This window comes from Podarcis vaucheri (genome assembly GCF_965113315.1).
Source record: "Podarcis vaucheri genome assembly, chromosome: 4".
In the NCBI taxonomy this organism is placed as follows: domain Eukaryota; kingdom Metazoa; phylum Chordata; class Lepidosauria; order Squamata; family Lacertidae; genus Podarcis; species Podarcis vaucheri.
Window position 1 is genome coordinate 6,747,769 of NC_138762.1, and position 72,089 is coordinate 6,819,857.

The 72,089-nt window shown below is 43.5% G+C and overlaps 1 protein-coding gene and 1 pseudogene across 10 annotated transcripts; both read right to left on the minus strand.

Annotated features, from left to right (window-relative positions):
* Window positions 1-234: 234 nt before the first annotated feature.
* Window positions 235-42,926, minus strand: LOC309530324 (disintegrin and metalloproteinase domain-containing protein 21-like). Of its 9 annotated transcripts, none has more exons than XM_082219150.1 (24): window positions 42,809-42,926; window positions 37,297-37,373; window positions 35,477-35,538; window positions 35,124-35,202; window positions 33,148-33,224; window positions 32,216-32,417; window positions 30,891-30,959; window positions 25,649-25,720; window positions 20,875-21,047; window positions 20,362-20,440; window positions 17,876-18,033; window positions 16,368-16,533; window positions 14,363-14,440; window positions 13,420-13,494; window positions 11,798-11,866; window positions 11,319-11,408; window positions 7,846-8,038; window positions 6,216-6,321; window positions 4,512-4,695; window positions 3,632-3,709; window positions 3,132-3,243; window positions 2,823-2,922; window positions 2,645-2,687; window positions 235-477 (listed from the first exon to the last, which is right to left on the minus strand). In XM_082219150.1, exons 1-24 carry the CDS (start codon window positions 42,909-42,911, stop codon window positions 388-390), a joined length of 2,535 nt encoding a protein of 844 aa, XP_082075276.1. In that variant the 5' UTR covers window positions 42,912-42,926; the 3' UTR covers window positions 235-387. The 9 variants fall into 9 exon arrangements, 8 of the variants coding, with proteins under 8 accessions (XP_082075276.1, XP_082075282.1, XP_082075275.1 ...); XM_082219156.1 differs by lacking the exon at window positions 42,809-42,926 and adding an exon at window positions 41,620-41,638; XM_082219149.1 differs by lacking the exon at window positions 42,809-42,926 and adding an exon at window positions 41,240-41,510.
* A 3,592-nt stretch (window positions 42,927-46,518) lies between these two features.
* On the minus strand, window positions 46,519-47,113 carry LOC309531600 (olfactory receptor 2AT4-like; annotated as a pseudogene). Its single transcript has one exon. The product of its transcript is annotated as an olfactory receptor 2AT4-like (transcript).
* Window positions 47,114-72,089: the final 24,976 nt, after the last annotated feature.

The window sequence follows — 72,089 nt, forward strand, 5'->3', positions numbered from 1 at the left end:
AGTCTTCAATAAAGACCAAGCCTACTGGCACCTGTTTTGCTCTGCTATTCCTGGCTGGTGTCCTTGTTGTTGTTTTTTGTCCAAGGGAGCCCTCAGATTTCTCCGTTAACAGAAGCAAAGTTCTTAACCCGAGGTACAATTTCTGGGTTAGAAGAGTCTCTAACTTGAAGTGTCTGTAACCCGAGGTAACACTGTATACACATGCAGAACAGACCACATAAATGGCACATAATGTGCAATGTTCAAGAGAGAACTCATTTTATTTGAAGTGTGGGAAGGCAAAAAACAGAAAGATTCAACAACAAGATTCAAGCAGGCCAAACAACACTGAGGAAATTGATGAGACACAATACATCTCTCTTGGGAGCACCTGTTATTTCCTTCTGTCTAACAGCACAGTCTAGTTTCAGTTGTTATGTCCGACTCTCGGCTTTTCAGTGACATGCTACATTCTGACCCGAGGCTTGCTTGCGATCCCTAAAAGATAAGAAATGGGGGTTACTATATCCTATTTGGCTCACAAAATGTCTCAGCTGGGACAGTGATGAGGTAAATTTATAGGGCATTTTCCAGAGAAGATGGGTGGAGAATTTCTGCCACTTTTACAGAACTCTCACAATGGTTGTAAAAAGTTTGGGATGTGAGGGTACTCACTATTAGACAGGTTGGCTGAATCATCACTGTCTCCCCACCCCCACTCCATATAACTTGCTGCACTCAAGCAACTGGCTGCTAATGAGTTAAAAATCTCTTTTAAGGATGGTGCAAGAATGTTACTATGTGGTGACTTAGTGCTGCTCCCTGCAACATTGTACAGGAAACAAAGGTGTTTGTTTCCTATTTGAAAGAGCAGTTGACTGCTGCTGAGTTCAGAGGCTTTCCCTTGCTAAACAGGCGCCGTCCCATCAGTGTGTGTGTGTGTGTGTGTGTGTGAGAGAGAGAGAGAGAGAGAGAGAGAGACTTACAGCAGGGCAGTCCAACTTTTCATACCAAGTGGGCTGCAAGATGCCTTTGACATAGATCCCATGGGTTGCACAAGGCCAAAATTTGAGCCCTTCCCCAGCCCTCATGCTGCCTCCCCAAAAATGGCTAATGGAGGCTCTAGGCCTTTGGGGCAAGGCTCTGGCAGGGTCCTAGAACCCTCCCTCTTCTTCCCAAAACTGGAAAAGAGCCAGTGTGGTGTAGTGGTTAAGAGCGGTAGAACCGGGTTCACGTCCCCGCTCCTCCACATGCAGCTGCTGGGTGACCTTGGGCTAGTCACACTCAGTGGCGTAGCGTGGGTTGTCAGTACCCGGGGCAAGGCAAGTAATTTGCGCCCCCTAACCCATGGATTTTAGCACTCGAGTCTCTTCCACTAGATTAGCATGCCCCCCCAGATGTTGCACCCGGTGTGGCCGGCCCCCCCCTGCACCCCCCATGCTACGCCACTGGTCACACTTGAAGTCTCTCAGCCCCACTTACCTCACAGAGTGTTTGTTGTGGAAGAGGAAGGGAAAGGAGAATTTTAGCTGCTTTGAGACTCCTTCGGGTAGTGATAAAGCGGCGATATCAAATTCAAACTCTTCTTAGTAGGCTTTGGGAAAGTGAATGGAGGACTCTAGGAGCCTGTCAGAGGCTCACACCTCCTTCCCAAAGCCCAGCACCTTGCTTACCCAGTTTTGGGAAGGCAGCACAAGGGCTGTTGGGGTTGTGTGTCAAATGTTGCCAAGGGCTGCCAAAAATCCTTGGCCACATCTTGGACTGCCCTGACTAAAGATCTAGCACATAGGTGGTTTGGAATGTGAGCAAGCCAGTCTGCAGGTGGAATTAAGCCAAACTTGTCCTTCCTTGCTCTTCAGTGTTTTGAATGTTTGTGCATTACACTAGGAGAAATGATTTGGCCAGAGGGTATCCATGCCAGACTTAAGCTGTTGGAAAGCTGTTTAAGTTAGGGATAGCCAGGTGTTTAACCTGATTTGTTTTTCTTTGTCCCTTTTTTGCTCCTTTTGGGTTTGCTTGTGTGCTAAAATTGCTTCTCTGTTTTCAAGGGTGTCCAGTTAAAATGCAGAAAGAAATTCAGACCACCATGAGTACATAGATGGTCTCTGTGCTTAATTTGGGGGGGAGGAGTATTAAAAACTGAACATTGGAGAATTCTGAGTGCATTGGTTCCACTTTGGTAAGTTAATTCTCAGCTCCAAAATCCAGGAAGAAATCTGGATGAGAGAAATTTTGCAAGCATCCCTAATGGTAGGCTAAATTATCTTTCTGTAACTTGGGTCTAAAGGGAGCAGCATTAAAGGCCATATATCTCATTGTGATGATAGGGAAACAATGATGTTAACTATTTTTCAATCATGAAGCATAAATCTGCAATATGAGGTACAGGAAGCCCAGTGAAGCCACACTTTGTGGTACCTGGATCAGGACTTTGTTTTATTCCAAAGATTAAAGTCTGGCAAAGCTAGGTGGAATGGATATAGAATGCTTGAAAGAAAACAGATTTGACCTTAAGATCTATGTTTTGCAGGACAACGTTCTAAAGGAAATATTTGAAATCTTGGTGGATCATCGACATTCACAGACTTCCTCCTCTGTGGCAGTAATAAGAATCTGGATTTGTAGGTCTTTTGGACCTCCCAGAAAAGAGCTTTCAGTAACTTACTGTATCTCCTGATCCTATTCTTTTCCAGATCACTCTAGCAAACCTATTGATGAAAACCACAGAGAAGTTAGTAGCCCTTCAATATGGTTCCAGCATTGCAGCAAAACAATGAACAGCTGTCTTGAGATATAACAACATTGTCACAGGCAGCCTTATCAAGAAGGAAACATTTACTTACCAAGCCCCCAACTGCATTCTCTTAAGTGTGGCAACAAAACCCAGAGCAAGGAACAGCAATGCAGCCAGGGTGCCCGTCACAACGACAAGACTGGTAGCCACTGCAGGCAAAAATGAGAAAGAACAAAGTATTTTATACGTTCAGACCTGCAAGCAGTTGCGACTTCCAGCTTTTGTCATGTCCTGAAATAATCTGCAGAGCTGGGGGACCAATAGCTGAACCACAGGCAAGAATGCCCTTTAGTGACTGGATCTAGGAAGGCCCCTTGAAAGCGAAGAGGCCAAAGTACCAAACCCAATGGATACTTACTCACATTACTCGGAGGCGGCCCACTGTCAATGCTCCCACCGAACCCTCTGCCGGAGCAGAAAGGAGGGGCCCATCCATAGGAACAATGGCAGTTTCTCTTGCTGTTGCACACCTGGAAAACGTAAAGGGTGTCAAGCAGCAACTGGCACATATAACCTACTTGGCTAATATTGTATTCACACAAGAACTTCCACAAGGATGGCAAGTGCAGGTTTGCCACTGGCAAAGCCAGAAGATGTAAAAAAAACAAAACAAAAGACTGTTGTAAAAGGAATGTTCTTGTCAACGTGTTTTTTTTGCAAATGCTTCATAGGAAGTTGCTACGGGCTCCCCCTTGGTGTCCTGGGTTCCAGAATGCAACAAGCCCTCTACCACCAGCAACTCTGCCTGCAGCAATACTGAAAACAACTCTTTTGTTACCCTCATCACAACACAATAGGCTTTAAAATGGGCTCTAACCCAGGGGTCAGCAAACCTTTTCCAGCAAATACGGTACTTACCCCTCTGTTGCTACATTTTGAAAAATCGCAGTCATAATTCAAAACGGCCCGGTCAACACAAGATCTGTTCATGCATATCTGGAAAGGAATGTATGAAATGTTGATTTTATATTGTGCACTGGCAGCTGAAAAGCTTGGATTCTGACAGTTTGGAAGCCAAGACTCCTGGTGAATACTCCTGGGCTGTGCACAAGCAGACCTTGAAACAGGAGGTGTGGGTTCTCCTGCAGAGAGAGCTGTGCTTCCCCCACTCTTTCCTTCATTAATGACACACATAAAGGCTCCAGATCCAGCATCGCCCCACAACCTTGTTTCAGGTGGCCTATCCACTTGTGTGGTTATTTTTTTAAAAGCTCCTTGCATGGCCAACTGCTTGAACATTTGTTCTGTGCTTTATTTTTTATTATTGATTTTAGACTGTTCATTTTTTGATAACTGCTCTGAGAAGCAGAGCGGAAGCTGCTTGATTGACCTAAGGACCAGCCAGTCAGCAATGTGTACCGTCCTGCCCTAAGAAAGGAGAAAGTGGTCTGATTACTAAAATGAGTGGTAGCCAATCAGCACAGAAGAACAGGTTTTCCCTGACCTAAGTCTGGAAGAGAAGAATGTATACATGCCTAAAATGTGGGGACCTGCACTTCCATAGTGGGCTCACTGCTCAAGTTGTGCGTGCCGCTCTGTACACACTCTTAACTAGGCAGATAGTGCTGCTGCCAAAGGCCAGCCAAATGACTTGCAAGATCAGTCAATTAATAAATAAATAAAAAACCAGGAAAACATATTCAGAGAAGACTGTACTCCCTAGCAAAGCAAATTGCCACCCCATCCCAAGTTAGAATTTGAGAAACCAGAGCCAAGCAAGGGACCCAGCCAAAGCTACCTTGTCAGGTCCACAGGTCGTTCCATCTCTCACTGCTCCAAGATCATAAACATGCTGGCCAATATGACGCTCAAAACCCCAGCAGAACGTACCCTCCACTGGAGTCTGAACTACACTTTGTCCTGTTAACATTTTGGGAATTTTATTAACGTGAGTGCACTGGAGCCTTCCACAAAGAACATCTCTGAAAGAAAAGCGAGGAAGGAAAAATGTTTGGGCAGATCCATACCAGGCATTTAAAGCACAATGAATGCACATTCATTCCCCTTCACAGAGCTACAGTTCCCAGGACCCTTAATGACAGTTTGCAGAATTCTTTGGGGGAGTCATGTGTTTTAAATGAGAATCATGTTGGAGCAGAATAAAAAATAAAGGTAGAAAAGAAGAATTCCTGGATGCTAAGATTCAAGTTTGAGGCAAATACTTTTGGTGAGAGAACCCCAGCAGAGATTCAAAATCACAAAATATGCAGCAAAGTAAACTGTGGAAAGACAAGCTGTTAGAGCCAGACCTTTAAAAAATGCCCTTCCGAGTTCATTCCGAAGTTTCCCACTCCTAGCATAGAAAAAGACCACACATTTGTTAAGTTAAAAATGATTTACAGTACTTACAAACTCTTCCAAGGTCAGGTTCATGTGCTTTTCCATGAAGAAGTCAGAAAAGTTGCACAGGCAGTAAAACTGGGCTTAGTTACTTGGTGAAAGTTCCTAAATTATTGGTATGGGAACTCAACAGTGACTTGTGAGAGTCATGAGGTCTGACCCCCTCTCACACTGAGCTTCTCAGGTAGATTGGCAGAAAACAATATGTCTGATTACCTAGTTCCTGCCAAGGCAAGCTAAGCTTGGCAGGCAGTTTACTCTATGGTCTTAACCCCTTCATGCATTAATTCAACATAAGCATGTTGGTTATGTGAGGCTTGTTATCCCACACACTGGTTGTGTTTTAAAAGTATATCTCCTCCATTCTCAGTGTCAGCTGCTCTGGCCACCCAAGAATCCAGATGAGGTACAGTTTACAATAAGGAGGAGATAACAGCTCGCTGAAGAGGCAAAAGGCTGTGAGGGGGAAATACACATGCTTAAGGGCTCATCCACACTTAATTTTTCTCCACTTTTCTAGGCACGGGACTGGGCTTTCCAGGTCTGTGTCTAAACACTTTTTGACCCAGCGTTTCCCCTGTGAAAACCCACTCTTTATCACTGACTTGGTGCAAACGGTAATCCGTGGAAAACCTGAATTGCTGTCTGTTCCAATTCAGCATTAAAGAGCAGGTTTTCTTGGGGAAATTGGCAGGACAATATAAAGTGCCCAGACATGAGCCAGGAAAGTGCAGGGGAAAAGGTAAGCATGGATGAGCCCCAAAATAACAGGAGAGGGACATACCAAAGGGGCCATTTTCATCGTTCTACTGCTTTCAGAAACCTGGCAGAAGGGCTGAAAGAGGGCATTCTCCATGGCAGCCGCTGTGCTGTAACATTCCCTCTCCACACAGGTGCATCTGGCACCTTCATTATACAGTTTTTGCCATGCGCTGACGATGAGCATCTTCACCATGGCCTTTGACACTTGGGAGATACAGACACACACACATTTGGGCCCATCCTATTGTGACTGCAATTTGTCTTAAACTGTTTTTAATGTCATGGAAAATGGAATGAGTAATCTAAGAAAATAAGATACCTGCCCACAGGTATAACCTACTCTTCATAACATTTCCTGTATTTTACTCCATCCTTGCCACAGTTGCCAGCCTGGTTGCCTCGCATATTCACTTTCTTAAAACAACTCAGTGGGGCCTGTTTTGCACCTGCAGAGAGGGGAAGGAGTGAAAAAATGAGGACTGGCAAGAACTAAATTAAGGCATATAAAAGAGGCTATCTAGGTGTTTAATGTTAAGATCTTGCCACAAATGTTATTTGGAGCAGAAGTGTGTACATTTAACAGTTTTGAGGCTCCAGAATCTGTCCAAACAAAATTTCTGAGAACTGTTCTCAGCCTTCCAAGATGTGTGCCCAACAAACCTTCACAATTAGAGACCAGACAAATTTCTATTGAGTCTCAGATCTGGATATATAAGTTAAATTTCTGGTTAAAACTGTTATTCATGCCTGAAGGCCTGGCCCCCCCCGACCCTTACCAACCCTTGCCGATACATTTCAGTAACAGTGGAAGAAGACAGTAAATGAGAAAGTACTAAACCAAATGCCATTCTTGCTATGAGTTATGCAAAAGCCAAAGAAAACATATGCCAACGCATCTGAGATTTCGAGTTGCAAAATTATATTAAGTGTAGCTTCTGTCTTTACAACTTTTAGAGACAGAGGGTGGGCTCTGCTTGATGATCATCTGATCAAGTTGACTATTCCAAAATTTAGGAAAGCATTAACTCAGGCTAAATTTAATGTGCTCCAATCTGCAGCACTGAAGGGTAGATACAACAATGTACCACACCATGAATGCTTATGCCCCTGTGAAGCAGAAAAAATAGAAATTGTAGGACATGTTTTATTGTACTGTTCTTTCTATCAGCTTTCAATGTTCATCTTAACTGTTATTAAAATGTTTACTGCAAACCTGCACATGAGTGTGTTACACATCACCTGGGCTTTCTGCACCTGGGGCCATATAATGAGCAGAAATCTGTGAATTTGGCTGAGCTAGAAATTCAGTATCCATAAAGTTGGCTCACTGAATTTCCTCACCAACACTTGTTAGCAAGCTGGACTGAAAATTCTCAAGAAATTATTCTATTGTAAGTTTTTGGAAAACAAAACTTTTTTGAGTTCCTCCTCAACTGTTGAAGACTTTCAATTCTTCCCTGGAGAATATTCAGGCAACCCCACACCTCCACATTTCAGCATTTGTTAATAGGGTGGGGGATTCTGAGATAACAGTGGATTCAGTTTCAGTGTCATTTAATACTATTTTAATATTGTTGAAGGAATCAGTGGGCCTGGCCCCCTGCTCCTTCAAATCAACCTCTTAGCCCACCACTACTTTCAGCCACCAGCATTAACCAACAACAAAGTTGCATTAATCATTAAGTGGCCTGCAATTTCTCAATGGAGGCTTTTAAAAGAACGTTTCTGCTCCACCCACCCCCAAATGGTTGGAGAATGTCAACTCTCTCCTCATTAGCCCAACCAACAGCATGGATAAATTTGGGAGAACCCTAGAGCCTGGCATTCACTAAGGAAAGGCTAAAGAGAAAAATCACTCAGGACACATAACGTAGCAGAAGATTCCGGAAGCCCTCTTCCCAGATGGCACTCATGTGTTAAGGAATGAAGCAGATTTCCCCTTTTCTTCCCGAAGTGAAGGTTAATCTTGCCTTGGCCAAAAAGAGATGTGCAGTGTTTGTGGAGGTCAATGCAATTCCCCATAAAGCAGCTGTTACTGTTGCTACATGGCATCCCATCTTGTTTATGGACGTCTGGCGGGCAAACAGGAGAGCTCCCATTGCAGTACTCCGGAAGGTCACACTCGGAAACAGCTTCTCTGCACACAGTTCCCTCTTCTAACAACTGTTGGAAAGAACAATTGAAGCTTCTCATTCTGACTCCTTCAACAGAGGCATGTCATGTCATGTTTTCCCTTCAGAAACTGAAATTACTTGCGGAGCTAAATTACACAAATTAAAGTCCCAATGTTGGCTGCATTGGCAATGACAAAGCAACTCAGGCAGGGGTGGGGGAATAAAATTATTTCCTTATCTGCCATTTCTCTGCTATAACACTGGTTTCCCCAAGCAGCTCCCTCATTGAGGTTTAAAACTCATGCATGTCCTTGGAAATGCATTGAAAATATATGCGCCTGCAGTGTGTATGGGTGGACAACTTACAGAGGAATTTAAAGTATAGGAAATTGCAGGTGGGAAAAAATGTCAAATGCTTCCTTCCCTGTCATAAATGTCATTTTCTATCTGCCTTGGTGAGTCTGAGTGCAAAGCACCATGTAAATGAACCCTCAGGTCTCATTTTTAGTCCTTTTCTTGAGCTCAGAGAAGCTCCTGCAATGCCTCAATGCCTCAAATAGGCAAAACTGGACTCCCAATATTTCCCCTTTCACCGCAGAATAAAAACATACTTCCATGTCCCCTGGTGCTGAAGCACGGGGCTCTGTCAATAATGTACAGCTTCTGGTGGTTTGGCTGCTGTCGCAAGCCTATTCTGCAATCTGCTGGAAGCCCAAGTATCAAGGGGAACTATGCTGTGTGCAAAATTGTGTGGGAAACCCAGCCAAAGACCATCTTATTAAATCAGACAAAGCTGAAGTGAATTCTTGCTTTAGCCATAAATTGCTCTTGGAGCTCATGGGGCACAGTGGATAGTGACATGGGAATTCAAGGCCTAACAGCCATTCATTCACTAGGTGGCCTGGGGCAATTCACCATTGCTTTCTACTTTTCAGGATCATTGTGTGGCCAAATAAGATGACAGCTAGGAAGTACTCTATGTATTCAAAGTACAGCCTAAATGTGGGGGCCAGGGGTTTGGGAGTTTTCTAAAAATGACTGAATTTTTTCCTTGAAAGGGATAAAATTTCAGGCATATGGGGGGCAATGACAGGGGAGCCAAGTCCTCTCATAAATTCTGTGGGTCAGGGGACCATGTTGAGGAAAGGCAAAATTCTCCATCCTGGTATGGGGCACCTCACAGTGGCCACAGGTGAGAGCCACCATTTTATTTTCTCCTCCCCCAATACCTGAGAATGACACTATGTGGAGAAGCTGCTGCTAGACTGCTTGCTTGCTCACGAGTAGCCTAACCAGCCATCAGCCAGGATGGCTGGATGTTGACTATGGTAGGGTTACCAGACTTCCCCGGATTTGCAAATCTGTCCCTGGACAAATTCTGTCCCTGGAATGTCCCCAGATTTGCAAATCTGTCCCCGGGAAACGTGGCAGCGGCAGCCTCAGCAGCCCAGAGCCAGCCTGGTAGCGCAGTTAGTTTGGCTGTCTTCAGAAGCTGCTTACTGCCGCTGCCGTTGCCACAGTGGAACCGGGGACGTCCAGTGGTACAGATCTCCTGCCCCCTGCCCCCTTTGTTTTGACTGATCGGGGGAGGCTCGGGAGTTGCGGGTAGGCGGCCCACCATTGTCCAGGAGGGGTGCAGTTTCTCTGCCGGGCAAGGTGGAAAGCCCTTCTTTTGCACCCTGTGAAACATAAATGCGCAGAGTTTTTAAAAAACTGGGCAATGGCGCACCGCACGCCTGTATCTCCTGAGCCTCCCCCAATCTCCTGCCCCCTTCCCCCTTTGTTTTGACTGATCGGGGGAGGCTAGGGAGTCGCGGGCGGCTGGCCATTGCCCAGGGCTTTGCACCTTTATACAATATGCATGTGTGCTTGGGCCCAGGGTCTTTTGCCTCACCATCCCCACTACTGACTCCCTGTTGCTACTCAGCTTCAAAAAAAAGGGGGGGAGGCGTCCCCGGATTCATTTTTAAAAATCTGGTAACCATAGACCATTGGTGTGTGTGGAAAGAGGTTGCAAGACTCTAGCCTCCTGGTGATTGATGGCTTATATGCTTCAGAAAGAGTACAGTGGTACCTCGGGTACTTAATTCGTTTCAGAGGTCCGTTCTTAACCTGAAACTGTTCTTAACCTGAAGCACCACTTTAGCTAATGGGGCCTCCTGCTGCCGCCGCGCCGCTGGAGCACGATTTCTGTTCTCATCCTGAAGCAAAGTCCTTAACCTGAAGCACTATTTCTGCGTTAGCGGAGTCTGTAACCTGAAGCGTATGTAACCTGAAGCGTATGTAACCTGAGGTACCACTGTAATGGAAAAGGAAGACCTAAGAAGGTAGAGGCTGGCTCTTGGGGGGGGGTACAGTGGTGCCTCGCAAGATGAAATTATTCGTTCCACAAGTTTTTTCTTCTTGCGAGTTTTTCGTCTTGCGAAGCACGGTTTCCCATAGGAATGCATTGAAAATCAATTAATGCGTTCCTATGGAAACCGCTTGCCAGGCTGGTGGTGCGGAGAAGGGCTTTTCTCCCCACCGCAAGCCTTCAGGACAGGTACAGGAACAGAGGGGAAGGGGCGCAGCGCTTCTCCTCTGTTCCCGGGGCTTGCGGTGGGAGGAGGGTTTTTCCTCCCCACCGCCAACATTCAGAACAGCATTCTGAATGTTGGCGGTGGGAAGGAAAACCCTCCTCCCACCGCAAGTCTTCAGGACAGCCATCCGAAGGCTGGCGCGGGGAGAAGGTCTCTCCGCCCCACTGCCAGCCTTCGGAGGAGGTCCGAGGACAGTGGGGAAGACGCGCTGCGCTTCCCCGCTGTACCGGAGATTTCCCTATGGGCTTTCGTCTTGCGAAGGAAGCCCATAGGGAAATTCGTTTTGCGAAGCGCCTCTGAAACGGAAAACCCTTTCGTCTAGCGGGTTTTCCGTCTTGCGAGGCGTTCGTCTTGCGGGGCACCACTGTATAGTAACTGGTGGTAAGTGGCAGGCTGCTTTATCTATCGTCTCCCCTCTTCTCAAGCAGGGCCTTTCTGGCCTGGTGGGAGTACGGCGCATGGAGTGCAGCCAGCTCCTGAACAGGAACTGGGATACAGCACAAGATGTTAGCATAGCATTCCTCTGACAAGGCTGGCTGGGGGTGGGATGGGTGGGCATAAATGCTTTCATCCCAAAGCCATAAGAGCAATGCTATATGATGATGTAGCATTACTCTGACGGGGTAAAAAAATTTGGTGCTCCACTTTGTGCAGAAATATCTATTGGGCTGGCCATGGATGGGTGCGGGAGGGGAGTTCAGGGCATCCCTAGTTATTACATTTATTTGAAAGATGCTGTTTTTATATTACCTTACATCTCTCGCAGCAAAGTCCATAAAGACATTCAATGCCTGGTGATAATTTACAGTCCTTTTGGCAACAGCCATTCCTTTGGCATTCCTGCAAAAGAAGGAATTATCTCTCAATACTGTACTTTAAATGCAGTCTCTTAGACTAACTATGCCATCGGGTGTATTCATTTATTACATTTGCCAAGCTGCCTTGACCACCAGATGTCCTCCATTCTCAGTCTTAACTTAAACTGCAGACTCCTTTTGAGGCAAGGGCTTGTCTTTTTTTTTCTTTTTTTCTTTTTGCTTATATGAGGTCAAGAAACTGGGGGATCGCGGCCAAAAGCAATTTTATCTGACTTCCCAGCAGGCGTACCATATTTTAATCAAGAGATTGTAAAATGTTTGGTCACCATTGCACTTTTAAGGAAAAGGGAAATGTTTTAAGGAATACAGATATTCCATATCTTAGCATTATAACATTAATCTACAACTTACACTGGGCCCTTGGAATTCTGGAAAGTTGCTATCCATTAATGAACTGATGATCCCTGATTCACCCTCTTCCTATAAAAAAATGAAAGAGTTGTGGCATGGCTCATAGTATCTACTTTCAAATATCAGAGCAATACATATTGGTTCCCGAGTGCTACATGGTATAGAAACAAGACACTGCAGATACATTTCTTTAGCTAAATATTGAATGAAGGAGTAGACAGTGCAATTAACCAATTTTAGGAAGGTCACAAAACCAGGAAGGATTACAGATATTTAAAAGGATCAGCCATAAACTAGAGGGCTGACATATCGCAAGCGACACAACAAAATTCAAGAAAGGCTATACTGAAGAATCTGTAAGAGCTAACAGACGAATTGGAAGAAATAGTGGGGAGAGCAGCTTGTGACTAAATGGGTCAGAGGTGCAACAAATGTATCATTGAGCTTACATTTCTTTTATTTATTAAATTTTTATACCACCCTTCATCCATAGATCTCAGGGCAGTTCACAACATAAAAATACAATATAAAAAACACAAAATATGTATATAATATAACAGCAAAAATTACACACACACACACACACTAACCAATACCCCCCCACCCCTTCCCACAAACACATATAAAAGGGGTATAAGATGTTAATCAGCCCAAGGCCTGGTTAAAGAGGAACATTTGTGCGTGGCACCTAAAGGTGTATAATGAAGAGACCAGATGAACCTCCTTGGGGAGAGAATTCCCAAGTGGGGAGCCACTGCAGAAAAGGCGTGTTCTCATGTTGCTACCCTCCAGACCTCTCTTGGAGGCGGCACATGAAGAAGGGACTCAGAGGATATATAATAATAATAATAATAATAATAATAATAATAATAATAATAATAATAATAATTTATTATTTATACCCCGCCCATCTGGCTGGGTTTCCCCAGCCACTCTGGGCGGCTTCCAAAAGAATATTAAAATACTATGATACATCAAACATTAAAAGCTTCCCTAAACAGGGCTGCCTTCAGATGTCTTCTAAAAGTCTGGTAGTTGTTGTTCTCTTTGACATCTGGTGGGAGGGCGTTCCACAGGGTGGGTGCCACTACTGAGAAGGCCCTCTGCCTGGTTCCCTGTAGCTTTGCTTCTTGCATGGAGGGAACTGCCAGAAGGCCCTTGGTGCTGGACCGCAGTGTCTGGCAGAATGATGGAGGTGGAGATGCCCCTTCAGGTATACTGGACCAAGACTGAGGATGTTCTCAGGGTTTGAGTCTGTTCATATGGGGAGAGGTAGTCCTTGGGGTATTGCAGTTCGTAGCTGTTCAAAGCTTTATAGGTCAAAACCAGCACTTTGAATTGGGGCTGGAAACTAACTGGCACCCAGAGAGCAGTTGAGGCAGGATTAAATACATTGTGGAGTACTGGGATATCCAAGTTCCCGTACTGATGACACCCCACCACAGCTGGGATGGCTTTCTTAACCAGGCTTGCCTGATCACAACAGAGTCCCAACATCAATGTTGTCAAGTTGTTTTAACATTTTTTTCAAAAAGCCATTTACATTAGTAGCAAACATTCAGTGTAGCATTATGTGTGACAAGAAATGACATAATTTAAATAATATTTTACCAAAAACTTACAGACATAACTTTAGACCGTGAGTCATCAGCAAACAAATATTGGTTCTCTGATCTTTGCATCCACTGTCTAAAAAACTAAAAGGGAGTTACAAAACACTTTACTTCATTTACTCTTTTACACTGCTGTCTGGCTTCTACCACTGAACCAATTTAAATAAATCTAAATATTGCAAAAACCTCTGAAACATGTATTGGCTGACTAAATCACTTTCTTTTAAATATATTAACGTAACCTTTACAAGATACAGAAACTATCATTCATTGTAAAGCCATTACTACAATTTTCATTAATTTGCGTGAGGCAACTTCTGAGGCAAGTGCAGTGCTTTTAATCTTCCAAGCAAGATCATTAAAGGCAGGGCTAATATATTTAAAATAAAGTGATTTTTTTCCCAGTCAATGAATGTCTCCTCTCCTGTGAAGATGTTGGCTGCTGATGTAAGTCCAGCTCTGTATCTGTTATGTTAACATTGGCAGAGTCACAAAGCAGCCCCAAAGTTCCTTCACAGCTTCCAGGGGTGTGTCCTGTAGAACCTCTTGGCAGTGGCTTAGTCACTCAACGTGTTGACTGCTTTCTTACTGTTAAGGGAACTTTCATGAGGTTTCCATGACAAACAAATCCCATCATGAAACTTTGGAGACTGCTAGTATGGTCCACAGAACAGCTGATATTTATGTGGAAACATGTAAATAAAGCAGAACACTTCCATATCCAGCTGGGACAAAACATCTTTCTGTTATCGCACGCTTCAAAAAGCAGCCAAACTTCCTTGTACTTCCTTTCATACAGGGTAAAACTTAATGGCCTACCTATGTGATGTTTAGCCAGCTGGCATTCCTCATCACACAAACAAAGACACTACTACTACTGGGAGACCCAAAGACATGTAGCAAAATTTGATGTAGGAAACAGTGTAATTTTACTAATATTTTATCCACTCACCTGAGACTGTATTTTGGCCCCTGAAAGTTTTGTAATTGGCTGCAGAAATATATTCAGGATCCCTGCCTCTTCTAGTTCCTGATAAAAGAAGAAAAAATATACTGAATGCTATAGCGTAGCAGCTCTTTCATTGTTGTTGCCTTGAGAGATTTGCAAAACAGAATATTGTGGGGATGATGGGTGTCCTCTGTACCTGTGCTTTTCAAACCTTCCGCCTCTCAGGGACAGGGTGCCACTGCAATGAGCTTCTCTTTAAAGTCACCTTAAGTTGCATATGAATATACAACCCCACACTCAAGAATCCTGTAAATTATAGCTGTGTAGGGGGTAAACTACTGGGACACGGGTAGCACTGTGCGTTAAACCACAGAGCCTAAGACTTGCCGATCAGAAGGTCGGTGTTTCGAATCCCCACGATGGGGTGAGCTCCCGTTGCTCGGTCCCTGCTCCTGCCAACCTAGCAGTTCAAAAGCATGTCAAAGTGCAAGTAGATAAATAGGTACCACTCCAGCGGGAAGGTAAACAGTGTTTCCGTGTGCTGCTCTGGTTTGCCAGAAGCGGCTTAGTCATGCTGGCCACATGACCCGGAAGCTGCACACCGGCTCCCTCGGCCAGTAAAGCGAGATGAGTGCCGCAACCCCAGAGTCGGCCACGACTGGACCTAATGGTCAGGGGTCCCTTTACCTTTACCTAGGGGGTAAACTACAGATCCCAGGATTCTTGTGAAGGGTGCTTTAAAGGTATGGTGTGTACAGAGTCTTAATGTATGTACTTAATAACACACACCAACTTACTTAATACCTCTTGTAGGAATATGTGTCGCAAGGGCAACTGGAACCTGTGCTCAGCTACTTCTTGCTATCTCCCTAATTATGATTCACATCATTCCTTGCCCTATCAGCCAAAGAAAGTGGGTGTAATCCAGTAATTGTTTTTCAGGGGGAAATGTCTTGACTCAATAAAACTGAAAATTGAGGCCCCTTTCTCAGTGATGTGGGAGCCATTTTTCTATGCAGCTGTGAAGTGTGGGTGGAGTATTCAAAGCCATTTTCCTGGCTCTTTCATATGTTTTCATATAATAAATATACCCATTCTAAGAGAAAGACCTATGCTATTAGACCTGCCCATACCGTTGCAGGAGAAAGGGCTGTTATGTTTTTATAGTTATTTCTGTGTTTTGTGTTTTTAATGGATCTTTTAATACTATCTTAATTCTGTTAGTGTCCAATTACATTTTAATGACTGTCTTTTCTATGTTTTTCACTTGTTCTATTTTATCTCTGTCACAGACTGGGAAAAAGGTGGGATATAAATAAAGAAGAGTTTGGATTTTATATCCCGCCTTTCACTCCCTTTAAGGACTCTCAAAGCGGCTAACATTCTCCTTTCCCTTCCTTCCCCACAACAAACACTGTGAGGTGAGTGGGGCTGAGAGACTTCACAGAAGTGTGACTAGCCCAAGGTCACCCAGCAGCTGCAGGTGGAGGAGCAGAGACTCGAACCCGGTTTCCCAGATTACGTGACTACCGCTCTTAACCACTACACCACACTGGCTCTCTAAATAAAATAATAATAATAATACTCCCTACCCGGAAGAGATTACACCATAGAAAAACAATTCCCACCCTACTCTTGTTCTCTCTGTGTGAGAAAAGGCTCTCAGACTAGCAGTTTTAGTGAAGTAATTTGGTCCTGAAAAGTAAATGATCTAGGCTGCATCCCTATGTGCATTTCCTTGGGGAATAAGTCATATTTAAAGTAACAGGACTTATATCTGAGTAGACAGTATAAGGCTATGCTTGTCTAAATAAGCTCTGTTAACTTATTTAAGTATGAAACAGTAGCATTGATTTGCTAAGAATACAGAACAGAAGATTTCGGAGCAGACTGAAAATTTAGAATCGTTCATTGTCCTCCTGAGCAATTCCACAGCTCGGAAAATATATACATCCACACTTTATTAATTCTTCTGTGCACATCTTTCAGAACAGTCTTAATGCCTAACCTCATTATGGCCGCAGTCACACTCTTCATCATCCTCGATGACACCATTTCCACACTTCTTTTTGATAATTACGTTGCTAGGTACGTCAATAAGACATTCTTTTCCTGGTTTTCTTATTGCATTATAATATACCTTCCTGCTGCAGTTACTCAGCCTTGAGCATGTTCTGTAACAGAGGAGAAATTATTATCCAGTATGATGAAATGATTTATTAAATATATTTACTATACTAATTTGTATCTTGCCTTTCAGGGTACAAATTCTTCTAAGGTGCTGTACAACAATAGATAGAAACAAAAATAGTTAAATTATTTCAAATCCTCAAAATATTGAAACACACTAGGAGAAAATGTATAAAACCACTTATTCTTTAATACAGGTTACAGCCAGATGCTTAGACTAAGGAAGCCAGGAATAACTGCACCATGCTGCTACTCAATGAGGAATACACTGTAACCCCCACTCACCCGCCATCTCATACCGGGTTCCTTTGTTCTAATGGCTCATTGCCCCTCACAGGAGGCTAGTCTGATTTAATTAGCTGTTAACAAACCCTGATTCCAGATGATTTGGAAGTATTTAGTACACATCTCAATACACAAGGTCTAGCTATCACTTCACACAGGAGACTAACTTAGCTTTGGACACCCCAAGCCTTAATTACCATATTTTTCGCTCTATAAGATGCACCAGACCACAAGACGCACCTAGTTTTTGGAGGAGGAAAACAAGAAAAAAAATATTCTGAATCTCAGAAGCCAGAACAGCAAGGGGGATCGCTGCACAGTGAAAGCAGGAATCCCTCTTGCTATTCTGGCTTCTGGGATAGCTGCGCAGCCTGCATTCTCTCCATAAGACGCACATACATTTCCCCTTACTTTTTAGATGGGAAAACGTGAGTCTTATAGAGCAAAAAATACAGTAAATTCTGTCATCTACTGGACCCAGGAATTTAGGGTGTCTAGAACCCACAAACTCATAACAATACTTTGTAAAAAAATATAGTTTATTTCATCTATCTGATAATTAAAGAAAATTCTTATCTTGCTTATCTTCTCCAAAGAAAATCCACAAAGGAGCTTAATGTGTGTGTACTGTAGAAGGTTCTTCCAGTGGGAAATCTACCAAGAAACTGTTCAGTTCTCCACAAAATTATTGAGAATGATGTACTCTAGCATAGCTCCCATTTTTTTCAAGAGGGATTACAAGATAACTTTCAGGTGGATCTGCCTACAAGTTACGTGAAGCGCATAATTAGCAGCTTCATCATCATGCTTGTTGATGGAAAGGGCAATTAAGATCAGGGTTGCAGTGGGGGAACGAAAGCCAAGCGCACAACACTAATGGGATACTTAATGTAATCTGTAGTTTGAATCTAAGAAGGACAACTGAGCAGAATGTCTTTAGTGGCAAGAAATGAACTGAGCAAAAATATAACGTGACCAGCTTTTCTTTCCAAACTCAGACAAAAACACTAGAAAGAAAGAAATCAATTAAGGACTACTCACGGATTGCCGGTTGCCGCCATTATACACCTGCCAGGCTTGGTGCAATTACAGTCACAGCCCCGAGCTTTGTTTAAGGGTGTGTCATCATGGCCAAAGCCAAGAGAATGACCCAACACATGCGCAATTGTTTCAGCATCAACTTTAGGATTTCTGTATGTCTGAGATACAATGAGGAAAAGGAAAGAAGGGACTGAGGTAATCAGAATATCAAACGCTTTCCATAAATACATACTTCATTTACATCCTTTGAGTATATTTCAGCTGCTTTAAAAATATGTAAATTGGGTTCTACCCTACAACTATATTTTTTTGGAAGATGATTTCAGCATTTGTGCTATTGAAAGGAAGTCGTTTTCCTCTTTCCCACCCCCATGTTATGCCTTAATACATTTTGAGACCCGGATTTGTTTTGTCCTCGCCACTTTCCTCTTTTTCAACAGCCCACTCTGCCCCCAGTCCCAAGCTGAGTAGTTCACATGGAGGCCTGAAGAATGCTTCCTCCATTCCCTCAGTGGGATCAGCCATGAGACATAAAACCAAAAGCCCCTCCTGGCCTGCCTGTCCCATTCCCACCCCACTTCCTAGACCAACAACCACCAGATTTCATCCTCCTTCCCATCAGCACCCCCTCAAGTTGGACAGAGGAGACACAAATCCAGTCATCCACCACCTCCTGTGAACCTTTCCAAACTACACAGCAGTCCCCAATGATGCCAGCTGTAGTACCAGCATAGGCCTAACCCCAAACCTGGGCTGCTCCCTTTCTGAACAATCCATGCCCGAGGTCTGATGCCAGACATGGTCCCATCCTCCCAGACAATCATTCTTTTCCCTCCCCATCACTATCCCTCAGATGGAGCTTCTTGGGGCCTTTCCCATGGCACCGCAGCCTCATCACTTGATTAGAAGCCCCTGCGCTTGCCCATGCAGGCCACCTCCATTTCCCTAACTATGGCACTGGGGTAGGTTAGATCAGTGTTTCCCAACCGGTGTTCTGCGGCACACTAGTGTGCCGCGAGACGTTGCCTGGTGTGCCGTGGGAGGGAGGTGGGCGAGTCGGGCGGCGAGAGGCGGGGCGGCGGCGGCGAGCACACGTGGGGCGGCGAGCGAGCTCCCACCCACATCCCATCGCCGCTCGCTTCGGCCGGCCTACTGGGCTGTCGCAGGCGGAAGGCCTGCACATGCGCGAGGTTTTCGCGCCTTCGGGATTGCCTTCATGCCTTCCTCCTCCCGGGTCCTTGAGAGCGTGGGAAGCGGCAGCGTGAGACCGGCGTTGAGCCTGGTAGGTATTGCGCTTGCCAAGGCAGTCATTTGGGAAATGAAAACTTGCAAAGCAAGCAACCAGTTCAATCTGAAGTACGTGTATGCTTAATATCCTGTATCTGAAACCTGTTCTGCCCCCTCCCCCACACTTGGTGCCATTTTCATCTACACATGCAGCAGAGTAAGTTGACCCAGAATAGTACCAATTCAGATGGCAGATGGGAGAATGACAGTGCTGAATGCTTTCCCATGTAGAACAGTCCCTGCAAATAAAAACCTAGCCTATTTGGAAGAGGGATGCTAGCCTAACCATTACCTTCTATGCTGTTACTATTTTTTTATTTTTTTTTTACATAAGTAAAAAGTGACCTTTCCCCATCTGGCATGGTGGTGTGCCTCGAGATTTTTTTCATGAAACAAGTGTGCCTTCGCCCAAAAAAGGTTGGGAAACACTGGGTTAGATCCAGCTGCTAACGATGGATGGACATTGAAGGCTGTAACCAAGTGCCTACTCAACATAGGTCCAGTAAAGATGTTTCCATGGGGTTGCACTCACCCAGAAGGATCAGGTGCTCTGCTTGGGGGTAATTGTTTTTTGCCCCTGGGTGTACAACTGGTCATATTGCCTTATACTAGCTTCAGCTGGTGGCCCGGCTGCAGCTCTGTCTGGATGGGAATAAACTCGCTTCAATGATCTATGCCCAGCTAACCTCAGGGCTGGATTACTGCCATGTGTCGTAGCCATAATGGCTGTCCTCTGCTTCCAGAGTCAGAGGCAGTATGCTTCTGAATAACAGTTGGAAACTGCAGGAGGTCAAGGTACTGCTGTACTCAGGTCCACTGGCCTGATCCAGCTGCCTATTCTTATATTGTTATGAGACATTTGTGTAAAGCAACTAATAAGTTAATTAAATAATAGTATTACATTTGTACAAGGGGTGAATGGTGATAGAACTATCACTCTTGCCTCAATCTACAGTCTACATTTGAGCCAAATCTCCTTTCCCTGGCAGCTGTGTTATTTACATCTTTTTTAAAAAAACACAACCTGCAGCAAATTTCCTTTGCTCACAGGTAGCTTGGCCCGAATGGAACGCAATGGAATGGAAAGGAAGGTCTGGAGAACTAGTGGCTGAACCCCATTTACCTTCCTCCCTCTGGCAGCCTACTCATTTTAGGAATATATTACAAAGAGAAAAATAAAGATACTGATAATCACCTACATGAATAGCAGACACTGAAACTAGAGTGTAAAGACAAAACCGGTCCCCCCAAGAAAGTCCAGCAGGAAACCCTTTAGCCCTATAACATAACAGAAGATATTACTGTACATGTTATAGTTATAAAACACTGCAAAAGTTACAGAGCAGCTATCTTGCCCAGGTTTATGAACAGAACATTTTAATCTTTCTTTATTCTACAGATTTAATGTAAGCTTCCTCCCTGTGTATACTTTGTAAGAAGCTGGAGTATGAATGAACAATAATAATAATGAATGAATAAGCTAAGCCCAAAGACAAGGGAAGGGTCCTTGCTAGGTTTCCTACTATAAACTGATACAGGTGCAAATGAATTTTTTTAAAAAAAAAATTCATTACTTGTGTATTTGCCACTCTGGGCTTCTTTAGGATAATGATAATGATGATGATGATGAGATAATGTAATAATAATCTGGACTTTTCATATTGTTGAAAAATAAGGCAGACAATTTCAAGAAAGAAACTGTAGAGTCTTACGTAATTATTCCTGAATGATCAAAATGCACATTTGGCTGCAGCTCAGAGATGGCATATTGGTAAAATGCAGCTAAAGTCACGCCAAGATTCTCAGTATCAATTGTTATGTAGTCTCTTTCTGTCCACAACTCCAATCCTACCAAATAAAGGTGAAGACCTAATGGCAAGTATATCTGAAAACAGAAAACACCAAATTGGGCAGTTATAACGCATAGTATTGTTGCCAAAATGCCTCCATTTTGGCCCACCACCTCCAGTTTTCCCTTTCATAGTTGTTATGGTGTCAAGAGCCAGCAGCAATGTTGCCTGGCGGTCAGGAACAGTGCCCATCCCTCGTGGCTATGATTAATCAAAGAAACCTAGAATTGTGGAGTTGAAAGGGACCTGTTGAGAAAGAACAACTCTTACTCAAGTTACAAGAAAGGATATTCCCACTAAACATCCGGAAGAACTTTCTGAGAGTAAGAGTAGCTTGACAGTGGAACGGACTCCCTCAGGAGGTGGTGGACTCTCCTTCACTGGAGATTTTTAAGCAGAGGTTGGATCTCCATCTGCCAGTGCATCCCCAACTACACTCAGTTTTCTCTTGCCTCTGTATAATGAAACTGAAGAGAACATTATCACTTCCTCCCAAGGTTCCCAGGACTTCCACTTTGTCCAGCAGTTCCTTCTTGTTGGTGAGGACCAGGTCCATGAGAGATTATCCCCTTGTTGCTTCTTCCACCTTCTGGGAAAGGAAATTGTCAGCAAGGCAATGGAGGAATTTGTTGGACCTTACGTTCTTGGCAGAGTCTGAGTTCCAACAGATATTGGGGTACTTGAAGTCTCCCATGACTGCTATCTCTCTCCTTTTTGAATGTTTGGTAATCTGCTCTAGGAAGGCATCATCTAAGTTTTAGCCTGGCTTGAATTCTATAGCAGACACCCACAGTAACACCACGATTTCCCTCTCCTACAGTTTTTACCTATGCACTCTCAATCTGCCTTCCATGCTCCAAGTCATGAATTGCTTCTCAAGTGTACACCTTTAATATAATGCTACTCTTCTTCCCTTCATGTTTGGTATATTCCTTTTGAATAAGTTAAACCCCTCAATTTCTACATCGATACAAATGTCACAGCACTTGGATGCTGCAGAACAATGTCTTGTTTGCATTTGGGTGTCAAGGAAACGGGACATTAGGGTTTGAACTAAACGACCCTTTGGGTCCCTTCCAACTCTACATTTCTATGAAGGCACCACTCTGCCAGTTTTCAATGAAGTATACCAAAACCTTATACACAGCCTTTATAACAATTTTCAGAAATCATCCCTGGCACTTTCAACCCATTTGAATCCAGTGGACCTTCTTTTACAGCAGACAATTTTAATATACTTTTGTTTTCCTAAAGTTATAATTGTTTTTAAGCAGCTTTCTGCTGGATGAAAGACTGGTTACTTCTTGAGAATACAGATGTCTTGGATTTGGAAGGTTTTAATAATGTATTTGGATGGCATGCATATATATGGTATGACAAGGTTAAGGCTCATAAAGCTTTTAAAAATCATATTGTCAGGAAAGCATTATATGTTTGGATTAGATACAAGGATTTGTTGGAGAATAAAACCCCAAGGTGGTTGTCGCCAATGGAGGCAAAAGCTGTGAAAAAGCTCAATATGGAGGCCAAATGGCCAAAATATTGGGAAATTTTGGAACAAGAGGGAGATAAATTGAAATTACAGAGTCATGAGAAATTGAAGTCTAAAGTACGAGATTGTTTGCTGATTGGGAACAGTTGTGGACCACCGGTATAAAATTTACGGCATGTAATGCCTTAAGAGAGAATATTATGAAAATGATTTACAGGTGGTACATGACCCCAGTCAAGCTTGTAAAGATCTACCATTTGCCCGATAATAAATGTTGGAAATGCAAAGAAACTGAAGGTACTTTTTTTCACCTTTGGTGGACGTGCCCGAAGATTAAGGCTTTCTGGGAAATGATTTATAATGAAATGAAAAAGGTACTTAAATGTACTTTTCCCAAGAAACCAGAAGCCTTTCTCTTGGGTATGGTCGGCCAATTGATGTTAAAGAAAGACAGGACTTTTTTATGTACGCTACTACAGCAGCAAGAATTCTCATCGCAAAGTATTGGAAGACACAGGATCTACCCACTCTGGAAGAATGGCAGATGAAGGTGATAGACTATATGGGACTGGCCGAAATGACTGGCAGAATCCGAGACCAGGGGAAAGAGACGGCGGAAGAAGATTGGAAGAAATTTAAAATTTATCTTAAGAAACATTGTAAAATTAATGAATGCTAAAATGTTGAGGTTTTAGAAAAAAAGGGATTGCAGCTGTAAAATATTAAGTAAAAGAAAAGAACAAGGGAAAATTTGATAAAATTAAGGGGGAGGATTTGCTGAAAAAAATTTGGAAACTAGGATGCAGAAAGGGGAGGTATGGGGAAGTCGGTGAAGTAAGGTATAAGAAAAAAGGATTTGAAATTATACATGTTGTTTATGTGTTTGTTTGTTTGTACTGTGTATTGTCTGCGTTTATGAAAATTGTGAAAAACCAATAAAAAATTTATTTTAAAAAAAGTTATAATTGTTTTTGCACTCCTGTGTTTGATGTATTATTAAGAGCAATCTGCTTGATTGATTCTTGGAACTTCTATCTGGGTGTACACCCTGCAGTCATGCCCACTGAAAATCCTACTCTGGTTTGGGGGTGCCTGCTCTCCCAGTCATGGGCATAGCCGGGGGGGGGGCAGAGGGGGGCAGCTTACCCCCTATATCAAGTAAAACAATAAAAACATTTAACTAACTGACCAATCACATTGGTTCTGCCGCCCCCAACAAAGTCCCCCCCCAACAAAAATCGTGGCTACACCTATGTTCCCAGTCCTTTTGCTTCTGGTTGCCCTACTAAAGCCTGAGAACAGCTGGTCCAATTTTTGCATGCAATATGCTGCCAAGCATACTTACCATACTTCTTCATTTGTTTCAACAGATTAGGGACAGGTAACAATCCCTGTCATGTACGGAATTGAATAGGATCCAGATGTAGCAGTCTGATTGATCCTAGAATAGGATCCAGAATGCAGCAGTCTGACTGGTCCACAGGAGCCACCCAATCCAGCTCCAGGTGGAAGTGAATCCACAACCTGATTGGCCTACAGGTGAATCCTGGAATTAGCCAATCACGTGGGGCCCATTGTGTAAATAATGTATATAAAGCAGACATTCTGGGGGAACTTCCATTCCTCCTCACCACTATGAGCTGAATAAAGAGCATGAAATTCTCTCTCGACTCAGAGTATACAGTGGTACCTCGGGTTAAGTACTTAATTCGTTCCGGAGGTCCGTTCTTAACCTGAAACTGTTCTTAACCTTAAGCACCACTTTAGCTAATGGGGCCTCCTGCTGCCAGAGCACCATTTCTGTTCTTATCCTGAAGCAAAGTTCTTAACCTGAAGCACTATTTCAGTCTGTAGTCTGAAGCGTATGTAACCTGAAGTGTATGTAACCCAAGGTACCACTGTATTTCCATCCCTCTTTGTCTCTCTCCCCTCACTTTTTCTTCCTTGTCTTCCGACACATTCTCTCTCTTTGTCTCATCCACCCCCACTCTTTCAAAGATAGCTTTCCCAATTTATATTTCTAACAATGGTTCAGAGATTGATGCTTTGTAGTATTTTCCCCTTGTCTTCAAATTCCCTTTTGGGGTTAAGTTCTTTAGTCTTGTGTATTTTTTTTCCTTTTTCTTTGATAAACCCTTCTCTTCCAAAAAACCTGATAGTGGTACTCTAAATCACCCTAATCCCTCAATAATTTGAATGCTGATGCTGTTCTGTTTTTATAATGCTGTTGCTTTTTAAGTGTTAGTTTGCAGTATATTTTATGCCATTTTACTGCTATAAATTCTTTACTGCATTATGTTCTATTACATTATTTGTTATGGTCTTTTTTGTAAGATACCTTAACAGCCCTTCACGACTGAAAATTCATGGTATGAAATAAAGTGAATAATAATAAATAGTAAGTACCCTACCTTCACAGGCTGTCTCTACAAGTGTCTCCCACTTGCACAAATGGAAGGACAAAACATTACGCTTAGAATACTGGGGCACAATAATTCAAATAGGTCATTTTTGACTGAATCAGTCAAGAAAACAAATCACAAACAAAGGCTTTAGAGACTCCCTGGTCCGTTATCATTCTGTTTCACATCTTTCTTTTGGAGAAAACAATGTAGTTAAAAGAGGTTACCTCCAGTTTAAGCCACACCTGAATTTTCTAGTCTTTTGGAAGTGTACCTGTTTGTTATTTAGACTGGATATGGCCTGAGGCTACACTTACCATATGCAAAGAAAAACATTATTTAAAAATACTATAAAATATAAACAATAAGTTTAAGGATAAGAAAAAATTCTAGGGCACCACTAAATTGATTCAGAAAACCACAAGAATATTTGCAGGGTCAGGATGCGATCAAAGCTAAAACCAAAATCTTGGATATCTGAATTGTTTTCTATTCGGACAGCAATCAGTTCTCCATGAGATTCACAGAAAAGACTTTTAAAAGAAGCAAGAATTCATTGAGATAATAGGGTTTCACTCCATAGTTTTCTGTTTGTCTAACTGACAAACTTACATATAAAACCCATGGGAGAATAGTGTCTGCCCATCTTGCTTCATATCTCATATTCTGTGTATCCCTGTGACCATTTAGAGTGATTATGTTTAACATGCCCTTCACAAAAGGTCTTATAAAATATACTCACACTGTGAACATCAGAGATCATACGAAGCATTATCAACACTAACTGAGTTTCATTGCAATGATTGAGAATAAACTAAGAGATAGAGAAAAGGAAAGACAAAATGTTTAACTATGACATGGGTTCAGATGCATTCAAATTCCCTCCTCATCATTAATACTCCTTTGGATAATTTTCATTAAAATATCGTATGTTGAGAGTTTCATAAACCTAAGATTCTAAATGAATACAAATACTCCATACTATTAGAAACTACAATCGATATAAAAAAAAGGTGTGGGATATCTGCATCTTTCAACAACTATTGAAATTAGTAATGTAATTTCCCCCCTCAATAAACTATCCTGATTATTCCATTTAGCTAGCCAAGGATAACTATACACATCTTAATAACTCAAACTCTCAATATGTTTTAACTGGAAGTCTGTAGTCCTGAAAACAAACTTGAAAGAGATCTGTAATATTTATGTTGATTGGTGTGGGGGTGGGTGTACGTGTCAGTGTATGTATATGTATATGTATACCACAACACACACGTAACTAGCTGTAAAGTAGCATAAGCATGATATGTAATAAAACTGTAATTTTAATCGTCATATCAAAAAGCACAGTTCCTGATGGCAACATATCATATCTTCTATATGTATTGGTATTGTACAGTCCAAGGATTGTCAAGTCCAAAGATTACAATGCAGTTCCTGTTGCTACTGCCATTTCATGCTGATATCTTCCTTCTGTATCATCCTACATCTTAAGAATGTAACAAACAAAACTACCTTCTGCATCGTCCTATGTCTGAAAGTGTGACAAATGGAACTGATTGGTAACAAAAGGCAGCTAATAGTAGAATACGTAGTTCTCAGGATACACCCCTGTTTCGCTCATCGGGCTTCTTCAGCGACAAGATTTCCAGGAAATTCCTCAGTGGGGTTTTTTCCAGCCAAAAGTAGAAAGTGGTCCCCAGGAACGCAGAAGTTGCCAGTCAAAGATGCTCAAAGTCAATAACCATTAAAGCTATACTTATATAGAAGCAACCCCTAAAACCCACTGAGGAATTTCCTAGAAACTGTGTCGCTGAAGAAGCCCACTGGGCGAAACAAGGGGTGTATCCTGAGAACTATTCTACTATTAGCTGCCTTTGTTACTAATCAGTTCCGTTTGTCACACTTTCAGACATTGGATGATGCAGACGAAAGATATCAGCATGAAATGGTATTGCCAACAGGAACTGCATTGTAATCTTTGGACTTGACAATGCTTGGACAATACAGTGGTATCTCGGGTTAAGAACTTAATTCATTCTAGAGGTCTTTTCTTAACCTGAAGCTGTTCTTAACCTGAGGTACCACTTTAGCTAATGGGGCCTTCCGCTGCCGCTGCGCCGCCACCGCACAATTTCTGTTCTCATCCTGAAGCAAAGTTCTTAACCCGATGTACTATTTCTGAGTTAGCGGAGCTGTAACCTGAAGCGTCTGTAACCTGAAGCGTCTATAACCCGAGGTACCACTGTACATATAGAAGATATGATATGTTGCCCTCAGGAACTGTACTTTTTCGGGACTTCCGGGTTAGCGCCTCCGGCAATGGCAGATTTCCTCTGACCGGGAGGAATCCGCTTCGTGAAAATCAGGGTCTGGACCGCCACGGCGAGGCGGAGACCCCTTAAAAACCACAGGCGGGAGAAGCCTGTGGACGTGGGATTCGGCTGGCACCTTTTGCGCCTCCCCTACTCGCAGGGAAACCCGGTTTCGGGGATCCGGAGCAACGTGGGGTGAGCAGCGCGGTGCTTCAAATCGACTGCTCTTTTCACGGAGCGAAGCCGCATTGCTGTTGCCGGAGAGCGCTGACTTTTTCCTGTGGACAATTGGATTTTAAACAACTACCCGTGAGTAGAACAGAAAATTGGACTATGAAACATTTTAATTTGGTACCGAAGCGGGAAGGTCTAAACAGGAAGTCCGCCTTCCACTTTTGTAAATAGACTGAAGCAAAGACATTGCAAGCTATAGTCTGGAAAGTCGTTTGTAAAGGACTAAATTACCATCAGCTAAAAATACCAGGGGATTTTTAGGGGACGCGGGTGGCGCTGTGGGCTAAAGCCTCAACGCCTAGGGCTTGCCGATCGAAAGGTCGGCGGTTCGAATCCCCGCGGCGGGGTGCGCTCCCGCTGCTCGGTCCCAGCGCCTGCCCACCTAGCAGTTCGAAAGCACCCCCGGGGGCAAGTAGATAAATAGGTACCGCTTACCAGCGGGAAGGTAAACGGCGTTCCGTGTGCGGCTCTGGCTCGCCAGAGCAGCGATGTCACGCTGGCCACGTGACCCGGAAGTGTCCCCGGACAGCGCTGGCCCCCGGCCAATAGATGTGAGATGGGCGCACAAACCCCACAGTCTGTCAAGACTGGCCCGTTCGGGCAGGGGTACCTTTACCTTTACCTTTTAAAAATACCAAACCCCCCTTGGAAGCAGGAGAAGAGGGGGGAAATTTTTGACTGTTTAAGCCTGCAGGAGAGAGAGTAAAGAAAGATAAATTTCCACCGTCTTGAACCTGGGAACGGGGTGTCAGAGATTGACGCTTTGGGGAAGTTCATTGACTGTGAATAAAACGTTTTTTGACAGATAGTTAAAAAAGAGAAACATATTGATTCCAATGTTTCTGTTTGCACTTAAAAGGAACAAAATATCTGAAAAACGAAAGCAATTTTGTTGCCGGATCTGCTTTTAAAAAGACGGATACAAACAGAAATTGTTTCCTCTAGAGGGAGCCTGTGAAACTGTTGCTGGAGTCGATCTGGGGAATTTTACAGCTGCAGAGATTAAAGATCGTGGGAACAGACTTTGACCTTGAATAAGAATGTGCCCACAAGAAGCCTTAGTGCTTGCTCTTTGCAAGATAAGCGCTTTACTGGAACAGCTACATGAAAAGATGGATTTGATGACTGTTGCAGTTAGCAATTTTGGACAAACAGTGAATGCCAACATAGAAACCACTCAGGAACCAATTCAGGAGTTTGCTTTGACAGGGCAAGTTGTGCAGAAGACAAAGGAGGAGGTTGCTGCTGAACCTCAAGAAATAGAAATGGAGAGAGCCGCAGTGTGCTGGTCCCGGGGGGGAAAGGTACTAATACCGTATCCGAAGTTCAGTCCAGAGTCACTATTAGGGTAGACGATCACTAGATGAGAACACTGGTAGAGCAGAAGCAGAGAGCCAGGCGGGGAACAGGAACACCGGAAAGTCAGGAGCAGGAAGCCGGGCGAGGAACAGGCACACCGGGAGTGCAGATCTAGGTCTGGGTAAAGCAGGTACTCCACAACGACGTTGCTCCCGCAACCTGGGACCGGGCTGCCTGACCTTTATCTTCTTCTAAGGCCGGGGGCGGTCCTGGCCCCCAGGAGCCCCGCCTCTCCTGGCCTTAAGGCGAGCACTCCTCCTGGGAGAGACCAGTTCCCTTCGCCTCTCTGCCCTAAGCCTCTGCAGTTCAGGAGAGGCCGAAGGGTTACTGGGCCCCGGGGGAGGCTCACCTGTAGCCACTGAGTCCTCCAGCACCTCTGGGGCCAGAATGGTCTCACTTGGTGCCTGCCCCTGAGGATCTGGCACAGGTACAGGCTCCTCAGCATCTAGGCCTTGCCCCAGTTCAGCCGGCCCTGGAGGCGGGGACTCCTGTGCCGGCTGGGATTCCCCCGGTTCACTCTCAGAGTCGGAATCCCAGGCCATCACACGCAGCCTTGCAGGAACATAAATTGCTGTTTCTGACGACTGAACCTGAAGAAAGTCAGATTTGGAGAGATGGAGTACTGTTTAGTTTAGAGATGGGAAGTTGGACAGATCCCCCTATGCAGGGATGTTTTGACTTTTGGGATCTGGTTTTGGGCCAGGGGGAGTTTGGAGTTGTGGGGGCCCTTAACTTTGGAGGGACTTTGAAACATGTCTTCAAATGTTTTTTGGATTTCAGTGCTGACTATGGAGAATGGGCCGACCTGCTGAGAAGGGATGATATTGCCAAGTTGGAATCTCCCCGAGATCTACCCCTCAGTGAGAAAGGAAGGAAATTAAGAATAAGATCAGCAGAAGACAAATAAAGTACAGGTACAAACATGAAGAAGACCTGCAGAAGGGAGATGGAAGAGACTTAAGAGCCTCGGACAGAAGGTCACCAGGTTGATGGACCAGATGGAAGGGATAGAAAGGATTGACAAAACCCGAGACCAGGAAGAAGAGACGATGGATGAAGATTGGAAGAAAGTTTTAAAAATTCATTTAGAGAACTACTGTAAAATTAATGAGTGTTAGAAAAGATGTTGGAATGAAACTATTTGACTTTAGTAGAAATGCTATAAGGAATTATGTATAAATAAGTTTTAAGCTTTAAGCCCTAGGGCTTTTTATGGTAAGATAAGGTTAAAATAAATTAAGGTAATTTAATGACAGAATATATTGAAAGATGGAAAGGATTTGCTGAGATAATTAATAACTAGAATACAAAATAGGCAGGTGTGAGGAGGTCGATGAAACAAGTTAATGAAAGATAAAGATTTGGGAATATTGGATTTGTTTTTAAATTCTTTGTTTGTTTTTGTTTTTGGTTTGAAGTATTGTGGGTTTTGCTTTTTGCTTTTTCTCCCCCCCCCCTATTTTATGGACTTGTATTGTTTAATCTTTTTTTCCTTGACTATTTTTTGTCTTTTTTCTGTTCTCCCCCTTTTTTCTTCTTTTGTTTCTGTAATTTTAAATTCTCAATAAATATCATTTTTTAAAAAAAGGAACTGTACTTTTTGATATGATGATTAAAATTACAGTTTTATTACATATCATGTTTATATTACTTTACAGCTAGTTACGTGTGTGTTGTGGTGTTCAAAAGATGGTTCATGTAATGAGGCAGTAGTGGTGTTTGTTGACTTAGTGTATGTATATGTGTATTACTATACATATGTTACTTGTAAGCCACTTTGGCATGATTTATATCTTGAAAGGCAGGATATAAACAATGGTAATAAGCCTACCATATATTTTAAGGTGGAAAGGTCTGCTTGATATGCATTTGAACACCTCTTAATATATAACAAAATTTTGCATTAGGAGGTTTTTGTCTATGTTTAGATACAATTGGACAACATTTTGACTCAAGACAGTAGAGATCAAACCTTTAAAAAGTGCATTGATTTTTTGGTCTCAGAATTTCTGAGCCACACCAAATATGAGGCTGCTAGTAAATAAATATGGCAACATTTACTATGGCAATATTTACCGTGCTTTTGTCAACAACAGCATAATATTCTAGATATCTGATAGGCGGGTCATATTCAAGATCATCTAGCTGAAACAAAATATACATAAAACAAAGTTTCATTGCAGAAATGGACCATGAATATTCCTTTAGAAGCAACCTAAACAGGCCTATCACCTAAAATTAACCTTACAATAAACAACTATACCCATTATTCAGTTAGAAGCTCTTACCCCAATAATTCTATTTTATCCATCCTTTATCCTAGTTAAATTTATTGGTTTAGTTATTTATAACCCGATAAGAGAAGTTATCTACGTGGCTTACGCAGAACCAAACTCAAGAATCACCCTTACAATAAAAGTACAATCGTATGCAACAAAAATCGTATGCAACAATAGATTGAAATGAATAACATTATTATTTTATTACATACCCTTAACTCAAAGTTCCCAGGGCAGGTTACAACAATTAAAAATGCAGTATTAAAAAGTTTAAAAACATTTAAACTGTAGCTTTAAACTGTTTTTAACTTTGTATGTTAAGTGTTAGAGATCTTCCTCTTTCAAAACGTTTCTTCTGCAGATACAATAACCAAATGTGCCCCTAACTTACACTATAGTCTCCCTTCTTCTCCTTTCTCATATTCAGAGGCATCAACTATACAGGGTGGAAGGGGGTTCGCCCCCCTTAATATTTGTGGGTAGGGGGCCAAGCCCCCCAATATTGAGGGGCCCCCAAACAGATCAGCCTCCCACCTGCAAACACACCCTCCACACTCCCCATCCCCCCCTTGCCAACAGGCAAGCGCTTGTGTGCCGGTGGGGGCAGGGCACAGAGGGTCATCTTCACTCTCCGTGCTCTTCAGCAGGGCGCAACGGGGATCTCTGCAGGGGGCGCCTGGTTTGCATCTCCCCAGATTGCGCGCTCAGGGCAACGGCCCCCCTGGCACCTCCTACCCAGCGCATGATGTTGTGCATATGATGTCATGTGACGCCGGGCCCCCTCAATGTGGGGGGCAAGTCGGTGCCCCTGCTCACACTCCACATCCTTCCCGGTCAAGACTACCATCCCTACTCTCTTTCGAAGAGCAACATATTCAGCAACAGAGGATGTCACTAATATCTATTTCCCACCAAGCAGCCATGTGGAATGGCAGAAACTATCAAAATTGATGGTGGGAACCACGCTTTTCCATTTCCCTTCTACCCACCCCAATAGTGAGGAACATATCTTTCTACATCCCCAAACAGGGAAGAAGGATCTTAGGCTTAGGACCTTTAAACCACATTTGGTACATGAAATCAATTTGATGTATGGATTCAGCAAAACCAAAAACTACTTACTCCCATGGCAGAAGGAATTGGGCCGTCACTGTCAACTATTCTTATTTCTCCAGCTTCACTTCCTAAATATGTTCCACCTTCAATTATTCCTCTGCACGGTTCAAGGTGCTCTGGAGTCTTTCGATAAATAAGGTGTTGAAATGTGGAAGAATTCTCAATAGGTTCAATTTCATAGCATAAAGTCCCAATTTGCACATGTCCCCTGGCGGGTTGGAGTGGAAACCCAAAAGACAGACTTAGGGTCAACAAATCAGCAAATGCATTAAGCCAGGGAAAGGCAATTGATGGTCCTGGATCATATTTATCTGGCTGGCCCAATCAAATTTTAGCTTAGGTGAGTTCCCACCTAAGAACAGTAGGTTTTGCTGTATGGGCTGCATTGTCTAATATATTTATCATGGCTTGTATATTATCTTTGAGAGATATTTCCCTAATAAAGCCCTTTGATGTTCACTGATGTACTGCCCTATAACATAGTTTAATCTGTTTGCCGTTATAATTGCCAAAAATTTATGATCCACATTTAAGATGGAAAACAGCCTGTGGCATTCAACTTTATGTATATTGCTATGAGGTTTCATTCCATGTACGTACTTGGAAGATTCATAATTTGAATCATTTCATCATATAGTTCCTTAAGAATTGATGTTATTTTGCTACTTAGAATTGAAAGTATAATATATTTAGAATTGAAGGTATAACAAGTATGTCTTGGGTCCCAAAAACTGCTTGCTTCCCACAGTGCCTTATCATTGTGTTTGCATATACAAGAAATGTAAACTAAATTAAACTTAGACAGTTGCTTTACCCAACTCTTATGGAGGGAAGTCTGCATAAAATCTACTGAGAATAGCTGTAGAGGCACAATTATTCACAACTTAAGGCTCATGGTATATAGCTCTCTTTCAGTTCTACCCCAACATCTTTATTACCAAAGCCCAAAGCAGGTGGAGAGGAAGGCCTGAGAGTCTAAGGCGTCTTCTACATATCCACTGTAATAGCAGTCGTCCTGCAAGGACCAAATACACATCCTTAGGAAAAAATCAAATGAAGTTGAATAGAACAGCTTGACAAAATGATTGAACCATGCTCAGCTCAGGGGTAATAACTTTGACATCCTGCACAAATCCAGGTGATTCATCATAAAACCCACACATTATTATTTTTGAATCACTTCTCATGAGGCATCTTGAAGCGATTTACAGTATGATATATATAAAACAGTTCCATATATAAAAACAGCTGAAAACAATTACATATTAATATTACAGTGGTGCCCCGCAAGACGAATGCCTCGCAAGACAGAAAACTCGCTAGACTATGCTACCACTCAGTGGATTTGTAACTGGCTGGCTGACCGAACCCAAAGGGTGCTCATCAATGGTTCCTCATCATCATGGAAAAGAGTGACTAGTGGGGTGCCACAGGGTTCTGTCTTGGGCCCGGTCTTATTCAACATCTTTATCAACGACTTGGATGATGGACTCAAGGGCATCCTGATCAAATTTGCAGATGACACCAAACTGGGAGGGGTGGCTAACACCCCAGAGGACAGGATCACACTTCAAAACTACCTTGACAGATTAGAGAACTGGGCAAAAATAAACAAGATGAATTTTAACAGGGAGAAATGTAAAGTATTGCACTTGGGCAAAAAAAATGAGAGGCACAAATACAAGATGGGGGACACCTGGCTTGAGAGCAGTACATGTGAAAAGGATCTAGGAGTCTTGGTTGACCACAAACTTGACATGAGCCAACAGTGTGACGCGGCAGCTAAAAAAGCCAATGCAATTCTGGGCTGCATCAATAGGAGTATAGCATCTAGATCAAGGGAAGTAATAGTGCCACTGTATTCTGCTCTGGTCAGACCACACCTGGAGTACTGTGTCCAGTTCTGGGCACCACAATTCAAGAAGGACACTGACAAACTGGAACGTGTCCAGAGGAGGGCAACCAAAATGGTCAAAGGCCTGGAAACAATGCCTTATGAGGAACGGCTAAGGGAGCTGGGCATGTTTAGCCTGGAGAAGAGGAGGTTAAGGGGTGATATGATAGCCATGTTCAAATATATAAAAGGATGTCACATCAAGGAGGGAGAAAGGTTGTTTTCTGCTGCTCCAGAGAAGCGGACACGGAGCAATGGATCCAAACTACAAGAAAGAAGATTCCACCTAAACATTAGGAAGAACTTCCTGACAGTAAGAGCTGTTCGACAGTGGAATTTGCTGCCAAGGAGTGTGGTGGAGTCTCCTACTTTGGAGGTCTTTAAGCAGAGGCTTGACAACCATATGTCAGGAGTGCTCTGATGGTGTTTCCTGCTTGGCAGGGGGTTGGACTCGATGGCCCTTGTGGTCTCTTCCAACTCTATGATTCTATGATTCTATGATTCTATGAAAGAGTTTTCCGTTTTGGAGGTGCTTCGCAAAACGAATCTCCTATGGGCTTGCTTCGCAAAACGAAAATGTCTTGCGAGTTCCTGCGGGTTTTTTCCCCTCCCCCCCTTTTTCTAAGCCGCTAAGCCGCTTATCAGCTGATCTGATAAACTGATAAGCCGCTAAAAGCCGCTAAAAGCGCTAATCCGCTAATCCGTCAATGGGCTTGCTTCGCAAGACAAAAAAACGCTAGATGAAGAGAATCACAGAACGGATTCTTTTCGTCTTGCGAGGCACCACTGTACATATTAAAAAAATGTAAAAGGAGCAAAATGCAGAACAGTTTGAATAAGATACTGGGTTTCAACAAGTAGTATTGATACTCCAGACACTGAAAATAAATCTACCTGATTTCTACACAAACTTTCAAAATTTACAGTAAAAAAATTCCATTTTACATGCCCATTTTTTTAAAAAAGGGCACATGTCTCCTAATGCCTTAAACTATTGGGGTGCATATGAATAAAATTTACCTGAATATATGGATAATCTGCAATCCGGTCTCCCTTCACATTATATGTATAAATAGGCATATTTGCAGCTATAAAAGATCTGAAAGTTTTAAAATAAATTAAATGGCAGAATTATAGTTGGCTAGTTGCAATCTCTGAGGCATGGTAAAGTATTGCAATGGATTAAGATAGCTACTCCTCTGAAAGTTACTTTGTTCAGCAATGAGCTCAAAATTTCATTTTTATTTTCACATCTTATTCTTATATTATATCTTAATAAGAAAAAAAGAGAGTAGTCTTCCACATCTACAGGGAATGCCTCTTGGGTCAGAAGTTGCTCATTCAACAATTTATCAATGGATGCAGCCACTTACCTCTGTTTAAGATGAACAACTCTGTCATTTTCTTCCATTTTTATAATATAAGATATATCTGTCTAAAGTTAGACAAGGGGGGGGAATACAGAATAGTTAATTAATTCTCATTACCATCCTCCCTGAGAATTTACTATTAATTTATCATGTGCTCAAGCTTGGAGAGGGTGGAGCTTATGAGAAAAGTTTAATCTAACAGTTATGTACTTATTTATATAAATCAGATGGTTGTAAACTTGATTAGACCTATTCATGTCTATCAGTGTTCTGACTATACCTCTATGTACCACATTCTGGGAGCAAATGATGTCAAAACTAGCAATAAATTTTGATAGGGAAATCAGACACCGATTATCTTTTGTTGTTACTTTTTAAAAATTAGTGTTCGTACAGAGAAGAAAAGAATTCATTTTAGTTCCCCTTTCCTTTCTCCAAACTTGTTTCAGCAAGATTATGCTATTGTGATTTAAAGAAGAACAGGCCTGGAAACAGCCAAGGCACAATTTCCCAAACTCTCCAATAAGATTTTTGAAAGGGAGGTGAAGTCATGTCAGACTAGAGACTGTGTCAGGGAGATAGGTATAGTAAATGTTAACTCACAGCCATCCAGCAATTAAAATAGAAAAATAATATTCTACAAGCAATGAACTCCATCAGTGTGTATGCATGTATGCCAGTGGTCAACAAAAGAGGTTTAAAGACTTTCTCAAGGCAAATCTTTTAAAATGTAGTATAAAGGTAAAGGTAAAGGTACCCCTGCCCGTATGGGCCAGTCGTGTCCGACTCTAGGGTTGCGTGCTCATCTCGCTTAAGAGGCCGGGAGCTGGTGCCGTCCGAAGACACTTCCGGGTCACGTGGCCAGCGTGACGAAGCTGCTCTGGCGAGCCAGCACCAGCGCTGCACACGGAAACGCCGTTACCTCCCCGCTATAAAGCGATACCTATTTATCTACTTGCACTTAAGGGTGCTTCATACTGCTAGGTAGGCAGGAGCTGGGACCAAACGACGGGATCTCACTCCGCCGTGGGGATTCGAACCGCCGACCTTACGATCAGCAAGTCCTAGGCACTGAGGTTTTACCCACAGCGCCACCCGCGTCCCTTAAAATGTAGTATAAACACCAACAATTGGGAAATACTTGCCTGCGAGCGCTCCAATTGGAGAACAGCCTTTACCAAAGGTGTCATGGGCTTTGAAGACACTCAAACTCAAGACGAAAGGGAGAACGTGCCAAAAGGAAAGCACGTGTGGCAAATCTACACCATGATCAACTCCCGCCCAGAAACTTATGTCCCCACTGTGGAAGGACGTGTGGGTCCAGAATTGGCCTCCACAGTCACTTACAGACTCATTGTTAAAACCGTGTTCATGGAAGACAAACTTACTCGGCTATGAGTGATCCACCAAAGAAGAAAGAAGATATGTATATGTGTGAGTATGAGTATAGTATATATCACACACACACACACACCAAACTCTAGTACAGAGCTTTCCAAACTATGTGTCGCGACGCTGCAGTGTGTGTATCGTGTAGACACTCCCCATGTTCCTCCTGGAGCTGGAAAGGGTTTATTTGAACCTCCGGTTTGCTAGTAAAACTGAATTACTGAGACCCCCAGGTATAGGGCGATATATAAATTCAATAAATATTAATAACAATGACTGTGTCACAATATGATGCATGTCTAAAAGTGTGTCACCAACATGAAAAGTTTTGAAAGCTCTGGTCTAGTAAGTACTAGATCACTGATTGCATTTTAAGAAATTAAGTTTTAAGAAATATCTGGAGCAACTCAAATGGTATTCAAAAGGAAAATTACTTTGCTACCCCTTGATTCCAGCCGCTTTGGCACTATCACTTCAGAGTAAATGTATCTTTGTGTTGGTTGTACAAAACCTACAAAGAAACAGAACAGTGAAATCAACATTTGCAATCCATGGAATATCTTCTTTCCCATTCTGATGCTTTAGAGCCAAATTTAGCTGTACTTAGATCTCCAGGCAGCAAATTTTATTTAAAAGGTTCTGATGCCACCTTTCAGTACAACAGCATGATAAAACAAGAGATAGCAATTAAAGCAACCACATGAAAATCAACAAGTGAATAGATAAAAGTAAGCAGCAAAAAAATCTATTAAAAACAGCCTGTGAAATTCAGCAGAACAGATAAACCTATAGCCATCTTAGCTAGATTGTTTATTTTGTTAAAGCCAAGGCAAATAAAACTGTCTGGTGCCAACTGTAGGCATGGCACCAGAATGACACCAGAGGGGGCAAGATGGACCTGCCCAAGGAAGACTTATCACAAATGGTGTGCCCTGACCTGCTCCAGCCACCACATGTGTGACTATAGATGGTGGGATTGAGGCAAGGAAAGAAGGGCTACCCTTATGCTATTCATATAATCAGTTATCAGTAATCAATATATTCACATATGCTCACACATAATCAGGGCTTACAGTATTTTTATAATCCATTTTGAATCAAAGGAAAGCTTTTGCCTAAGCTAACTGCAAACTGCTTGGAACAGCAAAATTAGGAGCCGACCTTTCCCCTAGAAACATCCTTGTACCCTGAACAAGGGGAAGACATGAATCAGAGACACTGGTACAAAATCCCCCTCAGATGCAGGCTAAAATAATCCACAAGAACAGTAAGGGCCAAACCACAAAAACTCAAAAACTCCCTGTTCTGTCAGAACTGGGGGAAAGGTCAGAGTGTGCATCATTTGTGCAGGCAACGGAAAGCAGAAGTTGGGAGCAGAACTCTGCGCTTGACCAGGAGCCGTAAGCATGGCAAGAAGCACGCTAATTGGCTAATTTTCGCTGGCGTTTGTGACTGTCTCATGACTGTCTCATGATCTGTGAGTTGCTGTGATTTGCTCAGGTATAAAGACCTCAGGATTTGTCTTTCTCGGGGTCCCAGTTCTTTGGAAGAGATTCCAACTGAGTCCTTATTGCTCAGCAATAAAACCTCACCTTCTTTTTCTCCAAAGCTGTGTCTGCCTGATCCTTGTTCACTCTAAGTGAACCTTACTTTCACGTGCTTCAGGATAACAGAGAAAAGGACTAGGAATAAGGATTGGGAAGGCTGGCATGGTAGGAAGCAGTCTTTCAGCTGGCAAGCCATTTAAGGCTTATCAGAAATACTTATCAAGCCCTGATTCCTGAAATGAAGGGGCAGCTCAGTAAGAGCAGTGGCGGAGGAAGGGGGTGCAGTGTGGGCGGTCCGCCCTGGGTATCATCCCTGGGAGGGGTATGACAAAATCCCCCTTGGGCGGATCATCACTGCGCTGACTGCCCCCGTGGGTGGAACGCCACCGCACCAATAGGGACACCAGACGCCCATAAAGACAGGGCGTGGTGTGGGGCCTCAGCTGCCCTACAGCTGGGGGGGAGGCAGCGGGCGGGACGCACAGAGTGCCCAAAAGGATGGGCCACTCCTATGGGCACCACGCCATGTCCCTATCGGCACCATGCCACGTCCCTATGCCCCTATGAGTGGTTTGCCCCACCCCTATGGGTGCACCGCCCCAGGTGCCCAAGAGGCTTCCTCCGCCGCTGAGTAAGAGCTCTTTAAGAACTGGCCAAGTATCTGTTTTGGAGTTTCCAGGAAATCATGAAAAGAAGCCCCATGTGTGAACGAATTGCAAAAGCTTAATCCTCTACATGGTTGTACTGCTTCAATCCTTTTGTTCCAGCAGCCCAACTGCACAAAGGACTGCAGGGCCAGCCAGCCAAAGGTCTTCCTCGAGGGAAGGTCTCCATCTTCTGCTACTATGTTCTGTTGCCGCAAGCCTACTTTGTTCACGCCGCTTTGCCTCTAGGTGTCAGGAGTGTGTGCAGGAGCCAGGCCCTGTGACCAGTAGGGCTTCGCAGGACTGGGGCTTTCCTAAGTTTGTTCTGAAGAGGCAAGGCATGGCCACACAGGTGAGGCCACTTGGTAACTCACAGCACTTGGTGGCAAGAGCCACGAAGGGATATAAGGCCAGCATTTCCCTTTGGCTCTTTGCAACAGCAACACACTTCCTGCCTTGCTGAGTTTGGCTTCTTAACTCCTTGCTTCCTGATCCTCGGACCTTTGGCTTCTTGATTCCTTGCTTCTGGATCCTCAAACCCTTGGCTTTTTGACTCCTTGCTTCCTGATGCTCGGACCCTTGGCTTCTTGACTCCTGGCTCTCTGACCCTCAGACCCTTGGCTTCCGGACTCGTGGCTTCCGGACTCCCGTTCCTGCTCCCACCCCGCTGTCTTGCCCCCGGTCCCGACGTCCTCAGCCGGGACTTCGACCGCCCATAAACCAGATCGTGACACTAGGCTGGCAGCTGGAGGGCCGGTTAGCACACATTTGGCCCAAGGCCTTCCAGTTGCCAAAGGAAATGCCACCGGCAGCTGAAACTTGCATCTTGAGAGCACCTGAGCATTTGTTGGTTGCTCAGCTGCAAAGAATTGAGTGCCGTTGCTGAGGTGCAAAGGGAAAGCCCCATGGAGGAAGGGAGAGGAATGAAGGAAATGAAGTGTCCTAGTATTTTTAATAATAATAATAATACTGGATTTTTCCGTGTTTAAGACGCCCCCATGCATAAGATGCCCCCTATTTTTGGGGACTCCAAATTAAGAAAACACTCCTCAGCACTACCTATGTATAAGATGAGCCCCAATTTTAAACCTAATTTTTTGGTTAAAAAAACCCTAGTCTTATACACAGAAAAATATGGTAATAATACTTTATTATTTATACCACGCACATCCGGCTGGGTTTCCCTAGTCACTCTGGGCAGCTTCCAACAAAAGTTTAAAAATACATTTACAATTACCATATTTTCTCGTGTATAACCCCCTCTATTTTGGGGGACTCCAAATTGAGAAAATGGGGGGAAACTGTATCCGTGTATAAGACGACCCACAAATAAAAAATTCATTTTGTTTCATTTAAATTTTCTACAACACGTACTATACGCAAGGTGGTTTACAAGCTGAGGAAACAAGAAAATATCCAGCAAAAGACCACACATTTTATAGCAATCAGATCCAATACCAAAAAAGTCATAATAAAAACCTAACTTTGAGATAAACAGCTTATACCAAATAAAGCAACATTCAAAAATACATTGGGATATAATAGTGCAGAATAAAGCCAACTGTCAAAATATCAGCTCTTAACAATCCACTCTTAACAATTACTCTAAATGATTGCTAAACTATAATTCGCTCTTAACAATTACAACAAATGATGACCAAACTATATAATCCATCGTCTAGTCCACGATCCTGTTCTCACAGTGGCCAAGCAGGGGCCTCAGTGGGAAACCCGCAAGCAGGACTCGAACGCAAGACCCGTTTCCTCTCCTGCGGTTTCCTGCAAGTGGGATTCAGAAACATGGCTGCCTCCAACCCGGGAAGCACAGCTCAGCCATCGCGGCTAGCGGCCATCCATAGCTGTCTCCCCCTCCGCGAATTGGTCTAAAAACCCTTTCGGAAGCTGTGCAAGTTGGTGGCCCTCGCTGCCTCCTGTGGCAGGGAGTTCCACAGCTGAACTGCACAGTTTCTTTCCTCTGCCCTGACTCTTCCAACATTTGGCTTCTTCCCATCTCCACAGGGCAGCGGGTGGGGAAGATGGTGCCTGCCAGATGTTGTTGGCCAGGGATGACAGGACCTGGGGGCCACATCTGGAGGGCCACACAGAGGTTGCTCATCCCTGCTTTGTAGGAGGCAGCCTTTATACTGAGGGTATGGGATTTTATTCTATTTTTAAGAAAAACACACCAGGTACAAGAAGGAGGAGGAGGAGGAGCATCTCTAGCACCACCTCAGAGCAAAATATCCCCAGCCTCTGTGGGGAAAACCAAGTCAAGGCCTTGAGCAGCTTCTCCTCAGCCATTTCCCACCAAAACATTCCCCTCCTCCCTCCTCAAGTGGTCCAACTGTCATTTGGTTTCAGCATCCCAAGCTCTCCGCTGCCACTCAGCCCGGAGGCCCGCCCCCTCAAAGCCCCCATTGCACCGTTCGAAACTCAAACTGCCGCCTCAGACTCAAGAGCTCCAATAGCAAGCGGGCTCAGTTTCGAGTCCCTCCCTCCCAGCTCTTTGGTTGGCTTGTTGAGCACTCGGACCCTGCCCCTTCAGAATCAATGTCAACGAACGCACCAATCCGCTCCGGTCCTGCCAAACGCCACTCCGCCCGACAACGCAGAGTGTGCCAAATAAAACCTTAGCAACAGCTGCAGCTGCTCCAAGCCCCACCCCTTTAGAGCTCAAGCTGTCACTCGGCTCCCGACTCCACCCCTTTCCAGGTACTTCCTGGTGCGCGCTTCCTCTTTAATGTAGGGCCACCATATTTCAAAAAGTAAAAACCAACAACTTGTTGAATATCCAGACATATGGCAGCCCAATTTAATGTTCAGTGTTTTACTGTTTTATATATATGCTTTCTTGGGAGAAAAGCAATGACAAACCTAGACAGCGTCTTAAAAAGCAGAGACATCACCTTGCCAACAAAGGTCCATATACTTAAAGCTCTGGTTTTCCCAGTAGTGATGTATGGAAGTGAGAGCTGGACCATAAAGAAGGCTGATGGCCGAAGAATTGATGCTTTTGAATTCTGGTGCTGGAGGAGACTCTTGAGAGTCCCATGGACTGCAAGAAGATCAAACCGATCCATTCTGAAGGAAATCAGCCCTGAGTGCTCACTGGAAGGACAGATCCTGAAGCTGAGGCTCCAAGACTTTGGCCACCTCATGAGAAGAGAAGACTCCCTGGAAAAGACCCTGATGCTGGGAAAGATGGAGGGCACAAGGAGAAGGGGACGACAGAGGGCGAGATGGTGGGACAGTGTTCTCGAAGCTACCAGCATGAGTTCGACCAAACTGCGGGAGGCAGTGGAAGACAGGCGTGCCTGGCGTGCTCTGGTCCAGGGGGGTCACAGAAGAGGCAGACACGACTAAACAACAAAATATATGCTGTAAGCCACCCAGAGTGGCTGGGGAAAACCAGCCAGTTGGGTGAGGTATAATAAAATAATAATACAGTGGTGCCTCGGTTTTTTCGTCTTGCGAAGCAAGCCCATACGGATTAGCAGATTAGCGCTATTAGCGCCATTAGCGGCTTTTAGCGGCTTATCTGCTGATCGGATCAGCTGATAAACAGCTTAGCGGCTTAGAAAAAGGGGGGGAGGGGAAAAAACCAGCAGGAACTCACAAGACATTGTCGTCTTGTGAAGCAAGCCCATAGGAAATTCGTTTTGCGAAGCACCTCCAAAACAGAAAACTCTTTCGTCTAGCGAGTTTTCCGTCTTGCGAGGCATTCGTCTTGCGGGGCACCACTGTAATACCCCCACCACCACCACTGTGATCTGCTTCATGGTGTGTGTTATAAGAAAAAAACCCTACTCCTTTCCCTTGGGCACCCAAGGGCCCGTATAGACAGTGACAGAGCTTCATGCTCCGGCACTGGAGGGCGGAGAGCAAGCAGGGGCGGGGCTGGCGGGTATTATGGGGGCGTGACACGCTGCCCACAGAGGCGTGGCTCACGTCTTGGGGGCGTGGTGCTCTCCCTGCAGGGCGGGGCTCCCAGCGCGGGTGGGGGGAACAGCCGCAATGGCACGCTATTGGGGACGGTGCGCTCCCCCCCCACTCCTCTTCCTCCACCAGTGCGTATAGAGTAAGGTTATCAGATTTTTTTTCAAACGATCCGGGAACACTTTCTCTTTTTTGGGGGGGAAAGAGAAAAAAAAGTTGTTAAAAATAAATGAATAAGAAGTAATATCTTCTCTTCTGTGGTCTCCTCTGTCGCGTGGCCTTCCTCTGTGCCCCAGTCTGCTCTCTCGGGGTGCTAGCCACCATGAAGTAGGCTCGGGTCAGGCCTGGGATCGGCCACGTGTCTTTGCCCTCCTGGTGTTTTCCTACCTCTCGTCCTCAGCGGCGACGCGGCAAGGTCAGGGCTCCACTCTTTTTTCTCCTTCCTCTTTCTCTTCCTTCTCCTTCTCCTCTCCTCCTTCTCCTTGCATCGGCTCCAGGGTTTTCCTGCCCTGGAGCACTGCCAGGCAGTCGGCCGGGTGCTCTTGCTCCGCCAAGCTTTGGAAGGATGCTCCGAAGCCTGGCGGTGGGGCGGAGAGACCTTCTCCCCGCGCCAGCCTTCGGATGGCTGCTCCGAAGCCTGGCGGTGGGGCGGAGAGACCTTCCCCCCGCGCCAGCCTTCGGATGGCTGCTCCGAAGCCTGGCGGTGGGGCGGAGAGACCTTCTCCCCGCGCCAGCCTTCGGATGGCTGTCCTGAAGACTTGTGGTGGGAGCAGTGGCGTAGCGTGGGGGGTGCAGGGGGGCCTGCTGCACCTGGCACAGCATCTGGGGGGGCGCGGAAGAGACTTGAGTGCTAAAATCCACAGGTTAGGGGGCGCAAATTACTTGCCTTGCCCCGGGTGCTGAGAACCCACACTACGCCACTGCCTACTAATCAATCTACAACACTTAAAATATAAATCCGGGGACATCAAATGAAATCCGGGGACATTCTGGGGACGGATTTTGTCCGGGGACAGATTTGTAAATCCGGGGACTGTCCCCAGGAAACGGGGATGTCTGGTAACCATAGTATAGAGTCCTTATGTAGGTTCCCTATTGGTAGGAGAAAATAACAGAGGCCAACCAGAGAATATTGAGAAGGAAAGCAGCTAGTAAGCCTGGTCTTTATTGATCTGTTGCAACAGGGTCTCCACTCACCACACGCAGGAGGGAAGAGAGAACCCAGAACAATGGTGAACAACCCATTATATAGACTCCCCTGTAGCTCAAGACCACGCCCCCAAAACATCATACATACAGCACAGAAAGAGGTGGTCCCCAGCAGAAATTTGAGTGTAATGCTTCTTTGCTGTCTGCCAGGATACCTGATAATGCCTTATTTGACTGCCTTTTCTGGGTGGCCTGGCCATTCCTTTGAGTTGGTAAATACTTAGTTCCTGAATCTCTTACACATATCGATAGTGTGCTCACTTGCCAGACTGTATTTACAGGGAGGTCTAAGCTCCTACAGTCCAAAGACAATTGGAAAGCTTTTCCCATTTCCTTCCTCCTCGCAGAGAAATACTTGAGGTCAATTTAGGAGAGTCAAATTGACTTCAGGATTGTTCTCCTGTACTCTTTCAGACACGTTGTTCATATACTTCTGTATGTGTTCGCCTGTACATTTATGAACACACACACACACACACACACATATATATATGGCCTTAGAATTCATATAACACTGTGCGAAATCTTTTTGATTAAAATAAAACTGTAAAAAAAATAACAACGTGAAAGTTAATTTCCTAAATATGTCAGTGGTTTTCTGGAAAGCTTAAACACTGAAGCACCAAGATAACGGCCACCACCAAGGAAGCTGGGTCTGTCCTGCAACCCTTCTTCTCCGCAGAGGCTTTTGTCCCGTCCTGGAAATGTCTCCGGCTGGGAGGAAGGCAAGTGGGCATGAGAAAGGAATACAGGAAGGTAAGTCATGAGAGGGTGGAAGGATTGGGTCGCTAGTATCACCTGCATGGCCCCTTTTACTTTTAAAAGGGATTCCTCCACACCTTTCTGCTATGCTTGTGGCAGTTCTGTGGTTGAGCATGCAAGATTGGTGCCACTGTATTTATTAATTATTTTATTTTATTTATCGGCTTTCCTAGATTGTTCTCTGGATCTATGAGCCTCTCTTTTAGAAGAGATTTTGCTAGAAGCTGCAAATCACTGACTTCATTCTCAGATGGCCATAAGGCCCAAGTGATTTGCTTCCGCTGAGCTTCCATGCAATTATGATCTTATTATTCATAGCATTATTTATATCTTGCTGCAATAACCAACTCTCCACTCTGCATCATTTTCTTTTGAAATGTATGGACCATATGATGTTAAACAGGCAAGCTATTGCTTATTTAGGAAAAAAATAAAATTACTATTCCCACTAATAATAATAATTCTTTTCAGGGATTGTGACTGAAATGACTCAAATTTGCATTTTGTGGTTATGTTGAATTTTAATTTTAACCCTGTTGCATTGTTTTTGCTTCCTCCCTCCCTTCTTCTTTCTTTCTCTCTTGCTTCTATGCTATTGAAATGCATGTCCTTTCTTAAATAATTAAAAGTTTTTTAAAAGTAGAAAATACACAGTGTACATTAAAAGCAAAACTGCAAGGATAAACAGATTTGTTTATCAGCACAAACAAATCAGATGGTAGATAAGTTCCAAACACTGTTATAGCAGCCTGCTGTTTAATTCCTCACAGACAACTTTATAGCCAGTGTTCCCAATCTGAATTGTCATTGAGAGTAACAGGATCAGTTAGTCACCGATAACTTATGTCTGGGGCGTTTATGCGTCATTCCCAAGCACTGCCTGCAGTGCCTGAACAGATTCCATCTTCAGCCCATGAAGGAAAAAAATCTGACGATAAGAAACTTCTTCACAGCGCTTTTCACTTCCTTATTCCTGAGGGTATGAATGAGAGGACTGACCAAAGGGGTTGAAATAGCAAAAACCGCATTGCTCATGACATGGACATCAAAGGGCATATTGGCTTTGTAGGAGAGATACGCCATGGCAATGGAGGCGTAGTAAATACTAACCATAATCAGGTGGGAGGAGCAGGCTGAAAAAGCCTTACTGTGTCCTTCTCTGGAGTTGAGGCGCATGACAGAGATAATTATGTGAGTGTAGGAAATGGAGAGAAGTAAAACGGGACGCGGGTGGCGCTGTGGGTTAAACCACTGGCTAGGGCTTGCTGATTGGAAGGTCAGCAGTGGGTGAGCTCCCGTTGTTCGGTCCCAGCTCCTGCCAACCTAGCAGTTCGAAAGCACACAGTGCAAGTAGATAAATAGGTACCGCTCCGGCAGGAAGGTAAAAGGCATTTCCATGTGCTACGCATGATCCGGAAAAACTGTCTGTGGAAGCAGATAAACGCCGGCTCCCTGGGCCTGTGAAGCGAGATGAGCGCCGCAATCCCAGAGTTGTTTGTGACTGGACTTAATTGTCAGGGGCCCCTTTACCTAAAAGGGAGACAATCATAGCAATAGTAAATTCTAAAAAATTCTGAAATTAAGTGTAGGAATTTGGACAAGCTGCTTGGACAACAGCCAAGTGGTCACAAAAGCAATGATAAACTTTGGGCGTTCCACTAAAGTCCAGCTGGGATCGGGACCAACAACACAGAGAACCAGGCACTTGCTGCCAACCAGATATTCACCTTCTTTGTCATTCGGACTGTGGAATGCAAAGGATTGCGGATGGCTTCATAGTGGTCATACGACATGACAGCTCAGAGGAACGTTTCAGTCACCACTAGCCCATGGAAGCAATAAATCTGCAGGAAACACCCCTGGGCATAGATATGCTTAGAACTGACCAAAAACATTTCCAACGTTTTGGGAATAGTTGTGGTGGTGAGCAGAATGTCTAAGAAGAGAGATTAGTTAGGGAGAAATACATGGGCTTGTGGAGTTTTGCATCTGTGACCACTGCCAGGATGATGGAGAAGGTACTGGCAAGGATTAAGAGGTAAAATACCAAGAAGAAGAAGAAGAAAGAGAGGGGTCTGATGGTCTTGAAAATTAGGAAAACCAACAATGAAGAAGTATTGAACCAAACTACCAGTAAAGATGCAGTTCTCCATTGTTTGAAGGCACAAGGTGTCCAGAAAAGAGATCATAGAGGTATACAGTGGTACCTCTGGTTAAGAACTTAATTCATTCTGGAGGTCTGTTCTTAACCTGAAACTGTTCTTAACCTGAAGCACCACTTTAGCTAATGGGCCTCATGCTGCTGCTGCGCCGCCGGAGCATGATTTCTGTTCTCATCCTGAAGCAAAGTTCTTAACCTGAAGCACTATTTCTGGGTTAGCAGAGTATAATCTGAAGCATATGTAACCTGAAGCGTATGTAACCTGAAGCGTCTGTAACCTGAGGTACCACTGTAATGTCAGCTGCATCACTAAAGAACATAGGGCTGTATTTAATAATAATAATAATAATAATAATAATAATAATAATAATAATAATAAATTTTATTAATTTCTGTGGGTCTCTGCTGAGTCGGACTACCTTTGTATACAACCTTTAGGACTGAGGTTTCTTAAAGTCTTATTATATAACGTTGACAACTATATTTACTTATTTATAGGCGTATTCATAAAGCATCTTCATGATCTAATGACACTTGCATCTCACACCAGGTCCTTAGCGCCACTTAGTGTTAAGTCCTGGGTCACCTCCCCCCTGGTTGGTTCTAGGGCCTCACAACTCAGATTTCCCCACATCATTGTGGTTAATGTTCAACACAACGGATGACTTCTTCTCAGCATCAGCCAGTTCCTCTAGTCTAGAGTCTCAACCTTTGTAACTAGGGGAGACAAGTCAGTATTCAGTCCTAGCGTCCATCACAAACCCATCCCTAGATCATGATCCATTCACCCAGAACTGTGAGCCTCCCGCCTACCCAAATCATCCAGTCTGCCATATGGACATTATAATACAGACCTACCCTTCCAGGAATATGTGTGTGTGAAAGATACAGGAATAAAATAATGTTTCTCAAAATATATATTATGGACCAGGAAAAATAAATTTAAAAACATTATTTAAAAAGAAGAAGAAGATAAGGTGCATGAAGAACTTATAGATGCTAAGCAATTATGGCAGATGCTGTCAACTTCTACCAATATGTTGTATCTTACAGTAATTGCATTTTCATGCTGGCAGAGAAATGTTACTCATGCAAACACAACTGGAATAGTGATGGCAGGATCTAAAAGAGGGGTCAGCAAACTTTTTCAGCAGGGGGCTAGTCCACTGTCCCTCAGACCTTGTGTGGGGCCAGACTATATTTTTTTTTTGGGGGGGGAATGAACGAATTCCTATGCCCCACAAATAACTCAGAGATGCATTTTAAATACATTTGGCCCTCAGCTGGAACTGCCATTCTGGCTTTATCACACTTTCCCCCATTTCTCCGTAGTGCTGCTACTGTGTACTGAACCTGCCTGCTGTTTGCATATGTTTGCAGAGATGTTTTGATTCATTTTCAGGCCCGCGGAGCTATACAGCCAACAGAGGCAGCCTGTGAATATTGTGCCACTACCAGCTTTCCTTGTTTCATAGCTGTTTTTTATTTCTCTCTCTCTTTTTTTATGTGGTGATTTTCTCTCTCTTTTATGGCCTCAGCTACTTCCCAAGCCCCACTGCCTGTTCTTTATTCTCTGAATCTTATTTTTCTATCTTTCGCCTTTAACCTCTTTTCTATTCTTTCACCATCATCATCAACAACAACAGCAACACCATCTTTCTTTCTTTCCCCTTCTCTATTTCCCCCCTCCCTCTTTTGTGTTTCTATTGTATCTATAGCAAAGTCTTGATTTGGTTCAAAAAGGGAGGGGGGAGAGAGAGATATTAACGCTTTGTATTTTTCTTTGTCAGTGGGCTACTTTTAAAATGAGGCTGCATTTTAAATTGCATTTTAACCTGTATTTAAAATTGTGGTTTTTTTTTCCTTTTCCTATTATGTTTTTACTGTAATTTTGCTGGTGTTAGCCGCCCTGAGCCCGGCTCTGGCTGGGGTATGAATAAAATTTATGTATTATTATTAGAATTTATTTTGGAAAATAAAGAACACATTGCAAATATAACGATGAATAAACCGACACTGAATGAATGAACACACACACTGTGGCCTTCTCTGGCCCAGGCTCTGAGGCTCCGCCCCTTTCCCACATCTGGCCCCTCCCACAAGGAAACAATGGCCTCGCCTTCCTCTTGCTGACATGGCCGTTGCCCGCGGCAACCGGGCCACAGCCGAGGGAGGTGAGGCAGCGCACTAGGCCGCAGCCTGAAGCCGGGGGGCTGGCGAGACCCTCTCCCGCCTCTCTTGCTCCCCTTCCTCTTCCCCCTCCGAGCCAGGATTTGTTCAGCAAAACAAAACAAAAGAAAAAGAGAGGAAACAAGCCAGGAGAAGACCCTTGCGGTTGGTTTCCCTGAGGCGTTTCCACCCTCCATGCGCGCCTGTGGCGTGGACCCCCCCTCACGGCTGCCCTTCTCGAGGGAGGGGGGCAGAGCGGCTCCCCCCTGCAATATGGCCCCCAAGCAACTTGAGGATCTGCATCGGAAATGGGCCTTTTGTGGAAAAAGGACGCTTCCGACCTCACAGGCCGGGCACCTCTGTGCATGCGCAGAGTTCCTGCCCTTCCGAGGAAGGCGGGGTGGCGTGCAGGCTTCTCTCGCTCTGGAAAGGCACGCCGGGCAAAGCGCCACCTGCCATGTGCAGAGGGCCTTTTCCCTGGCGAGGAAATGCCATGGGGCGGCACGTCCCGGATTTCGCCCCCCGGCTGCCTGCCTAGGGTGATGGTCGCCTCCTCACCAGCACCCTGGGAGTAGCATGGGACACGTCAGGACGGAAGAGGAAGGCATAGGCACCACTTGGGGCCATTGGGCCCACCTGACAAAACATACCGTATTTTTCCGCGTCTCACACGCCCCCATGTATAAGACGCCCCTTGTTTTTGGAGACTCCAAATGGAGAAAATGGGGGGAGACTGTATCCGTCTATAAGACGACCCACAATCTTGAATATAATTTTTAAAATAAAAAAACCAGTCTTATACACGGAAAAGCACGATACGTACGGTCTCTTGCAAAACGGTGGCGACATTGTGTTGTTTAACTGCTTCCACCGATAATTTAATTGCTTTATTCGTTTATGGTAAACTACTTTGGTGGTGGCTGTTTCCTTACAATCAGGTGCATGTAAACTCTGTGAAGTAAATACATAATGAATACACTGTAAAGGGTAGAAAATGGAGGAAATCGGAGAACGCAGCCCCACAGAATCTCTGGAATGGAAGACAATGCCCCTTTGATGGCAAAGTCTTAATTATTACTGTGTCGTTGTGCAGCTCGCATTCATTTAGGTGGTGACTGCGAAAGAGAAAATTCCCATTTTTGGGTCACCGCTCTTTAATATTCCATAGGGTACGCTGAATAGACTTTCCCACTACACATAATTTAAGTGCTCATGTAGGTCTATGGAAGGGTAGGCTTTTATTAGTAACTTGCATATACAATGGAAGTTGGTGTCTTTTCAAAAGCACTTTGACAGCTCAAACAGCAGCAGTTTATCAAAGGAAACCTAAGAAGTCCACTTAAAAAAAAAATGTAATGAAGCTAGGCCGAAATTTTTCATTCAACTCCTAAAATTTCAAATTTCCAACATCTATAGTTCTAGAGCACAATCCACTAAAATATATGAGAAAATTAATTTTCCACTAATGCCCCTTTACAATGGAATTCCTTTCTCCTGCCCTGTGGGAAACAGCAGCCATCAGTTTCCCTAGATGTTTCATAAAAACATGCCTTTTTGCCCAGGCTTTCCTTGACCCATAATATTAATTTGTTTTTATATGCTTCATACTGCTATTTACTGGTTGAATGTTATATTTTTGTGTTAATTATATTCATTACTGCTACCTTTATGCTGTATGCTTCTTGGAGATTTTTAAAATACTACATTTTAAAGCATTGTAAAGCTTTGAAAAAAATATCATTAACAGGAACATTGTGATCGCTAAAAATATTTTGCTTTTGTTTTCTTCTTTTCAGGGCTGTTCTGTCCCTTTTCCTCATCTCAGGACAAGAAAATATGTTGAATGATCAAGGTAGAACCCATGTCTGAAATTGGGACCGGCTGTTAGTGGAGAGCACTTTCCCTCCCCCCCCCCATTGATTCAACCCACCCTTTTCCAGAATTCTTTCACCTGTGGACTGGAGTAATTCAGCTAAGTTGGTGTGCTGAGGAAGGACTTATGCCTTTGACGTTTGGAGTCAAAAAAGTTGCTCGAAGACTCTTGCCACAAGGACATGCCTCATCATCCAAGTGTAGACATAAGTAGTGGCGACTCCTGAGGAGAGGGTAAGACAAACCTTCATTGAGTTATGAATGTTGGGGAGACTTTCCTATGTGTCTACCTTCACCCAAAGTGAGTAAGGGTCTGTTGAGAAAGGAGGGCAGGGTTGCCTGGCCTCCCAGGGGGTGCAGCCTTTGAGACAAGGGCTGGTGCACATTGAGATGGTGGCAGGTGTGGATCCAGTTTGGAGAACCTGTGACACTCTCTGGAGTCTGGAGTGTCTGGAGGCGGTTGGAGGATGGATGGCGGCTAACAGATTGAGGTTGAATCCCGAAAAGACAGAAGTACTGTTTTGGGGGGACAGGAGGCAGGCAGGTGTGGAAGACTCCCTGGTCCTGAACGGGGTAACTGTGCCCCTGAAGGACCAGGTGCGCAGCCTGGGAGTCATTCTGGACTCATAGCTGTCCATGGAGGCGCAGGTCAATTCTGTGTCCAGGGCAGCTGTTTATCAGCTCCATCTGGTACGCAGGATGAGACCCTTCCTGCTCGCAGACTGCCTTGCCAGAGTGGTGCATGCTCTAGTTATCTCTCGCTTGGACTACTGCAATGTGCTCTATGTGGGGCTACCTTTGAAGGTGACCTGGAAACTACAACTAATCTAGATTGTGGCAGCTAGACTGGTGACTGGGAGCGGCCGCTGAGACCACAAAACACCAGTCTTGAAAGACCTACACTGGCTCCCAGTATGTTTCTGAGCACAATTCAAAGTGTTGGTGTTGACCTTTAAAGCCCTAAACGGTCTCGGTCCAGTATACCTGAAGGAGCGTCTCCACCCCCATCGTTCTGCCTGGACACTGAGGTCCAGCTCCGAGGGCCTTCTGGCGGTTCCCTCACTGCGAGAAGTGAGGTTACAGGGAAGCAGGCAGAGGGCCTTCTCAGTAGTGGCGCCCACCCTGTGGAACGCCCTCCCACCAGATGTCAAAGAGAAGAACAACTACCAGACTTTTAGAAGACATCTGAAGGCAGCCCTGTTTAGGGAAGCTTTCAATGTTTAATAGAATATTATATTTTAATATTTTGTTGGAAGCCACCTAGAGTGGCTGGGGAAACCCAGCCAGATGGGCAGGGTATAAATAAATTATTATTATTATTATTATTATTATTATTATTATTATTATTAGATCAGGGGTCAGCAAACTTTTTCAGCAGGAGGCCGGTCCACTATCCCTCAGATCTTGTGTGGGGGGCCGGACTATATTTTTTTGGGGGGGAATGATGCAAGAGCACCATGAGTCTTACGAGCACCATGAGTCTTGTGGCGGAGGGACGATGAGCGGCACACGAAAGGGCTGCGGAGAGGGGCTGCTTAAAATGGCGGCAGCTCGAGCGCTGCTGCTGCTGCAGGCATCAACAAAGCCCAGCCCCCTTCCTCCTCTAGGCAGGGCGGGACGAAGCCAGGAGGGAGGAGGTCTGCTGCCGTGTGAGGGAGAGGGTAAGAATGCGTGTTCTGGTGAGCCATGTGGCGATTCCCGAACTGTCCACAAGCCGGATCCAGAAGGCAATTGGGCCTGATCCAGCCCACGGGCCTTAGTTTGCCAACCCATGCTCTAGATGTTGCTTCACTCCAACTCCCATCAGCTCCAGCCTACATGGCCAGTGGTCAGGGATGATGGGAGTTGTAGTCCAACATTGTTGAGAGCCAGGGATTCCCCATCTCTGGTGTAGATCCCCAAATGGCTAGTGTTCTGCCTCAGTTTGAGCAAGATGGTACTACTGTAGTGGAGAGCCAGTGTGGTGTAGTGGTTAAGAGCGGTAGTCACGTAATCTGGGAAACCGGGTTCGTGTCTCTGCTCCTCCACCTGCAGCTGCTGGGTGACCTTGGGCCAGTCACACTTCTGTGAAGTCTCTCAGCCCCACTCACCTCACAGAGTGTTTGTTGTGGGGGAGGAAGGGAAAGGAGAATGTTAGCCGCTTTGAGACTCCTGAAGGGGAGTGAAAGGCGGGATATCAAATCCAAACTCTTCTTCTTCTAGTGGAGGAGCTTCTGTGACATTGTGAGCTGGGGAAAAATTGAAAGCCTAAATGTCTGGTGTATAATGCTCTAGGAGATGTGCTGTTGGATGTGTGCTGGGCCACAATGTATGGGTGGCCAGTAAAATGTAATTTCCCCCCTTTTTTGCTGAATGATACTGATAAGATGGTGACCTATAAAGCAGAGTTATTCTGAACAGATGAAGCCATGATTTAAGCACAAGTTTAATGAGAATAATGAGATATTAGACTGGATTAGGAGATGGTCAGCTTCTCCTGCTGTGCAGTAAACAAAAATCACTTGAGTTAAGTGAGATGTACACCCAAGTAACCATGTATAGGATTGCAGTCTGAAGGACTTTCTTTTATATAAGCATACACAAACACATACAATGTTTTCATATTTACAAGTTAACTTTCTTATTCATTTCATTTGTGAATCATTTACCATGAAGCATCCTGAAGTGCTTAATAAGAAAAACCCTAACCCTAACCCATCCTGGGATCTGAAAACTCCAGTTAAAAGGCTTGTTGAACAATTACCTTAACTAATTCGAATTTACTCCATATAATATATCTACCATTGTCATTTTCCCATTCTTCATTTTTCAGCAGTGAGAAAACGCTTACTTCTAAATTAAGGGCAATACCCAATGTTATACACACCTCTTTACCCTGGCATTTGCTACCTGAGATCTATATTTTCAGGACCCATTGTTAGTTTTTAAACGGTTTTTAACATTGCATTTTAAATTGTTGTGACCACCTCTTGGTGAAGGTCTACTGGTAAATAAATAAACATATAATCAGAGTAGACAAGTGAAATTTAATGTTGACTAAAGTGCACTGAATTCAGTGGGTCTCAGTTCTGAGTATGACTTAGCTGGCTATCATCCTAAATCAGGAGTAGGAAACAATTGACCATCCAGATGTTGCTGGACTCCAACTCCCATCAGCCCCAACCAGCATGTCTAATGGTCAGAGATGATGTGAGTTTTAGTCCAACAACATCGGCAAGGCCAAATGCTCCCTACCCAGCCTTGAATATTTGCTTTATATAATCAGCATGGTTCTTTGCCATACTCTCTTAAATGTACAAATTCTGTAAGTCTGGATATCATAGCAACATACCATTTTGCTTAAATCACTCATTTTCAGTGAGCGTGATCGGTATTTTTTGCTGCTATTATTAATTTCCCAATTCAAATAGAATGTTCTAATTGTATTTCAGTTTTCAGATACCCTAAGCTATGTATAATGAGTTTGGCGTTATGGAGCAGCAAACCATATTTGCTATATTTTTTATAATTTCTTTTCAATAACTTCTGACAACCTATTTATGTTCCACCATATCTCCAACACCTACTGCTTACATTAGGATAAATATTTGCTAACTGCTGTGGAGTTAAACGATATATATTATCCTTCAAATCCCACTCAGTGGGAGTGTTAAGCACCTGCTTAAATTTCCCTCAGTAAGAGCTAGCAACAGTTAATTTCAGATGGATCATACTCATTGTATCTTGGTCTCATATGCTATGGACTATACTATTAAATATATTATAGTGATCTACTGTATATAAAAATGGAGCAACATGGATCATGGACACAGCTCAGCAAGCATTAGGCATGCCTAAGCAGTACAAAGTACTAGAATGAGACTTAGCTACTGCTAATTTCTGTTGGAATGTGATATATCGGCTTGCCATTTTAAGGCATGGTCCAGCAGAGGGACCCAAGAACTGTCAATGACTGAGCTCAGAACAAGTTTGTTATAGAAAGTGCTAGTGAAAGGCTGTTTGTTTCACACTTTAGTTAGCCCTGGGCAAGGAGGGACTCACTGAATTAAAGGGCCAGATGGTTAAATGCACCATTCTGTTGGACATGCAGGTACTTACAAATGCAAATAGCATCAGCAGGAAAAGGGGGCTGATTATGACTGGGATCAGGGTGAGGTGGAGGGGAAATCTAACACTTTCCTCCTTGCTGTTTGCATTGGGAGGAACATCCCCATTTGTACCAATAGGGTACCCCCCCGCTAACCCCCCTCCGCACCAATACCAGCTTCCATACCCTCCAATGTTTATCCGATAAAAATAGGGACCCCCTAAGGAAAAGTGGGACATTTGGGGATCAAATCAGAAACTGGGACAGTTTCTGTAAATCCGGGACTGTCCCTAGAAAATTGGGACACTTTGAGGGTCTGGAATCCCCATGAGCCTAGAGGCTTGGAATTCACGCTGCAAGAAGTTTAGGGTCAGTTGTTGTAAGAGACCAGCATGCTCTTCTGAGATCTGGGAAAGCCTCAAGGAGTGTGGGACGCTGAGTAACTTACAAGGGAACTGCCTGGGAAACGCAGGGTGTGTTGGTCTCAAGAGTTCCTGGGTTTTAGGAAGTTTGGGGGTGTCTGCTAGGGCAAAGAGAGCCCTGCTTCCCCCCAGCAATTTGTGTAGGGTGGACTGAGGAGTGCTGAATGCACTGGGGGGGAAAACTTGTGAAATGCCATGTCTCTCCTGACTACCTCCCCAAATATTATCCATCTCTTTTGTTTAGTGTTTTCATCAGAACAATGTGAATAGTACCAGAAGGCTGGTTTTTAAGCATTTAATTGCAGAATATAATTTTAAGATAATTTGCATATATATAAGGAAATAATAAAGGAAGAGATAATCCCTTTTTCATTATTTCTCAGATTTAAAACCTCCAATAAGAACAAAATCCAATCACATTTTTGGCAATCAAACGAGCATTATTACAAATGCAAAGATATAATCTACATCTGTATCATGGGCATATTGGAGAATAAGATTCTATCACATTGCATTCAACAATCAATTGGAAATTGGCTAGCAGCAATAATTTTACTTGAGATTTTAACAAAATAGTGCAGAAGGTTTGCTTTAGAGTATTTAAAATAGAATATATAAGCAGAACCTTCAACATGGACCACCTGATAGAATGACAAAAAGTGAGATTAAAAAAGATCACAGCTCTCCTAAAACAATGGCTGAATGCTAGGGATGTAAGAAGGTAGTGATTCCCTTCTGACATATATTGTCACAATCAGCACTGTTTTCTTTCTGCTACAGTTCCATTTTTGTCAAATACTATGGGCAAGATTCACATTTCATGTCCTGTCAGCAGAAACCCCATGCAAGGATTTCCAATTGCACAATGGGTCTCCCCCCCCACCTCCCCTGCATTAGGAGAGCTTTCAGCTTGGGTGAATAAATAAATAAATAAATCTTGATTTTGCAAAAGACCTCCACAGGCCACCCAGACCCTAGTTTCATAGAATGGAGAAGCTACACATTTTGGCCTGCGTTGATTCTGTTTGCAGCAACCTGGCTGATTCCTAGTTCTTATACAACAAATACTAAAGATTAAACACATATTAGTCATTGTTTGGCAAAGAGCCTCTTCAGTGTTTGAAATATACTCAGAGTCGCAAAGTGATTTCATGCTCTTTATTCAGCTCATAGTGGTGAGGAGGAATGAATGAATGTCCCCTCACAGTATCTGCTTTATATACATTATTTACACAATGGGCTGCACATGATTGGCTAATTCCGGAATTCTACTGTAAGCCAATCAGGTTGTGGATTCACTTCAATCTGGAGCAGGATTGGGTGGTTCCTGCCAACCAATCATACTGCTGCATTGTTCTAGGACCAATCAGACTGCTGCATTCTGAATCCTATTGTTCTAGGACTAATCAGACTGCTGCAATTTGGATCCTATTGTTCTCAGTACATAACAGTGTTATACTGTTCATATGGATTGTGTACAATGGTGGCACCAGAAAGAAATTTCTTGGGGGGGGGCACAGAAGGGGCAGAGCATATTTATAGGTAGGTGAGTTGTATCACATATATTAGGATCTCTGAAAGGAAAATAGCAGTATATGTTCATAACAGGGGTACAGCAATGGAGGGTAAGTGGAGGAAGCAGCTTCTGGTTTTGGGGAAGGTGGTTACCCCCCCCCCCGGAGCCACCCATGAGTGTCTACATGAATAAATGCTTTCCATAGTCCCCATCTGACCACAATCAGTAACCTGCTACTGTGCGCACAATCACTCCGTCCCTGGATTTTAATTATGGCACCAATACTATTGGACAAATCCGCAGCACTACGAGACAACCAATTTGCACAGTTGTTTCCTGCCAGGATGCCCAATTGAGGCAACTGAAACAAACATGTTTTGAAACAAATGTTCCAATTACAAAATGTTTACAGCTGCAGTTGTTTCCTTAATGTAGCAGGAGGACAGCAGGCTCTCTGGTGCCAAATTGTTCAATTAAAAATAGTTGAGAGTTGTTAATGGTCTCTCTCAAGTTTGATGATAGTCTCAGATCTGGTGATGTAGTAAATAATGAGGACAGAGGCTGAATGCAATGCTTACCTAGGCCTAGGCACTCTTGCTCCAAAACATTTAAATGCCTCTCTTGTAAAAGTACACATGGAGCTTTCAGATTCAGTATGCCACTTACTATTTATTCAGAAAATGTATATACCGCTTAACAAAAATCTGCATCTGATGTACAGAAAAGGAATCAAAGTACAATAAGATATGAAAGAAGTTCAGAATACAATTAATACTTTTCAAATGCAACATTTAAAACAGCCACTGAACAAGGTAACACTCTCAAACATCTCCAATGGGCCTGAGTAAACAACCAAACTTTTAGGAGACATTTGAAACATCCCACAGATGGAGCTTCCCAAACCTCTTGTGGGACAGAAATGCAGAGGGTTGATGCTATATACTAAAAACAACAAAGAGGTTTCCAGAAAGCAGTCTGCTGCCCAAGTAAAGTCTCTTCTGGTGAATGTGAAGGCTGTTGTTGTTCATTTCTATTGATCTAGTTTATAGCAGAGGAGCTAGTTTGCTTGGTATCCTGGTTCAAGTTGTTTGGGACTTCATGTGCTAATAACAAAACCTCAAATAGCCAGCCAGTGCATATCCTTGCACACCAGTATAATATGCGCACTCAGTACTCTAGTCACAGTATTCTGTAGTAGCTGCAGCTTCCAAACCAAGCAGAAGGGCAGCCCCATATAAAGTACATGACAGTAATCTAAATACCAGTTGCTGGAGAGCATTGATGGGATGGTGTTATGGCTTCAAGCCTGATTACCGTATTGGCCTGAATATAAGCCTCACTTTCCCCCCAAATTCCGACCATGAAAAGTTAAAAGTGCGGCTTAAATTCGCAACCTTACAAAAAGTGGCTTTTACGATATCCCTGCTGAAATAGACATACAGCAAAACGGAACGGGTGTGAGTGCCTGCGGAATTTTAAGGGAGCGGCTTATATTTGGGTATTGTCTTTTTTTCTCTCCCCCCATGAATTTTATTTATTTTTTAAAAAAATAATATTTATTGAAACACAAAAAATTTAAAATTACACAGAAAAAGACAACATTACAAAAAAGAGAAAAAAAGACAGAAACACAAAAAGAAAAAGAGAAAATAAAACCATCACTTTCAAATTCTTCAATTTCCGTTACCTTCTTTCCATGACCTCCTCCTCCTCCCATCTCTTGTATCTTAATTAATAATTGTCACAGCAAATCCTTTCCATAATTCATAATACTTTATCATTACATTACCCCCCATGAATTTTAAAGGTGCAGCTTATATACGTGCCAATTCCAAGCCATCAGCTTGGCCATTGTACAAAACAGAATGCTGGACAGGATAGCTCAGCCACTAGAGCATAAGACTCTTCATCTCTCTGTTGTGGGTTTGAGCCCCAAGTTGGTTGAGAACTTCCTGAATTGCAGGGGTTTGGACTAGATGACTCCCATGGTCCTTTACAACTCTACAATTCTATGATTCTAGGTGTAGGTAGGTGAACCCTCAGTTGTATTCAGCAGGGCTCTATGTATGACACAGATACATCTCTAAAAGCATATTTCCATAACGTAAAAGGCGACTATGGGGTTATGGTGCTCATCTCACTTTCTGGGTCATGTGGCCAGCAGGACTAAACTTCTTCTGGTGCAACGGAACACCGTGACGGAAACCAGAGTGCACGGAAATGCCGTTTACTTTCCCACCACAGCAGTACCTATTTATCTACTTGCACTAGTGTGCTTTCGAACTGCTAGGTTGGCAGAAGCTGGGACAGAGTTCACACCATTGCACGGATTCAAGCTGCCAACCTTGCAATCGGCAAGCGTAGGAGGCTCATTTCCATACATCAGCCCTAACACAATTAAACTAAAAATATTAAAATTGAATAAGCCAGCTAGCATGCCGCTATAATCCATTTCAATTTATAGTACAGTGCAACATTAAGGGCTCATTACAGCAGCTAACGTCCCATTAACAGAACATTGTTCAGTGCAAATGTTTGTGTGGGCAGAGCACTGAAAAGCAAGGACAGCAAATACTTGGTCGGCTTTTTGATATTAATGAAAATGAGCACCTGCAAGCTGCCTTGGAGGACCTTGATAGTCAGAAATGCTTTAAGTAACTGAGCCTACATTTGAGGAAGAACTCTAAAGGTTACAGCTGAAAAGGCCTCGATGCTCATCCTCATTGACACCCCCTTCCTTGGAGTCACCTTTTGGAGCAGGGCTATTGAGCAGGAGAAGCTCTTCTCTAAAGTTGGCAGGGCTGAAAGCAGGCTCTGAGGGATTAAATCCAAGAACGTGCGGAATTTCTCTCAGAAATTTTGCTTTTTTTTTTTTAAACTCTGTATCCCCACTAGAAATAATTTCGACATCTTTCCCAGGCAGGAGGGTTCCAAGTCAACTCAATATTTACCGTATGTTTGTGGGCAGCTCTGGTCCCAGATTATTGGGGTTTTTTGGCCGGGGTGTGTGTCATTGTAACAAATAAACATTGTCTTCTTTTATAAACTTTACCAACTTAACAAAGCTATTCCCATACAATCCAACATTTCTCCAATGAAAATAGGGATGCCCTATTCCATCATCATCATTTTATTTTACCCCACCTTTCTGACTAGGTTGCCCCAGCCACTCTGGGCAGCTTCCAACATATATACAAACATAATAAAACATTTAAGATTACAATAACTTCCCTAAAGGGGCTGCCTTCAGATGTCTTCTAAAGGTTGTACAGTTACTTATCTCCTTGGCTTGGGGATCGCATAACTCCATACCCTCCAACATTTCTCTGATGAAAATAGGGATGTCCTAAGGAAAAGAAGGACATTCCAAGGTCAAATCAGAAACCGGGATGGCTTCTGTAAATCTGGAACAGTCCCTGGAAAATAGGGACACTTGCAGGGTCTATATTCCATGTTCGGTCCTGGTTTGTTCTAGTTTCATTACCTTTACACTATAACTCTTATTTGTTTCCAGACTCTATCAGCCCCACTTCCTGATCATCTCTCCACGCCCTCTTGGCCATTTTGGGAACTGAGCCTGACTCAGCTATGTCTCATTGCTTGATTATCTACGAAGGATAGATCTACCATTAAGCCCTGACAGATATTCCTGTATCTCTGAAAAATAATGGTCATTAAAGAGCAAATGGTGGAGAAGGGATGTTGCCTTCCTGCTCTGCACATGGGCTTCCCATTGGGGCATCATCCCATTGGGGCTGCTGTAGAAAAGAGGATGATGTTGGTCTAGATAGGCCTTTGATCTGATTCAGGAGGGCTCTTGGGTTGTTAGATGCCTTGGCCCAAGCACACAGTGAAAGGCTAGGATACATTTAATGGGTGAAACTGCAACAAAACAGTTTTGTTTTGTGTGTGTTTTTGGGGAAAAAGACAGTTTGCTAAAGTGTTAGGTAGATTAGCATTGAAGCAATGTATTCATTATTGCCGTGGAGTTGGAACTTATGTGTTCGCATAGGAAAAGTAAAGTGCTCTGTATTTGTCGGTCTTTCCAAAGTTGGGGAAAATTTATGGTGTGATCATCTAATTTCAGCTGAGCTTTTATCATTAGTTCTCAGATGATATCCAGCCAGTATTATAAATCAGATGGAGATTAATGAAGAGAGGAGTAATAAGAGAGCAATTTAATATGGTTGCATGAATTATACATGTATAACTTTAAACCCAGAGTTCATAAAAATTACATCAGACACCTTAATGGTTGAAATATATCTCAATTCCCAGCTTGTAACTAGAATGACTTGTGAGAAATGCAGGTGGAAGATGGTACATGACAGAACAAAATGTCATGCCCCCTTTCTGCACTGAAAAACAGCTCTGATATGTGCAGAATGGCTTCTAGGCCACAGGGTGTGACTTCACTGCTACTTCTCCTCGGATGTATTATTCTTTATAGTTTTCCCTGTAGAATGACCTGCTTTATATTGGTCTCCAGACATTTCACCCCATATTGCCATGTGCTCTGGGTGCATGATAAATGGCTCTACAGAACAGCCAACTCTCTAAAGATGCACGGTTTTAATGGAAATGTTACGCTGTAATGGGAGGAACAGGTAACTGAGAATAATCATAATCTTGCTAGTCTATAATAAGTAGCCATAATGAAGAATCACTTCTGATGCTGTCAAGAGACCTTCTTTTCTTCTTCTTTTTGACCTAATTTATAATGCAAAACTTTCTGTTGAAAGTTCTTGTGCAAGCCTAGGCAAACTCTTAGGGGTCAAGGCACTTTCACACACACACCATGGGTTTTTTTTGGGGGGTGGGCCCCCTCAATGTTCAGAGGGTGTTCAGCTCTGCCCCCTGGCTCCTTGCAATGTCAGGTTGCTGCGTTTTAGCCACCTCAATCATCTTGAGATGTTGGCGCCTCTGTGTGCAAGGATAATGTCGTTGCCCCTTATCTCAACTTCAGGAAATAATTGCTCTGTTTCAATCAGTGCAGCCTGAGGATGTAGGTAAAGTGCTTGTGTTCTCAGTCCTTGCCCATTTTGTCTACTTCCATCTTGCGGGAAGGCATTGACTGTGTGTGTCCGGGAGATTATTAATACCACTTTATGGAAGGGAGTGTTCCCAAGTGCCTTGAAGAAGGCAGTTGTGCAACCGTTCCTTAATAAATCTTCTCTGGATCCAGTAGATTGCTCAGCCCAAAATATCCCCTCTTTGGACAAGGTGGTCTAGATGGTGGTAGCAGTTCAAGTCCAAACACTCTTGAATGAAGCAGATTATCTGAGCCTACCAGTATTTGCTGTAGGTTCCCCCCTGGCATCCCTCAACTGTAGAGTTGTAAATGTGACTCCTGGTCTTTAGGTGGCAGCATTCATGAAAATAAAAACCGAGGAGCGCTCTCTGAGTCTGCAGTTCTTTCTCCTGCAACATTTTTCGTTTTAATTTTTTTCCCCTCCTGGCAGAAGCACTGCTCTTCATTTCAACTCATTGTTTCCTGTTTTGATTTAGGAGGCTTCCCTTTTGTTTTGGTGCAGTTTGTAACACTCACCCTCTGGTGAATTCATTATCACTTTTGTGACCTTTCCCAAAATGCTTTATCCTCTATATCTCTGTCCTTCCTGGCCCATCAAATAAGGTTGCACAATCTCTCCCTAAGCAGACTGCAGGAAGCAGCACAGAGAAATAATGAGAAAATATAGTGGATGGTCATTGAAATCTTACTTAGGCTGATGGGAAGCACTGCACCTGCAGGAATCCCAGGTGGAATGATGTGCCTGCCAGCCATATTTTAATCATTTAGTTTGGTTGGAGAACGTTAATGTGAATTTCTCCCAGTCAAGTGCAAATTCTAGTGATGAACCACAGCAGATACAATCACAGCGTTGCATTCAATGTCTTTTAGTGTTTCTATTGTACTCTGCTCGTAGCCTGTGGGCGAGATTGCTTGGGAGGATTGATTTGCTATTATAACTTTGTTTTTATAGCCTCTTAAAGCATTGTTCTGCTTTGCTATTCAGTATGAGGTTTTGCAGCAAATTGCACAGACAAGTCCAACAAACCTAACTTGTCCTAGTACATGTGGCCTCAGTGCCTCAGCAGAGGTTGAGACAGGCAAGCAGTTGCTTTCCTGGAAGGAAGGATTTGTTCTCTTTTTCAAACAGGATTTCCCCTTTTCTCACTTGGAACTGGGTGGAATTACCTGTCAGGATCAGCTGAGACACAAACTGGGGGCCTCCTGGTCTCTGTGTGGATGCCACTTGTCAACAATTTATCAAATATGTTACCCCAGTTGCCAGGAAGCAACTGCTTATGGGTTTGCCAAGGGCATCTGCCTGGCTACCATGAGAAACAGAATACTGGACTGATTATGCATGGCTTTGCTTATGTGTCTGTGGGTGAACATTCATGGCAATGTTCTCATGGAGAAGCTGCTAAAATGTGGGCTGGATGATGTAGCTGTTAGGTGGATTTGTAGCTGGTTGTCTGACCAAACCCCCCAAGTGCTCATGAATGGTTCCTCATCATCCTAGAAAAAAGTAGCAAGTGGGGTGGTGCAAGGTTCTGTCCTGTGCCCGTTGTTGTTCAATGTCTTTATAAATGACTTGGATGAAGGAATTGAGTGGATGTTCATCAAATCTGTGGATGGTAAAAAAGGTACAAAGGTAAAGGACCCCTGAACGGTTAAGGCCAATCAAAGGCAACTATGGGGTGTGGCGCTCATCTCGCTTTCAGGCCAAGGAAGCCAGCGTTTGTCCACAGACAGCTTTCTTAATCATGTGGCCAGCATGACTAAACCGTTATTGGTGCACGGAGGACCATGACGACTGCCAGAGCACATGGAAAGAAGACAGAATTGGAATCCAAGATGACCTGAACAAATTGGAGAACTCGGCCCAAACTAACAAAATGAATTTCAATAGGGACAGAAACATCATAGCGAGACACTGGAGAGACCTGCCAGCAGTAAGCATGTATCAGTGATATCAAACAGTAAACAGCCTTATTAGAAAAACTAACCAATAAACTGAATGTGACACGGAGACAAATAGAAGAAGACGTCTTCACATACACAGCGCAACAAGACAACAACAAGAATCTGCCAACAGCATATGAATCAATATGACTAACCTGATACAAAAACACACACACACCCCACTCACACATGGAAACAAAGTTCACCACAGCCAACTGCAAACAAACAACCACACCCTAGGCCAACCCCAACCTCTCTCACCACCAAAGTAACACAAGCGAATAGTAGAGAGAACCTGCACAAGTGACGCTGACACAAAACCACACACATGCATTGAGTAGAAGCTTTGCCACCCAACCCCAACCCCACTCACCATGCCCCCCTCCACCTCTTTCCCCCTTTTCTTCCTAATGTAACACTAAGGTCTCAAGAAATGAAACTGATCTGTAGAAAATGTAACTTGAAAAAAGAGACATTGCACACACTTTTGTAAACCAAGAAACCTTTAATAAGAAATACGTTTGAAGCTGGAAAAAAATAGGGACAAATGTAAGGTTCAGCATTTAGACAGGAATAACCAGATGCACAAATATAAGCTGGGGGGGGGGGCAAGCACCTGGTATCAGTACATGTGAAAAGGATCAAGGGGTCTTAGTAGACCACAGGCTTAACATGAGTCAACAGTGTGACGCAGCATCAAAAAGAAAGAAAGAAAAGCTAAGACTATTCTAGGCTGCATCAACAGAAGTATTGTGTACTGATCAAGGGAAGTAATAGTACCACTCTATTCCGCCTTGGTCAGACCACACCTGGAATACTGTGTCCAGTTCTGGGTGCTACAATTTAAGAAGAATATTGACAAGCTGGAACGTGTGCAGAGGACGGGGACCAAGACAATCAATGAGGAACGACAATCTGGAAACCAAGCCTTATGAGGAACAGTTGAGGGAGCTGGGTATGTTTAGCCTGGAAAAGAGACTGAGAGGAGATATGATAGCCATCTTCAAATGGGCTGTTGCATGGAAGATTATACCCTTTCTCCCTTTCTAAAATGGCACAGACCATTTTAGGCAAAATTGTCTGCTTTCAGATGTAGCTATGTGAGGCTTTTTGTCTGATAAATAAAGCTCCCAGGTGCAGGTAATGTTTAGAAAGGTCTTATATTCAGAATAAGACCCAAATTATTCAACTCTCCAAAGTTTAGGAGCAAACTCCAGTTCCTGTTGGATATAAAAAGCTGCTGCTGTTGCTTTTTTACTCGTTTGCTATTTCTCCCCTGATTAGGCATTTCTAATCTTGGGCAGCTCAGAAAGCCTCCTCCAGAGGCTGTGAATGAAGAGCAGAACGGTGTGTTCCAGCAGAAAGCAACAGGGCAGCCATCCACTCCTCTACCCTGCAGACTCCTTAAGAAGGGAAGGGGAAGAATCTGCTGCTAGTAGGTGTGTTAATGCTCGGAAACAAGAAGCTAGGGAGTCAGCAGGAGTCTAGTGAAGCACTGCTAAGGAAGAAGAATCGAAAGTGTCTTGAGTGCTTTTGACCTGAAAAAAGGAAGGCGAGGCGATGGGCTTGATTTTTGCAGGAACCAAACTGTGGCTTGTTTAGATCCACTTCGTTGAACCTCGGAGTTGTGCTATTCAAGATTGTCATTTTGTCTCTTTTCCAGAATCTAACCTAAGGCTTCCAGTCTGTTGATCTCATAATAATTGTGGCTGCAGAGGCTAAAATCCTTGCAGGATCTCTCAGGGTAAACAGGTGCCAACAGCTGAGAATGCTCGAGTGGAGGAAGGAGAGATTTGGAATCAGGGCCAAAGCTAGGCCAAGACTAGGGATGGAAAGATCTGTCAGTTTTGGTTGTCTCTCTCATTTTCCCAAGTTTCCAATCTTAAATTCGGTTCTCCATATTTATGCAGGTGACATATGCATGTAGTTGTAAACAGCACTTTCAGTGGCTATTAAAGGCTCAATGACCAGAGTCCACATTCATGACAGCTAATCAAGTCATGCCCTTCCTTTAAAAGGGCCTTAACTGTAAGTAAGCATTTGCTAGCACCACCACCACCTCCAAAGCCCTCCTTTTAAGCTGTGAGTCCCTGCTGTTGCGTGTCAACTTGTTGCCTGTCCTATCCCTCGCTCTCCATCTTGTGCCATGGTTAGGTGGTATCTAACCTTTTCCACTGCTGTTGCTCTATTAAGATGCTATCCCAATCTATGTTGGATGCTCCTAGCTCTTGTCTTGACTAGGGATGGGAGCAGGGCTCGTCACATCTATCAAATACTGTATGCACTTTCAGGAACAATATGAGAACTGAAACACAGCTATCCCGCAATATTTGCATATATCTGAATTTTGCAATGCAGTTCTCCAACCAAACACAGTGTATGAAACCATATATATTAGGGGACAGTGTGTATAAAATGGAGATAGTGAAAATAGCACAGAATGGATTGTATTAGGATAAATTGCTGTTTAAAAAATTGTAAAACAGTCAAAACTGAAAACAAAAATATATTTATTAGGAGACTTTCACAATAAAATGCTGGAAATTTCTTATGGACTTTTTGTGTGAGAGAGAAAATGAACTTGTAATATCTGGATTTAAAGATTGAAAAAATACTGGTTTATAGAAGATAGAATGGTTGGATCTTAATTAATTAGCTGTAGGTCAGAGACCCAGAAGTCCTTTTATCTTCCCTTTATCTTTCCTCTCTCTTTCTCTTCTTTTGCTTTCTCTCTCTTTAGGTCTGTCTTTTCCCTTTTTTGAATTCTTTCTGCCCTTGTTCTTTTTAAGATTAAGTAGCTGTTTTATTTCAGTGTATTATAAAAAGATACTTTGTAATGTGTATATCTTGGAGTAAACACACACACACACATACACACACACACGACATCAGCATATTGTAAGTTCAAACCCAACATTGCTAGCTGTGGAAGCATAAAATGAGCTGTGGGAGTGAATTATGGGATGGAGTCACAAGCAAACCAATATAGTTTATTCGTTTCCTCCTCCTGGAGTGACTAACTGCAAAGATCAGCTCCTGCTTCTTTTGCAAGATTGCCGGGCGATGGTGGGTGGATGGAGGAGCCACCGGCTGTGACAGTGGAGGCGCTGGTTCGATCTGAGCTTTGCAGGGAAGCTTGCCAGGTGACCTTGGGCATGCTGTTTCGACTTGTCCTAATCTGCTTCACACGTTCATGGTGTGAAAAATAAAGGGGACCATGGTCTGTCTTGAGCCCTTGCGACAGAGTGACAAGACAAGAAAAGCCTTTAAACATAAAGGCTGTGAGGGGAATGAGGAGTCCTTGAGTGTGGGCACAGATCCAGAACTGAGCAGGAAAGGCTGCCTTGCCTGCTCTCCTGCCTTTAACAGCTTCTTGATGTGCAGAAATCAGCCACTGAAGCTAATTTTTCAGCATAGAGATCAATAGCATCACCTGCTAATGTCTTCTCACTGTACTTAGAGATGCCCATGTATCCATTTGCCAAATTGCCAGGGACCAAGTGCCCTTGCTGCCCACTCAGGGCAATGAGGGGATCCTTTCCCCTCCCCGGGCTCTGGAGGGGGCCCTCTCAAATTGTGCCAGGCCTTGGAGCAGGCAGAAGATTCTTACACTGAGACTTGGGCTGCTTCCACCTGTTTCAAAGCTCAGTGTGATATGGAAATGATATATAATGAACTGAAAAGGGTATTTAAATATACCTTCCCGAAGAAACCAGAGGCCTTCCTCCTGGGCATAGTCGACCAATCGGTGTTAAAGAAGGATAGAACTTTTTTTATGTACGCTACAGCAGCAGCAAGAATTCTTATTGCAAAACATTGGAAGACACAAGATTTACCCACCTTGGAAGACTGGCAGATGCAACTAATATATATGGAGATGGCGGAAATGACTGGCAGAATCCGAGACCAGGGAGAAGACTCAGTGGAAGAAGATTGGGGGAAGTTTAAAACCTATTTGCAGAAATATCGTAAAATCACTGAATGTTGATGACTTTGAAATGAAATGCTGGGGTTCTAGCAACAAGGTAAAATCTAAGATCAAACCAACAACAGATAAATTAATGGGCTATGAATTTGCTGAACCAACTTTTAAAAGGGATACAAGAACGGGGGACGTGAAGAAGTCAGGAAAATATGTGAATTTAAGATGTAAAATTAAGAAAGAGGGAATTTTTGTGTTTTTTCTATATGTGTTTTTTCTTTTTATTATTAGTTTTGAATGTATGCATTTTTGTATTTTGTATTTTTGTGTTTAATGTTTGTATTGTTGTATTTTGTAGTATGTATTTTGTGTTCTTATATTTTTCTTGGTTTTGTCTATGTATTTTTTCTTTTATATTTTGCATTGTTAAAACTCAATAAAAAACCGTGAAAGTAAAAAACAAAAAACAAAAAACAAAGCTCAGTGTGATATGCAGGATGCTTCTTCCCCTCTGCCAAATGGTCCAGCAAACCAGAGGACTTGTGAGGTAGGGTGCGGGGAAGGAGACAGCGGTGACCACAAATTATGGTTGGCACATAAGCCTGAATTTGAGGAGCGCTTTCTTCTCACTAAGCTGCTGCTAAAGGACAGCCCTACAGAGTTCACGGTGGTTGCTGCAGTGCTGTGGTTTACAACCAAATAAACTAGTATAGCCTACTAACTCCACCTCTCTGAGATCGGTTCCAAAATGTTGCTGGTAAATGGGAGGGAACTGACTCTGCGTACTTTTAAGGGGAAGAAAGGCAGTGCGGAGATCCTGTTCTAACTGGGGCTAAAGTGAACATCCAGCCATAAACTGCTGGCTGAGGCAGCTGTAAGACGGTGAAAAGCAATTGTGAGTATCAGACAGAATGCTATTCAATTTCCTGGTTCTTATCTGAAGAGCCCCACTTCCCAAGCTGAAAACAAGTCCTTCTTTGGAGGTCTTTCTAGGTCTCTAATCTGCCTTAACTGGCTTTTCTTTATTATTATTTTTAATTAATTTTATTGAGAGTTTTCAACATAAGATACAATGAAAACTAAATCAAAGTAAAACTAACTGGTAAAACTGGTAAATCTAAGTGGCTTTTCTTTATAGCGCCTTTTAAAGCTGTTTGTGGCTTGGGTTTCTTTGCTGTCCACATGCAAGAGAGCAAGCATATCTTTTCAGTCTGTGTAGACTTTCAGGGAATGTTTCTTCAACTGCTCTGTCCTATCTAGTCTGACACCCCCAAAACATCAATAGATCTGTTTTTAACATTCCCATTTGTTCTACCTTACAGAACTCACCTGGAGTGAAAAGCATATAGTGCAATAGGATAGAACCACCACCCCCCATTTTCATTCGATAACTATTGGACTAAAATCTACATAGGAAGCTGCCTTACATAGGAAGTCAGACCATTGGTCCATCTAGTTCAGTATTGTCTACACTGACTGGCAGAGGCTCTCCAGGTTTTCAGCAAGGAGTCTTTTCCAGTCCTACCTTGGGGTACTGAACCTGGGATTTTCTGCCTGCGAAGGAGATGCTCTGCCACTGCAATATATGGTCCTTCCCCTCTCTAATCTTTGCTTTCAGAAGTTCCACCAAGTTTCCGAAAGGCATAACCAAAAGGGACCTTCTATGGAATCTACCTTCCACTGAGTTGGGTTATTGATTCACCTTGCCCCTATTATTGGAAACTTTGTAAGGATTGTTATGGCTGATATCCATTCCATAACTTTTATTAATCTTTATTAAGATCTTTATTGATCTTTATTAAAAAGCACATGTGTTCTGACCTGCTTTGCCTGGAAATGCATTTAGAACGAGGCATGACAGCTGCTGTGCCAACACAGTCTTCAGCCCAGACTCAGCAGGGGTCAGCAAACTTTTTCAGCAGGGGGCTGGTCCACTGTCCCTCAGACCTTGTGGGGGGCTGGACTATATTTTGGGGGAAAATATGAATGAATTCCTATGCCCCACAAATAACCCAGAGATGCATTTTAAATAAAAGGACACATTCTACTCATGTAAAAACACACTGATTCCTGGACAGTTCGTGGGCCGGATTTAGAAAGCGATTGGGCCGGATCTGGCCCCCAGGCCTTAGTTTGCCTACCCATGGGTTAGGTGATAGGTCTGGCAAATGACAGAGACACCAATGTACTCAAGAGCTGGTGGGGTTTGGGGCATTTAAAGGTGAGCCTACCTAATTTTCACTTTTCAGAACAATATGTGAATGGCACAACCATTCTTCTAAATCCACAATTATTCTGAATTTTGCAGTCCTGTTCTCCAGCTGAATAATGTATACAGAAATGCATATACCCAAGAAAAGTGTGCATAGAAATGCATATATTAGTGAGCATAACATACCAAAAGCATTTTATTGAAGTTGCTTTGCAAATATGTTTTTTTTAATTAGGTAAAATTTAATGCAAAAATGTGTATAAATTATATTATTATATTAGAAATTAGCATCAAAATGCTGATTAATTTTCATGAGGACTTTTACAAATATGTATTCACATACTGTTATGGAGAACTAAACCTAAGGTTGGAAACCTTAGAAACTAAGAGAAACCAAAATTGACAGGTTGACCTATCCCTACTCTGAATACCAGATGCTGGGAACCACATGGGAGCAGAGCACTGCTGTGGCACTCATGTCCAACCCAAATGTTGTTTTCCACTCTGGCGCTGCTCAGGCTGCTGCTCTGTGCGCACCCTAACCTTTCTCCAAATAACTTCTCAAGCCACATAAGGTAAACAGGAGAAAAGGGGACTTTCAAGGGAAATGCAAAGGGCTTTGGGTAGAGCTGAGAATAGCAGATATTTATGTAATTCTGTGCCCTCAAACATTTGTACAATGGCCTCAGCAAAATGACCACCAGCCCCCAGAGGAGGGCAAAGTGATTACATGTCAGAGAAAGCACAAATTAGCAAATACAGCAAAACCTCCAGCACTGATTTTGCTAAACTCAGGCTGTGGTGATAACAACAGCTGTGTCAGCAGTTAGAGGGCAGCTGTCTATACAGTTTCCTCTACTTTTAGAAAATGACAACACTATACTGTAGACATTTTCTTCCATTTCAGTGTTCCTATGAAGGTAGCCCTGGTTTGTAGCCAATTATCCCAGGAGCTTGTGAAATGGATAATTATTCTGTTCCTGAATGTTCCTGAAAATGCTTCCTTTTGTAACAAGAACTCCAGTTTGTATTAGGGAAGCTTTCTGTTCTATTAAGAACATGAATGCTTTCTTCAGTGATGGAGGAAGTATGGCCCTGAAGAGCAGTTGCTGTTACACTTAGTTCCTGCTTTCAGATTTATTTTGGGGGCGCCTGGTTGGCTACTGAGAGAACAGGATGTTAGACTAGACAGACAAGCTACTTCTTTTTTATTTTTCCTTGCTGCACATGCCTAATTATAATTGATTTGATATTCCATATATAATGCAAAATTTTCTTCTTTTATTATTTATGTTTCCTATTTCTGGTCGTCGGTATCACTCACTGCTAATCTATATTGGATGTTGTCAGAGCTGCTTCAAGATCCTAGCTCACAGAGGATCACGCTAGCCAGCGGTCACTTTGTAAAAGTCTTTATTGAGTTACAGTTCTATTCTCAAGCGGCTGCGTGCAGCTCTACGTCTTAAGGGTTAGACCGGCGAAGCTCCGTCTGAGTCTCCGCCCCCTGTACACCAGCTAAGTACCCTAGCCTTACTCCACCTTTTCCGCCTGACCGTTCTTCTCTGGGTCCCTCTGCCCCCCGTGGTCTCTTCCTTTCGGGACGCTTCTGACACTGACCCCCCGGACCCTTCTGTCTCCTTGCGCCGGGCTTTAGGACCTGGCTCCCTTTCCGGGCTGCTTACTGCGCCACCTTCCTGTGTATTTGAACTTGGCGCGCGCGCCCAACCTTCCACTTTCCTCCTGACCGTTTCCTCGCTCCCCGATGGAGGTGTGGCCACTCCTGACTCATGTCCTC

Bases quoted from the DNA above. Each gene is read 5' to 3' on its own strand.
- LOC309530324 (XM_082219149.1), bottom strand. From the start codon at position 41,369: ATGTTTTGGTGGGAAATGGCTGAGGAGAAGCTGCTCAAGGCCTTGACT. The intron at 14,441-16,367 runs GTTAGGCATTAA...TTCTTTTATCAG, and splicing joins GTGACTGCGGCCATAATGAG to GAACTAGAAGAGGCAGGGAT. The intron at 478-2,644 runs GTAAGTTACTGA...CTTATCTTTTAG, and splicing joins GAATAGGATCAGGAGATACA to GGATCGCAAGCAAGCCTCGG.